General features: G+C 62.2%; 5 protein-coding genes and 2 long non-coding RNA genes across 13 annotated transcripts; 6 read left to right on the top strand and 1 right to left on the bottom strand.

Moving 5' to 3' along the window:
* The first annotated feature begins 8,787 nt into the window (after positions 1 to 8,787).
* On the top strand, positions 8,788 to 28,856 carry SPATC1 (spermatogenesis and centriole associated 1). Of its 2 annotated transcripts, XM_059165492.1 has the most exons (6): positions 8,788 to 8,934; positions 9,877 to 10,051; positions 20,905 to 21,579; positions 21,685 to 22,224; positions 22,355 to 22,494; positions 28,527 to 28,856. In XM_059165492.1, exons 1-6 carry the CDS (start codon positions 8,815 to 8,817, stop codon positions 28,854 to 28,856), a joined length of 1,980 nt encoding a protein of 659 aa, XP_059021475.1. In that variant the 5' UTR covers positions 8,788 to 8,814. The 2 variants fall into 2 exon arrangements, with proteins under 2 accessions (XP_059021475.1, XP_059021476.1); XM_059165493.1 differs by lacking the exon at positions 8,788 to 8,934 and having other exon boundaries at positions 9,020 to 10,051.
* A 1,977-nt stretch (positions 28,857 to 30,833) lies between these two features.
* On the top strand, positions 30,834 to 33,615 carry LOC131826357 (sphingomyelin phosphodiesterase 5-like). 3 transcript variants are annotated; one of them, XM_059165495.1, is made up of 7 exons: positions 30,838 to 31,949; positions 32,031 to 32,103; positions 32,334 to 32,474; positions 32,547 to 32,636; positions 32,726 to 32,789; positions 32,873 to 33,008; positions 33,081 to 33,615. In XM_059165495.1, exons 1-7 carry the CDS (start codon positions 31,122 to 31,124, stop codon positions 33,171 to 33,173), a joined length of 1,425 nt encoding a protein of 474 aa, XP_059021478.1. In that variant the 5' UTR covers positions 30,838 to 31,121; the 3' UTR covers positions 33,174 to 33,615. The 3 variants fall into 3 exon arrangements, with proteins under 3 accessions (XP_059021479.1, XP_059021477.1, XP_059021478.1); XM_059165496.1 differs by lacking the exon at positions 32,547 to 32,636 and having other exon boundaries at positions 30,834 to 31,949; XM_059165494.1 differs by having other exon boundaries at positions 30,835 to 31,949; positions 32,334 to 32,636.
* OPLAH (5-oxoprolinase, ATP-hydrolysing) lies at positions 33,227 to 46,148 on the bottom strand. Of its 3 annotated transcripts, none has more exons than XM_059165489.1 (27): positions 45,905 to 46,148; positions 42,180 to 42,403; positions 41,914 to 42,105; positions 41,291 to 41,390; positions 41,090 to 41,213; positions 40,820 to 41,015; positions 40,566 to 40,731; positions 40,340 to 40,478; positions 40,195 to 40,262; positions 39,793 to 40,058; positions 39,559 to 39,671; positions 39,303 to 39,473; positions 38,963 to 39,100; positions 38,731 to 38,869; positions 38,395 to 38,507; positions 38,003 to 38,154; positions 37,305 to 37,465; positions 37,124 to 37,225; positions 36,874 to 37,048; positions 35,150 to 35,334; positions 34,900 to 35,046; positions 34,676 to 34,810; positions 34,400 to 34,549; positions 34,159 to 34,316; positions 33,921 to 34,081; positions 33,698 to 33,795; positions 33,227 to 33,446 (listed from the first exon to the last, which is right to left on the bottom strand). In XM_059165489.1, exons 1-27 carry the CDS (start codon positions 46,146 to 46,148, stop codon positions 33,291 to 33,293), a joined length of 4,173 nt encoding a protein of 1,390 aa, XP_059021472.1. In that variant the 3' UTR covers positions 33,227 to 33,290. The 3 variants fall into 3 exon arrangements, with proteins under 3 accessions (XP_059021472.1, XP_059021473.1, XP_059021474.1); XM_059165490.1 differs by lacking the exon at positions 45,905 to 46,148 and adding an exon at positions 42,902 to 43,011; XM_059165491.1 differs by lacking the exon at positions 45,905 to 46,148 and adding an exon at positions 42,606 to 42,824.
* On the top strand, positions 42,320 to 47,179 carry LOC131826358 (uncharacterized). The gene is made up of 3 exons (XR_009351547.1): positions 42,320 to 42,466; positions 45,039 to 46,216; positions 46,665 to 47,179. It is a non-coding gene; the product is annotated as an uncharacterized LOC131826358 (long non-coding RNA).
* Positions 47,180 to 47,270: 91 nt separating this feature from the next.
* LOC131826354 (uncharacterized) lies at positions 47,271 to 48,824 on the top strand. The gene is made up of 2 exons (XR_009351546.1): positions 47,271 to 47,465; positions 47,548 to 48,824. It is a non-coding gene; the product is annotated as an uncharacterized LOC131826354 (long non-coding RNA).
* Positions 48,825 to 58,650: 9,826 nt separating this feature from the next.
* EXOSC4 (exosome component 4) lies at positions 58,651 to 60,687 on the top strand. 2 transcript variants are annotated; one of them, XM_059165485.1, is made up of 3 exons: positions 58,651 to 58,985; positions 59,956 to 60,162; positions 60,273 to 60,687. In XM_059165485.1, exons 1-3 carry the CDS (start codon positions 58,815 to 58,817, stop codon positions 60,630 to 60,632), a joined length of 738 nt encoding a protein of 245 aa, XP_059021468.1. In that variant the 5' UTR covers positions 58,651 to 58,814; the 3' UTR covers positions 60,633 to 60,687. The 2 variants fall into 2 exon arrangements, with proteins under 2 accessions (XP_059021468.1, XP_059021469.1); XM_059165486.1 differs by lacking the exon at positions 58,651 to 58,985 and adding an exon at positions 59,143 to 59,847.
* Positions 60,688 to 61,550: 863 nt separating this feature from the next.
* GPAA1 (glycosylphosphatidylinositol anchor attachment 1) lies at positions 61,551 to 65,021 on the top strand. Its single transcript, XM_059165464.1, has 12 exons — positions 61,551 to 61,726; positions 62,011 to 62,190; positions 62,275 to 62,386; positions 62,568 to 62,715; positions 62,796 to 62,897; positions 62,982 to 63,178; positions 63,268 to 63,464; positions 63,560 to 63,713; positions 63,870 to 63,965; positions 64,114 to 64,304; positions 64,382 to 64,552; positions 64,688 to 65,021. The coding sequence occupies exons 1-12, from the start codon at positions 61,653 to 61,655 to the stop codon at positions 64,929 to 64,931; spliced, it is 1,866 nt and encodes a 621-aa protein (XP_059021447.1). The 5' UTR covers positions 61,551 to 61,652; the 3' UTR covers positions 64,932 to 65,021.
* The last annotated feature ends 424 nt before the right edge of the window (positions 65,022 to 65,445 follow it).

Genomic DNA, 65,445 nt, shown 5'->3' with positions numbered 1-65,445 from the left:
ACAGGGAGAAGAGGCGTCTGCCGCCAGAGGGAACGCCAGGGCCGCACACAGCTGAGGCCCCGAGGTAAAGGGGTCTCTGGCAGGGGAGCCCAGCAACAGAACATCCAGGAGACGGCGTGGGGTGTGAACAGGTGAGGTGAGCGGGGAAGGAACCATGGAGATGTGCGGAAGAGGGGAGTCGGAGCAGCTATGGGCCTGCGGCCGCGGCGCCAGGAGGCGGCCGGGGGCGCCCCAGAGGGACCAGGCTAGGCCCGGGGCAAGGCCAGCACCACATCTCTTTGCTTTCTTTCCTTTTTATTTTTTGTAATTGATTTATTTTGTCTGAGAGCGAGCGAGCCTGCTGGGAGGGGCGGGGGGAGACCGTGTCAAGCAGACTTCTTGCTGAGCACGGAGGCCTAGACGAGGCTCGATCCCACGACCCTGAGAGGATGACCTGAGCTGAAACCAAGACTCAGACGCCTACCCGCCTGCGCCCCTCCACCGCACGCAGCCCTGCTGGGGCATTTCTGCTAACCCCACCCAGGTTAGAGAAGGAGAGGCAGCTTGGGACCGGAGCTGTGGAGCCGCGTGGAGAAGGCGCTCGTGTGGGCTCGGGGAGCAGCTGGGGGTGAAGCGCTGTTGCTTTTCCAGGTGAGGAAGGAAGCAGCCTCTGACCTGGGGGGCAGGCTTGCTCCTCTGCGCAAAGCCCTCGCGCTGCAGGAGCTGGCCCAGCGCAGACCCAGGCGCTGGTGGCCTCCTGGTGACAGACAATTTCATGCCACACCCGTGTCACAGCAGGCGGTCTGGAGTGGGTCCCCTCCGTGACCACATATGGACACAGACAAGACATAGCGTCGTCCAGGCGCAGGAGACCCACGGCGCACGGTCCTGCTTACTGACAGCTTTCCTGCCTCTGGCCTGTCCTTCCAAAGAAGAAGTGTTGAGACACCCAGGCCCAGGCCACCCGCTTTCCTGCCAGCATGCAATCTGGAGTGTCTTCCCAGTTCACCCGAGTGAGCCCAGCCCTCTCACAGGTCCTCTCTAGCACCAGTCCTGTGACCCCCGTCACCTGCCCATCGTGACCTGTCCATCGCCAGGGGTCCCCTCAGCGCAGTGAGCGGTAAGCCCAGCCCAGTGGGCTCAGTAGGCTTCCATTGGAGGGCACCAAAATGGCTACTAACTATACTGAGGCCAAAGGCGGCTAATGTTTTCTTCAACCAAAATGTCTATCTCCATAGGCCATCGTCACATCCATTCTCCTTTTCAAGATGAAGAGACACAAAGTGTGCACACCTCCATCACACTCCTTGCCAAGGAACACGGCCGTGCTGCACAGAGTCATACTGGGAGGCTGGCCCAGGACACCTACTTGCAGAACACCCAGGCCAGCACCCCAACCCGGGCCAGGTACACCATAGGTCAACTGTGGAGTCAGTGAATGAGCTTCATGTCCCAGAGCCAGGGACAGAGTGTTAAGACTTCAGGACCACGGCTCAGTTTCAGTGCTAGTGGGAAATCGTCCTGGGAGTGTGGACAGCAAAACTCAAAGCCCAGGAGAGTGCGCAGGTCAGGGGAAACCAAGTGGAAGGAAGACACATGAAGAGTCTTGAGTGGTCAAGGCCTGGTGTGGAAACCCGAGGATGGGCAGCCCCAGAGTCTGCTGTCCTCCAGGGAAGCGCCTGGGAGTGGTTTGAGTAAAGGCAGGAAGATCAGTAGTGTCTGTCCTGATGGCACAGGCGGAGAGAGCCCTAAACAGAGAGATGTACCATGTTCATGGATCAGAAACCTTAACAACATCAAGGTATCGATTCTCTCCAAATTGATATAGAAATTCAACAACACCAATCAAAATCCCAGCAGGCTTTACTGTATATGGAAACGTATATGGAAAATCTTAAAACGTATATGGAAATACAAAAGATGTAGAAAATGCAAAACAATTTTGAAAAGAAAATAACAAAGTTGGAGAACCCACACCATCTGATTTCACAACTTAGCGTAAAGCGACAATAATCATAGGGAGGAACACGCGGGTCAGCGGAACAGAGCGCGGAATCCGGAACTAAACTTATGCACACATTTTTTAAACAGATGGGAATGGGAAACTGGGTACCACGATTAAAGAAAAAGAAAGAACCTCGGCCCGTACCTCATATCACACACAAAATTAACTTGAAACAGATCCTAGACTTAAATGTAAAAGCCAGATTTAAAAAAAAAAAAAAAAACTTTATTTAGGTGAAGACTTAGGTGATATCATCAAGTCCCTAGAGGAAGCAGATTTCTCAGCTAAGACACAACCAACATGAACCACTAAAAAAAACCTTTGATAAACTCCAAAGCTTTTGTTATTTAAAAGACACTGCTAAGGAAATGAAAAGGTAAGCCGCAACTCGGAGAAAATACTTGCAATACACTTGTTTGACAAAGGCTTGTGTCCAGACCAGAGAGGTGCTTCTACAGTTTCATAATTAGAAGATGCTTAACCGTAGTTTCAAAAATGGTCGAAAGACTTTAGGAACCCTGTAAAAAAAGAAACACAAATGGCAAAAAAACACATGTGAACGTTTTCTTTTCTTTCTCTATTTTTTTAAGATTTTGTTCATTTGAGAGAGAGCACAAGCAGGCTCCCCACTGGGCGGGGAGCCCCGTCTGGGGTCACGACCTGCGCTAAAGGCCGACGCTTGACCTATTGAGCCACCCAGGCACCCCACACAGGAATATTTTCAATGTCATTTGTCATCAAGGATATGCAAATGAAAGTACAATTAATGCCAGTCCACGTTCACTAGAAAAGCGAGAACAGAAACATTTACAATAACAGGCACCGGCGAGGACTCGGGGCCGCTGGCGGAGGAGCGCGATGGTACAACCATTTGGGAAAACAACTGGGCGGTTTCCTGTAATGTTAAACAGTTACTTACCACAGGACCCTGCAGAGCCGCTCCGAGATTTTCATCCAAAGACTGGAACACAGTTACTCACAGCGGTTTTATTCGTAATCACCAGACTTGGACGTGACTGAAATGCCCACGAGCAGGTGAACGGAGAAGCCAGCCGTGATGGCTGTGGAGGGAGCCCTCCTTGGCCATGAAAAGCAGCACAGTCCCTACACACGCCGCAGGAGTGGGTCTCTAACCCACACACTGAGCGGAAGGAGCCGGACACTAACAGACACTGAAATACTTACAGGATGATGCAGGTGGAGGTGGGGCTCCCTGGAGCGCGGCACACGGAAACTCTCAGGGTGACGGGAACGTGCGGACGTTGCTGCAGCAGCGGTCACGCGTGTGCAGGACCGTGACAGCTCACGAAGCGCAGGATGGTGAGATCCCGCCCCACGTCAGGCTCCCTGCGCAGCCCCTAGTCTGCTTGATGTCCCTTCTCCCTCTGCCTCTGCCCCTCCTGGCTGGCTCTCTCGAAAATAAATAATCTTTAAAAAGAAAAACTCAAATTGTTCACTTAAATTGGGTACATTTTATTGCATGAAAATTATACCTCAATAAAGGTGACTTTTCTTTAAAAGATTCTATTTATTTATTAGACAGAGAGATGTGGCGAGAGAGGAACGCAGGCACGGAGCGGCAGAGGGAGAGGGGAAACAGACCTCCCGCTGAGCAGGGAACCCGCTGCGGGGCTGGATCCCAGGACCCTGGGACCATGACCTGAGCCAAACTTCACTGACTAAGCCATGCAGCTGCCCCTAAAAGTGACTTTTAAAATATGACTGTGAAGGGGGTGCCTGGCTGGCTCAGTCGGTAGAGCGCGTAACTCTTGATCTCGGGGTTGTGAGTTCGAGTCCCACATTGGATGCTGGGTGTGGAAATTACTTAAAAATAAAATCTTGGGGCCCTTGGGTGGCTCATGGGGTTACACTTCTGCCTTCGGCTCGGGTCATAATCTCAGGGTCCTGGGATTGAGCCCCGCATCAGGCTCTCTGCTCGGTGGGGAGCCTGCTTCCTCCTCTCTCTGCCTGCCTCTGCCTGCCTACTTGTGATCTCTGCCTGTCAAATAAATAAATAACATCTTTTGGGGGATGCCCTTGTGGCTCAGTCAGATAAGCGTCTGCTTTGGCTCAGGGTCCGGAATCGAGCCCCGTGTCAGGTTCCCTGCTCGGTGGGGAGTCTGTTTCTCCCTCTGCCTCCGACCCTTCCTCTTCTCAGGCTCTCTCTCTCTCATTCTCTCTCTTAAATAAATGAATAAAATCTTTTAAGAATAAAATAAAATATTTTTTACTTTTAAATTTTTTTTTATGATTTTATTTCTCTATTTGAGGGTCGGAAGGAGAAGCAGCCTCCCTGCCACGCAGGGAGCCGCTGCGGGACTCCATCCCGGGACTCCAGGATCATGACCTGAGCTGAAGGCAGTCGCCCAACCAACTGAGCCCCCCAGGTGCCCAAAATAAAATCTCTAAAAAATAAAAAATAAATGACTGTAAAAAAATGATAATAAAATAGGAATGTGGGCAAAAGATGAACAAAGCCCTTCCTTCTTCAGCTTGGAGTCCGACCGGCGGCGGCCTGTCCGGCTGCGTTTGTCGGGCAGCCGCGCGGAGGCAGAGCGCCAGGGCCTGACCAGGCAGCGTGGCCCGCGGCAGCCGTGGCCGCCTGGGCCGGGAGGAACTGCGCGCGGCTCTGAAGGCCGGAGCTGAGCTCCCTGCAAGTGGAAGTCCCGGAAGCCGCGTGTGTGGAGCCGTCCCAGGACACGTGACTCCCGGGAGGCGGGAGTTTTAGGGACCAGGCACCTGTCACCCCGCCCAGTGTGGACCTCAGCGGCTCGCGTGTGAGCTGCCCTGTGGGTCTGGGCACATCCACTGGCTGGCTCCGAGGCTCCTTCAGAAAAGCGACCGCGGGCTCCGTCTCCAGCCCCGTGAGCAGGCGACAAGCTCCCGGTTACCTCACGGCTGAGCCTGGGTGTTCCGCGGGCCAAGACCCCCTCGACGGACACCGCGACGGGCGCGCCACCGAAGAGGAAGCAGAAACGGCCACGCGCCGCCCCTCAGTCCTCCAGAAGAGCGAGGCCAGGCAGGGCCTGGCACAGGTGCTTGCTGACGGACTGACTGGCATCCGGCCCACGCGGAGACCCCAGGGAACATCCGCTCAATTGGAAGAAACCAACACGTGTGAGGACAGCAGGTGTCGGGGAGATACCCGGCGGCGGCGGCGCTGCGGCTGGGAAGCGGGTCCGTCGGTCCATCGAGCTCTCTTGCGAAGCTTCTACGACCTGGAGCTGTGCTCCGAGGCTTCCCGAGCTCGACCCTTGGGCAAGTCCTCCCGCAGGCGCGCTGACGGCTCCCAGGGCGGCCATCTGGGCAGCCGAGCCTCTGAACAGCCCCGGCGTCTGCCCACGAGACGGTGCTCGCACGGAATGCAAGGCTCCTCCGACCCTGCTCCCCCTCGCGGGCAGCTCAACTGAAAAGGTCTCAGGGAGGTAAAAACGCATCTGGAAACAGAAAGACCGCTGGCAGCACCCTGAAGGTTTGGTGTTTCTCGGCAGCGACTCTGCCCCGTCTACGCAGGATGGCGGGACCGCGCAGTCTCCGCCCTGACCCCAAGTCCTTGCGAGACAGGAAGAGCCAGCACAGCCTTGCCAGTGTGGCCCCCTGGTGACAGCCACGGCCCCGCCACAGCCCCCTGCAATCACCACTCGGGATGAGGTCCACGTTGCGAGGGGTCCCCAAGGCCTCTGCTGCCGCCCCCACCGGCCTCCTACCCGCCCCCACTGCGCGCGCTCGCCGCGCCTCACTCCCTCCACTCCGGGTCCTGGCACGGTCCCCTCAGAGGCCCACCTGACATTCCTCTAACTGGGATGGGGTGGTGAGAAGTCTTGCCCCTGGAACGCTCCCCTGACCCCCAGCAGCCAGGCCAGGCCCCCTCCCTCATAGGCCTTGCCCACCGCGTGGTGGCTCCTGTGCGTTGGTCCGTCTGTCCGACTCCACTATAATTTTCCGTAGCTCGTGGGGTACGACCATGGCCACCTCAGTGCCCAGATGACATAAGGCACGAGACTGGCGCTCAGCACATGCGGCACTCGCTGTGCGGCCTTGCGAGGAACAGAGCAGGCGGCACTGCCTGAGCCCACTGAGGGGTACCTGCGGGAGCCGGGAGACCCCTCGAGGGTCTGCGACCCCAGAGGAGACAAAGCAGCCTCCCACCGGTGACTTGCTCACGGCCGCCGATCTTCCAGAAGGTTTTTTACCTCGTGTGAAAGAAGACGGTGGTTTTCCACTTCCGACTCACAGCGCCACTGTCTTGGTTGAGACCTGCATCGCCTCCCAGGGAGCCCCGGCCTCTCAGTCACCAGCCGCCCCGTCTCCAGTCTTGAACCAGACAAACATCGATGGATGGACGTCGCTCCCAGATTCACGCCCTCCGAGAGCGGCCCAGCCGGCACTAGTCTGAGCGGCGGACTGCGGCCAAGTCCCCTCTGGCCCAGGCCTTGCTCCCATGTGTTCACCCGCCACCACACCATCCCTCGACGACAGTGAGCTGAGGGCATATGTCCCCCCTTGACACTCGAGCTGCTCAGTATAGGGCTTGGCCTGAGAAGCAGCTGAGAGGGGACCGGGGAACCTGGAGGGGACCGCAGCTCCTGCCAACATCTGACCGCCTCCTCCTGGGGGTGCCCTTTCTAGCAGCGTCTCCAAGTATCCGTCCACTGTCTGCCCTTGTCCGTCTGCCCATGGACGCACCCGTTGGAAGGTCCCGGCCTCTGTGCCCCTCCAACCTTCCACCAGACTTCGGAGCCCCTCGCAGCCCACCCCCGGGCCTGCTCCCTCCTCTGCCTCCTCCGGTGCAGGCCCCTCCCCTCAGGATTTCATTCTCCTGCAGGTGCCCCCACCACTCTGCTGGATCAGGCACCCCGTGTGTGTGCCTAGGGTTTCGTGCACATCTGCACAGGGCTGGGACAGGCCCAGGTCACGGGTGGCTGGGCAGAGGGGCAGACGGGGAGGTAGAGGGAGGACTGTGGCTCAGGGAGGAATCCACGGCTTGTGACTGTTAAGGGACTGCCAAAGCCATGCAGCCTGAGGAGGGGGGCTGACCAGCCAAGAAAACCCAAAGACTGGTGAGAAACTCAGGGTGAAGGGCGGGCCGCCAGCCCTTCATCAGCCACCGACGGTGGGAGCCGAATAAGCAGGGTGGGGGGCAGGTTGCAGACACCGGGGAGTGGTGTCTACTGGAAGACCAGCGCTGCGGGAGGAGGGCGTGGGCTTGCGGCTGGAGTTGGGGAAGTTGTGACATGGGGCAGGGCGAGGCCCGGCATGGCTGGGGCCCAGGGACTCGGAAGGAGTCGGAGGACAGAGCGTTTTGCGGTCCGTTCAGCGCATGTGATTTTTGCTGTTCTCACATTTCTCTGGGACATATTTGCACATAAACAAACCAAACCTGCCTTATGCTCCAAATGCTCCCACAGACACGGATCCCACTGACACCGGGGCGCTGCTGACTACCCAGGATTCTCTCGCTCAGCCCAGCAGTACCAGGGGGAGAGGCTTAGGGCAGAGCTGGAAGCCCAGGACCAGGGGGTGGGGCCGCAGTCCGGGAAGGCTGGGGCCGGCCTCACCTCAGCCTCACACCCCCAAGCCTGTCACAAGACCTTCGCCCCGAGCTCCGCTTCCTCCCCACCAAGCTGGTGCCACCAGCAGCCCTGCTCTTACCAGAAGCCTAGAGGCTGTCCCTGCTTTTGCCCACACCCCAGATCTCTCCGTCTGGCCACTAAACTTTGCTCAGCTTTCCCGGCCTCCACGGCACCGCCCACGGCTGCTTGGGTGACCACAGTGACCCCTTCCTGCCCGGCAGCTCTTCCCCACCAGGCCATCCCCATGCCGCCTTCCTGGACTGCGCAATGGACCTCAGGATGGAGAGGACCTTGGGGCCACGCTCGGGGCCTGTCCCTACCGCCCCTTCCTCTCGGGTTCCACCAGCAGGTCCTTTCGGGGAGGCCTGCCCTGCAGGCCCGAGAGCCCTCCCCACCCAGACACCCCCCCACCAGCTCCTCCACAGGCATCCACTTGGGGTGCTGCTCAGGGTCAACCTGCTGGAAGCCGCCGCTAGGCTCCCCCCACCCTGCACAGTAACCCCATGTCCAGCTGCTCCCCACACTGGGCCAGGGCCACAGGGCACAGACGGTGCCTGGACACCGTAGGTGCCTCTTCTAGTTTTTAAATGTTTTATTTCACCCCCAGTGCGACACATCGTGACTCTAAGGCAGTGTGGCCACGCGGCCACGGCTCGAGAGCCGGGGTGCAGAGGACAGACGTGCTGGTACCCATGGGGCACGTCAGTCAGATGTCTTGCGCGTGTAGACATTTATTTTAAGGAACGGAATCTTAACGTTGCCCATATCCCAGGCCAGCAGCCTGGACACTCAGGCTGGTCTCCAGGACAGCCCCGAGGCCACCACCTCCTTCCCTGGAAAACCCTGGCTTTCTGCTCTGAAAACCTTCACCTGCTGAGACAAGGTCCCCCCGTGACTGAAGGTGACGACCTCAACTTACAATCCACAACTGTAGGTGTTAATCCCTCTACAAAATACTTCCACAGCAGTGTCTGAGCCAGTGTGTGACCGAGCACGTGCGCACCCACCCACACTGCTCAGTTCAACCGGCCCGGATGCACGAACCCCAGGGAGCCCAACAGGGCGGCCATGCTGGGTGTTCCAGGTGACCAGAAGGCCATGGGAGGCGTGTTTTCCCACGCGGGAGGAGGGCCTGTGAACAGCAGAGAGGGGTGAAGGGCTGCGGGCCGGCCCCCAGGGCCCAGGTGACTCTGCCAGGATTAGGGTCTAGGGCCTCGGCGGAGGGTGGGGGCGGCCCCATTGTGAGGTCCCAGCGGAATGCTGCAAACCCGTCCGCACCGCACCTGTCAGGAGCGCACCCTTGACCTCGACCTGGGTCTCACTGTCCTCTCTGAGCCAGGGGTGATGCCTGGGACTCTGCCTCACTGGACTGCCAAGGTGAGGCCTGCCGAGATCTGCACGTAGACCGCTCTTCACGAGGGGCGCGGCGCAGACACACAGGTCCGAGTTCTCGGAACCTGACAGTCTGACGAGGGGCACGTCGTGGGTGCTCTAAGGCCCACAGTCTGGAAAATTCAGGAAGTCAGAGAACAGGGGTGGGGGTGCAGAGGGCTGCCACGGGGGACTTGGACTAGGGGAGCCTGAGTCACCAGAACTGGTAAATCTAAGCTATAGGGAGCCAGATGCTGGGACAAGGGAGCCCCTGGACCAGCAGTTAAAGGCTTTGAGCCCGAGGGTTGGAAGAAAGTCTGGCCACTGTCCAGGTATCCAAGGTAGAATGTCCCCAGGAGAAGGCTGACAGGCTTAACCCAGGCATGCCCGACCTCCCAGGAAAGGGCCCCTTCGCCAGGAAGGTGGGCCATGAGCTTTCTTTCTAGATTTCTGCACTGATCACCTATCCTGCCATGCACTTGAGCCTGCTGCTGGCTGCTGGGGCGGTGCCCAACCCCCAGGCTCACAGCAGCCCTGGCAGCTCCGGGCACAGTGGGCAGGGGGAGTGCCGTGGGGATGGCATGGCCGCAGGGGAGGCTGGAGACAGAGGTGAGCTTGCTGGGCTGCAGGAAGCTGGACAGAGCAGGCGCCGGTGGGGCGAAGGAGGCCCGACAGAGAAAGGGTCCGTGCATTCCAGCTAGGGAGGGCCAGGGCACAGCCCGGAGGCATGGAGAGCAGGGGCTAGGAGAGGCACAGCCTCTGACCTCACAATACCCAGAGCCCACTGGGCCCGCCTTGTAACTTGCAAAGTCCGGCGGCCTCCTCCAACCCGGGCACGGCCCGGGGCCCTGGGCAGCCTCCAGGCGCGGCGCCCTCCCTCGGGCGCCACCTGTCCCGCCGCCACGGGGCATGTCTCTACTCACCAATTATGAGGGGCTTCGGCACCAGATCGAGAGGCTGGTGAGGGAGAACCAGGAGCTCAAGAAGCTGGTGCAGCTCATTCGGGAGAACCACGAGCTCAAGACGGCCATCAAGACCCAAGCAGGCGGCGGCCTGGCCATCAGCGGGTTCAGCTCGGGGCTCGGCGAGGTGGCGACCAGCCCCCCTCAACGCCGGGGAAACTGTAAGACGGCAAGGGAGCGGGCGGGGTCTTAGGAAGCCCCAGAGAGAGGGCACAGACAGTGGCATGGGGCTGGGCCCTAGAAGGGGAGGGAGGGCACGCACGCAGGGCCACGGGATGGAAGTGCCACCCACCCCAGTGGTCCGTGGTCAGAGCCCCGCCACTCCTCGCCCCTCCGCCGGACTTCCAAGCAGCCCCAAAGACTGTGAGTGTCCCAGCTCTGGAATCCAAATGTGCTACCCTAGCGGGTCCACTACGCCACCCCGGTGGGCCTCCCTCGCCCTCCACCCTCCCCCGCAGCACCCCCATTCCTCTGTGCCCGGGGGTGGCCCGGAGGCAAATGCCAGCCCAAGTCCGGGGGCCAGGGTCAGAGTCCAGGACAGGAGCTGAGGTCTGGGAGCCATGAGTATGTGACCGAGCCCTGGGACCGCAGAACCTCTCCCGGCGGGGGGCGGGGGTGACGGGGAAGAGGCTGAGGAGCCACGGGGTGTGCGTGGGGACCGAGCCAGGACGGCTCCCGGGGAACGCGGAGCGGCTGGGGCTGTGATAGGAACAGGGGCTGCGGGAAGTGCGGAAGCCGGGGCTGAAGATAACAGAGGGACACTCTGGCGGTGGCCACCGCCCAGGGTGCGGCCGTAGGGGTCGGCGGCTGACAGCGCATCAGCGAAGGGGACACAGGGTGCTGAGCCGGTGACAGAGCCCTGCAGCTGTGACACCACACGCTCCCCTCCCTGCAGCAAGCCCCCTGTGCCCTCTGTTCCTGTCCCTGGCCCCTGTGGCCCCCGGCAGGCCTGGAACCACCCTTGTTCCCTGAGAGGAGGCCTCGGCTTTTCTCTGCCCACGAGGCCTCTGGAGTCCAGCGGTGGACCCCGACACTCAGTGGTAGTGGTTCTAGCAAGGTCACGGGCGGCTTTCCAAGTGCCGCATCCTCTACACCTCTGCACGGACTTCGGGACTGACAATCCCCCTCCTTCTGCGCCAGCGTCCGACCCCGCATCCCCTCAGGGCCCAGCGCTCCCAGGCTGGCCCAGGCCTGCCCTCCCCCCCGCTGCCCGCCCGCCACTCTCGCCCGCCACACCAGAAGTGCAGCTCCCTTCACGGGGAGCCCCGGCCACCCTGCACTCAGCTCAGTCCCAACCACAGTGTTTCTGACCAAGACCTGGCCTCTCCAATGGGACGCTAGACCCCATCGGGTGTGCGCTCCTGCCCCAACAGTCCAGCTTCTGGCTCGGAGCCCCTTCCCCTTCCCCTCGAAGCCTGCCACCTCGGACCCCTTCCCTTCGGCTTCCCTGCAAAGATAGCACCGCAGGCAAAGTAAAGACCAGGGGAGGAGCAAAATATAAGAAACCCCAAAGTTTAAGAAAAAAGTAAGCCTAGAGTTTGATTCTTTTTTTTTTTTAAGATTTTATTTATTTATTTGACAGAGAGAGATCACAAGCAGGCAGAGAGGCAGGCAGAGAGAGAGAGAGAGAGGAGGAAGCAGGCTCCCCGCTGAGCAGAGAGCCCGACGCGGAGCTCGATCCCAGGACCCCGGGATCACAGCCCCAGCAGAAAGCAGAGGCCTTAACCCACTGAGCCCCCCAGGCACCCCTAGAGCTTGATTCTTAAAAGAACCCTTGGACCACCTCCTGAAGGTCCTGGCTTAGGGGGTTAGGAGGGCGAGCCCCACGCGACAGGAGGGCCCTCCAGGACTAGTGGCAGCTCACGCAAAGGGCAGGGCCAGGGGCCTGCGCAAATGTGAAACCAGAGCGTGGTTAAAGCCCAGGCTGCGTGAGTGTGCGTGTGTGCCCGTGAGTGTACGTGTGTGCCCGTGAGTGCGTCTACCTACAAGTGAGTGTGTGTGCCCATGAGAGTGTGTGTCTGTACCACGAGTGGGCGTGAACGTGCGTGCCCGCGTGTGAGTGTGAATGTGTGCCCCGTATGAGGGTCTGTGTGGTCGCGCTCGTGCGCGCGGGCCTGGCATGGCCCTGAAGGTGATCGCGTAGCAGGGTCAGCAGAGGTCAGATGAGTAAGGACAGCGGGGACCAGGCTCCTGGACGCAGCAGTGCCTGGCAGCTCCTGGCAGAGTGGCTGCGTCTGTGCTTCGGCCGCGGTGGGAAAGGGACCCGAAGAGCTCTTGCCGGAGGGTGAGGCAGGGAGCCGGGGAGCTCTTGCCGTCATCCGGGTGTGAGGCGGGGGGGACAAGGAGCGGCAAGAAATCAACTTGAGTCATTCAAGAAAACAAAGAGCTTGGACATGAAGGATGAAGAGGGGGTTCCAGCAGAGGTGGTCACGTCACGGGGGCTGGGACCCCCTGCGACTGCAGGTGTCCATCCGCTTGCCTGGCCAGGGAGCTCCCCCCCCGTGGCCTCACGGGAATTTCATTCTGCCTGCTCCCCTGCTCACTCCTTGTGACTTGCCTTCCTCCTGGAATGGGGTTCTTTTTTTTTTTTTTTTAATATTTTTAAAATTTATTTATTTGACAGAGATCACAAGTAGGCAGAGAGGCAGGCCGAGAGAGAGGAGGAAGCAGGCTCCCTGCTGAGCAGAGAGCCCGATGCAGAGCTTGATCCCAGGACCCTGAGACCACAACCTGAGCCAAAGGCAGAGGCTTTAACCCACTGAGCCACCCAGGCGCCCCATGGAATGGGGTTCTTGATCTGCGCTTGTGAACGCAACCCCCAGTTCCTCTTCCTGGGATCCCCTGTGCTCTGTGTCCTCCAAAACCCAGGGGTTCCTAGCTCTGCCCTCCCCCACCCCCCGCAGAAGGTCCGCAGAAGCAAACACAGCCTGGGCTGGTAGGTACCCCTGAGCAGCATGAGACCGCCCGGCTGGGAACGCGTGGGACACCTTCAGGAGCAACCACAAATCTGACTCTCTGGGAGATGGCAGGGCCAGAGGGAGACGGTTCAAGAGAACTGATCGCCGAAGCCCCAGCAGGGGTGAGGCCAGCTGGAAGGGGCAGCAGAGCCGGCCCAGGAGAGATGCATGGAGCGGAAACCTCAACAGGCAACGTCTCGGAGGCACAGCTTCAAGGGGACGGAGCATCAGCAGAGTAACAGGTGGGGGGAGGTCAGGCAAGACACGTGCTGAAGACATGGGGGGCCTCTGAGGAGCCGGTGGGGATGAGCCTGCTTAGACTTGAACCCCAGTACAGACACAAGAGGCCCACACGGTGCGGGCAAGAGCGAGGCGGCCGGAGGGAATGGGAGCAGAGGGGCCTGGCCGCGGGCGGGCGGTGGCTGGACAAGTTTCGCAGCCACGCTGAGAGAGAGAGAGAGAGACAAGGCAGAGACGCAGAGGCGGGAGTCTGTTACCCGGAGGCGGGAAGAAGCCAGGACAGCACAGGAAGGTGCCGGAGAGAATGGGGCACTTCCCAGAGGGGAGGACAGCTCACCCCCTGCCCTGCACGGGACGAGGGCAGGAGGCCGAGGAAGCTCCAGAACCATGGCTTCGATTTTCCTTGTAAAAATGGCATTGTCTGCAAGCCAAGATGAGGAAGGTCTGAAATAGAGCGAGCACGACGGAAGAACTGAGGGGGAGCCTGGTCCCTCTGTCTGGCTGCGTAGGGAGCTCCGGGGCTGGGGGCATCTGTGGATCCTAAAGGCAGCGGCCCCAACCTGCCCCAGGAGCACTTGCTGGGGACAGGGGCGGGGGAAACCGAGCTGCTGATGGGGAGAGAAGCAGCATTCCGGCATGCCGGTGTGCACAGCTTGGCATGCCGTTCTGAGCAGGGCAGCGTGGGTCATCGGAGCAGGGGGCCACGACACTGCAGCTGTGGGCTCGGGATCGCAGGCAACAGACAGGGGCTGAGCGGTTCAGGCCTTGGCCCCAGCGAAGAGCCAGGACGCGATGAGGATGGCCTCCTGCTCCCACCCTCCCCCCTGGGGTGAGCCGGCCTGGATGGGAAGTCGGGGCAGTGCGAGGACAGACGGAATGAGACCCCGCCAGTGCTCAGGTGACTAGAACAGGGGCGGCTCCTGCCCCACTGGTCGGGGGAGGCGGATCCACACAGACGTTTTAAGGCCCAGACAGGCCATAGGGCCGGGAAAGGCTGTGGGGCGGGGCTGGGGGCCGGGGAAGGGCTCTCTTGCTCTTCCTACCTGGACCCTCCCCCCACTCCCCCTCCACCTATGGCCGCCCCCGCCCCCACGGCCTGCTGCCCCTGCCGTCCTCTCTCGGGGATGCAGGCTGCTGGAAGCTTCGGGAGGCAGGGAGCGGCCTAGTTCGAGTGTCCAGAAGGGCCCCGCCAAACCAGGGGCTGCCTTCCCACTCAGGGCCTTCTCCCACCGCTCGCCACCCCTCACCCCAGGACCCCTCCGTCCTCCCTAAGAGCCCAGCCAGCCCCCCGAAACCCTGCTCACACTCCCTCAGGACCAGGGTCCCCAGGAGCGGACGCTCAGCATCCCAGACCGTCCTCCCAGGACCTGTCGCCCCTCGGGACCCGCCAGCCTGTCATCAGGGCCTGTCATCAGCCCCCTCGCTCTTTCCCCCTTCCCGCCGCCTCAGCCCCCTTGGAACCGTCCGAGCACCGTCTAGGGCCCCTGCGCTCGCCGGCCGCCCGTCTGCGGGCCCAGCCGCCCTCTCCGTTCTCCCGCGTCGAAAGTCTCAGCCCCGGCTCCGGCCCCGCCCCCTCGCCAGCCCCGCCCCACGCCAGCCCCGCCCCCGCCGCGGACTCCGGCACGCTGGGGGCGGGGTCCGAGGCTGGAGGGCCGGGGGCGGTGGGCGGGGCGGGGCGGGGCCCGTGGAGCGGGCGGGGCCGGAGGCAGAGGGCGGGGTCGGAGGCGGGGTCGGCAGGCCGGGGGCGGGGCCCGAGGGGGAGGACAGGGGCGGTGGGCGGGGTCGGAGGCCCGAGGGTTGACAGTGGGCGGGAGGCAGGTGTGCCGCGACCTTCCGCCCCTCCCCCGCCGCCACCCAGTCCGCCCGCCCCGAACCCGCGACCCCAGTGGGGCGGTGGCGCGGAGCTCGGGCTTCCGCTGGGAGGAGCGGGTGGGGGGCGTCAGACGTCGTCTAACTTGGATCGTCCCAGGTAACACACTTCCTGGACCCTACATGAGTCTTACGTGTGAAACAGATGAAAGGCGGTGAATCTAAACCTCTCCTTAGGGTTCTAACAGCGCACCCAAACCTGGGAGGGTTCGCCCCACAAATCTAAATCTATTAAATACAATTTGCGAAGGGGTGCAGGGGGCTGGTGGGTGGCCCAGGGGTGGAGCACGTGACTGGTCTGGAGGTTGTGAGCTTAGCTGCCTGTTGGATGTAGAGATTAAAAACAAAATCTTAAAAAAAAAAAAATCCCTCAGGACCTGGGTGGCTCAGTTGGTTGGACGTCTGCCTCCGGCTCAGGTCATGATCCCCCAGTCCTGGGACGGAGCCGCATCGAGCTCTCTGCTCCAGGAAGCCTGCTTCTCCCGCTCCTGCTCTCCCGCTCTCTCAAATAAATAAAATCTTAAAAAAAAAAAAAAATCCATCAGGAGCCTCTGAGTGGCTCAGTCAGTCACCCTCAGACTCTTGGTTTCGGCTAAGGCGTGGTCTCTGGTGGTGGGATCTGCGTGGCGCTCTGCTCAGGGACGAGTGCCCTGGAGAGTCTTTCCCTCTGCCCCTCCCTGCATGGGTGCGTGGTGCGCTCTCTATGGATTTTTAAAAATCAACCAATTAAATAGAAATTTTAAGAAGAGTAAACATCACAGGTACATTTTGCGTTAGAGTACAAAGATGTGGGCCGGAAACATCTAGTGGTTTTTTTTTTTTTTTTTTTTTTTAAGATTCTATTTATTTATTTGACAGACAGAGATCACAAGTAGGCAGAGAGGCAGACGCAGGGAGCGGGGGGGGGGGCTGAGCAGAGAGCCCGATGCGGGGCTCGCTCCCAGGACTCTGGGATCATGACCAGAGCTGAAGGTAGAGCCTTTAACCCACTGAGCCACCCAGGCACCCCAAATGTCTAGTTTTTATTTAGAGGCCAGTACTTGGCATACGGTGTCCTGTTAGGCTCAGGTGCACAGCGCACGGATTCCACACTTCCACACAACCCCTGTGCTCCTCACAACAGGTGCACCCCTTAACCCCCATCCCCTCCTGAACCCATTCCCCACCCACCTGCCCTGTGTCACCACCAGGGGGGTCTCTACCCTTAACAGTCTGCTTGTCGGTTTGCCTTTCTCTTTCTTTTTGCCTTTGCTCATTTGTTTTGTTTCTTAATTTCACCCATGAGTGAAATCAGATGGTGTTTGAAATGGAAATCTCTCAAACAGCAGCCAGTTGCGGACCCCTGGCTCACATCATGGCTTCAGTGTTACTGGTGCTCCCCAAACTCATCAGATATTTCTGCCAGGTGGCTCCTGGGATTCTCATTGGTGACCCCGATGGGTTGCAAACCCTATGAAGCCCGTGTCTGTGGCTATAGCCACAACAGTCGTCGCCCTGAGCAGCGGGACATCCGCTCCTCCGTGATCTGTGGATGCATTTAATCGGCCTCTGAACCATGAATGTTTTTCTTGCAAATCTAAATGCCTGTGACCCCAATGAATCATTTTTAAAATAACTTTATTGGGATGTAATTCACATACCATGCAATTCACCCATTTAAAGTGTGCGATTCAATAGTTGTTCATATACCCACGGGTTTGTACAAAGATCACCAAGATCTTAGAACATTTCCATTGTCCCAGAAGGAAACCCTTCAACTATGATACTCCTACCACCTAACCCTCCACAACTCTCAGCAGCCATTCGTCTATTTTCTGTCTTTACAGATTTGCCTATTCTTACACAGGAAATCATATATATGTGGCTTTTGGGTCTGGTTTCCTCCACCCTGCACAGTTCAGGGTTGCCCATGCTATAGAGTGAGTCAGGATTTCCAGTTCGTATTCGTTGTTGTTTGCTGTTGTTTCATGGATGAATAATATTTCATTAATGGATAGGCCACAGTTTGTTTATTCATTCAGCAGCCGAAGGACTCTAGGGTGGTTTCCTCTTTGGGGTCATTATGAGTAACACTGCTATAAACATCCATATAGGAGTTTTTGGGTGGATTTATGTTTCCATTTCTCATGGGTGTGTATCTAAGAGTAGAATTGCTGGGTCATATGGTGACTATATGTGTAACTGTTTGAGGAACTGTCAGGTTGTTTCTCAAGGTCGTTCTCTCTTGTTCATTCCCACCAGCAATGTGCGAGTGTTCCAATTTCTCCATATCCTTACCCATACTTATTATCTGATTTTTTTTATAGCCATCCCAGTGAGTGTGAAGTGGTTCTGATTTGCCTTTCCCTGATGCATAATAAGGCTGAGCATCTTTTCTCTGTTAATTGGCCATTTGTATATCATCTTTGAGAATGCCTGTTCATGTCCTTTGCCCATTTTTAAGTTGGGAAACTAATTTTTTTATTATTGAGTTGTAAGAGTTCTTGAAGGATTCTGCTTAGATGTCTCGTACCTAATGTGTGACTCGTGAACGCCTTCTCCCATTCCATGGGTTGCCTTTTTACTTCCTTGATGGTGTCCTTTGAGACACAGAAGCTTTTACATTTGATGTAAAATGTATTTCATTTGTTGCTCACAGTTTTGGGGCCACATCTAAGAATACATGGCCAAATCCAGGGTCATGAAAATTTTCCCCAATGTTTTCTTCTAAGAATTTTACAGTTTTAGTTCTTACATGTAGGCCTTTGATCCATTCAACTTTTGTGTATGCTGTGAGGCAAGTGTCCAACTTCATTCTTTTACACATGGATTCCAGTAATCCCCTCACCATTTTTCGAAAAGATTATTCTTTCCTTCATTGAATTCTCTTGGCCCCCTTGTTGAAAATCAGACCACAGATACATGGGTTTATTTCTGGGCTCCTATATTATTCCATAGACCTATATGTTGCTCACTATGCCAGGGCCACATAATCCCGATTGCTGTAGCTTTGCAGTAAATTCTGAAATCTGAAACTGAGTCCTTGAACTTCCTCCCTCCTTCCTTCCTTGCTCTCTTCTCTCTCTGTCTCTTTTTTTTCTTAGGTAGTATAAGGGGGAGAAGTGCAGGGTGACTAAGTGGCACCTGTAACAATGGCTTCTTGCTTTTAAAATGTGCCTTTGGCCATTCTGGGTCCCTTGCAATTTGTTGTGAATTTGGGGATCGACTTGTCAGTCCCTACAAAGAAGTCAGTCTGGATTCTGACAGATTGCACTGACTCTGCCGGTGAACTTGGGGAGTATTATTGTCCATGGGATTCTCTCCCATTTACTTAGATCTTTAATTCCTTTCAAAAATGTTTGCAGTTTTCTTGGGGAACCTGGTTGGATCAGTTGATTAAGCATCTGCCTTCCGCTCGGGTCATGGTCTCTGGGTACTGGGATGGAGCGCTATGTCCAGCTCCCTGCTCCGCTGGGTGGCCGCCTCTCCCCATGCCCTCCACTCATCTTGTGCTGTCTCTCTCTCAAATAAAAAAAAATCTTAAAAAAAAATTAAGTTTCAAGACATCTTGTCACACATTCTATAGGGTGTCTCACGGGCATAGATTTAAGCAAGAAGCCTGGAGACTTCCGAAGGAATGTAAGGATGCTTCTGGGAGTCTTAAGGAGGGTAGATTTAGCCATGTGTGCTAAAGACCACTGGAATGTCTGTTTTGGGGGGGGAAATCAATAATAAAGATTTATGTAGTCAACATCACTCATCTTCAGGGAAATACAAATCAGAACCACACTGAGATACCGCCTCACACCAGTCAGAAGGGCTAAAGTCAACAACACAGTAAACAACAGGTGTTGGCGAGGATGCAGGGAAAGGGGAGCCTTTCCTACACTGTTGGTGGGAACGCGAGCTGGTGCGGCCGCTCTGGAAAACAGCATGGAGGGTCCTCAGAAAGTTGAAAATTGAGCTACCCCATGACCCAGCAATCGCACTACTGGGTATTTATCCAAAGAATACAAAAACACTCATTCGAAGAAATGCATGCCCCCCAGGCTTGTAACAGCATTATCTACGATGGCAAAGATATGGAAGCAGCCCACGTGTCCGTGGACAGGTAAAGGGATGAAGATGTCTCTCTCTCTCTCTCTCTCACACACACACACACACACACACACACACACACACACACAGTGGAATATTACTCAGGCATAAAAAAACGACATCTTGCCATTTGCAACAATGTGATGGAACTGTAGAGAGTATTATGCTGAGCAAAATAAGTCAGAGAAAGACAAATACCATATGATTTCACTCATTTGTGGAATTTAAGAAACAAACAAGCAAATGGAAAAAGAAGGAAAGAAAGAAAGAGAAAGGCAAACCAGGAAACACAATCCGAACTCGAGAACACACTGGGGGTCGCCGGGGCGGGGGACAGTTGGTGGGGATTAGGGCATGCACCTGTCCTGACGAGCTCCAGGTGATGCCTACAAGTGTCGAATCACTACAGCGAGCCCTGAAACTCATCATGCGGTCCGTGTTAACGACGCTGGAATTAACATTTAAAACCTAATAAAAAAGATTTGTGTAGTAGAATTATTTGTCATGGGGAAAATTGGAATCAATTTGATTGCTCAAGGGTTGGAAGAGGCTCAAGGAAGAGAGGCGCCTGCGGGACCCCGGGCCACCACCCTGAGCGAGGGTCTCAGAGAGAAGGGTTGTGCTGGAGGCAGTCCAGGAGGAAGACAGGGAGGCCAGACGAGGCCGCCACCTCTGGGTACGAGGTTCTGCAGCTAAGAACGGAGTTTACTTTTTTTTTTTTTTTTTACGATTTTACTCATTTATTCGACAGAGAGAGACAGCACAAGCAGGCAGAGAGACAGGCAGAGAGAGGGGGAAGCAGGCTCCCCACTGAGCAAAGAGCCTGATGTGGGGCTCGATCCTAGGACCCAGAGATCCTGACCCGAGCCGAAGGCAGATGCTTACTCACTGAGCCACCCAGACGCCCCGGATTTTACATTTTTAATGGTTAAAACAAAATCAAAAGAATGCTATTGCCGGACATGCCAAAAGTCCACGAAATTCAGACATCAGTATCTCTGAATCGAGTTTTGTTGCCACAGATCCACGTTTGTCTCCGCATTGTCTGCAGCCTCTTTGCCAGTCCCTGGCCCGGCCGAGTGTCAGCACAGAGACCAGGGGGCCTGCAAAACCCGGAATATTTACCACCAGCCCTTGATAGGAAAGGTTCTCGACCCCTGATCTAGAAAGTCTTCAAGGCAACACGGAGCTCTGTACTGCGACCACCCGCTGGGGAGGGGACCACCGCGTTTCTAATCGTGGCTCCGTTCCCTGTTCTCTACCCTGAGCTAATGGCTCTTGGTAACAGTTTTCAGTTAAAACCTTCCCTGCGCCCTCCCCCGAGCTTCTGCGCCCCCAGGGGCCTTCTCCCCCACAACAGAGGTCATTCAAGGGCACTGACCTCAGGACCCCAAGGAAACGGCCTCTCTGGGCTCTCTGCCTACACAGGGACTAGAGCGTGAGGGCCCCAAGGGCCCAGCACCCGGGAGGTGAGGCTGTCCCCACAGCAGCAGTGGACAGGAGGCCGGGACCCACTGCTCCCTGCCGGGGGATGGACGGGGCAGCAGGGCAGCCCGGGGGACCAGCCACCAGGAGACCGCGGGCAGCTGGGGAAGGGCCCTCTGGCTTGGTGGCAGGTGGGTGTTCAGAGAAGTGGGCCCGGAGGAGCAAGACTCCTTCATAAGATGTGGACAAAGGGCCGGACCCACATGAGGGATCTGCGGAGGCGCCCCACAGACCGCCCCCAAAGGGAAAGGACCATCATCTGGGCCGCCTGGGAGAAGAGGCTCAGGGTTGGTCTGCTCCGCAGAGGGAGACAGCACCTGGGCCCAGGCCCCTTCCTCGAAGAGCCCGCCTGGGGTGGGTCTCAGTGTTTTCTCTGTGTCCCCCAGGTGTGTTCCTGCCCCCGTCCCCGGCAGCAGCAAACGAGCCTCTCCTGGATGAAGTGGGGATCATGACTCTGGCACCCCTGGCCGACATGCTAAACAGCCCGCAGCCCGGCGCCACGGCATGCCCAGCCACCAACCCCCTGACCGGCCCCCTCAGCCCCCTGCTGCCTGGCCCGGGCTCTCTGCCACAGAGCGGCACGCTCACCAGCCTCCTGACCGGCCCCATGGCGGTGTCCCCGGGGGGCACGCTGACCAGCTCCCTGGGCCTGCCCTCAACTGGCCCCCTGACTCCGAGCAGCCACCTGACCGGCCCCATGGCGGTGTCCCCGGGGGGCACGCTGACCAGCTCCCTGGGCCTGCCCTCAACTGGCCCCCTGACTCCGAGCGGCCACCTGACCGGCCCCATGGCGGTGTCCCCGGGGGGCACGCTGACCAGCTCCCTGGGCCTGCCCTCAACTGGCCCCCTGACTCCGAGCAGTGCCCTGATGGCCCCAATGACAGGCGCAGTGGCCGTCTCTCTGAGCAGCCCCCTCCTCACCTCCACAGCCGCCCCTCTAGGTGTCTCTCAGAACCTTCTGGCCAACCCCATGGGCAATCTGGTGCTGTCAGATCCGCTCCGGGGGTACCCTTCCGGACCCCATCCCTCGGCTGGAGCAGGGCCTGTCGCCACCCCGAAAGGTAACTGGCTCGGGGAGGGACCACAGCTCCCCTCCCCATGGCCAGGCCAGTCCTTGGTCCTGCTCTGATCCGCCTTCTCTCCTTTCTGCCCCACCACGTCACTAGTCCCAATCTCCACTGAGCATCCCCAGCCGACCCAGGACCTGGAGCCCTTCAGCATGACGTTTGTGGGTTCACCCATCCAGGCCTCCACCCCTATCGGGACCAGGGGCACACCTGACCCCATGACCACCTTCTCCTACAGCAGCTCAGAAGCCCAGCCCCAGCCCAGCGCCCCTCAGGGACAAGCGGGTCCTGCATCTGTCCGCACTACCCCAACCCCCTCTCCGACTGCCGCAGTCCTCGCCCCTACCCCTGCTCCTGCCCCCCAACCCACCACCAACTACACTCCCTCGAGCACCACCCACATTGTCCAGTGCCCCCCTCAGTCTCCCACCCGGGGACACCACCCTCCCGCCCAGCCCTTGCCCACACCCCACTCCCCTCCACGAAATCCCCACTCCCCGCCCCGAACCTCGTCCTCCCCGGCTACAGTCAGCGATGCCCGGGGTCCACGTGGCATGGAGACATCTCGGAAAAGCATCCTAGAGCTGGAACGGAAGATGGCCCATCGAAAGGCCAGCAAGTTCCCGGACAGCCCCCGAGGTCAGTGACACAAGTTCAGCATGAGGGGGGTGGTCTCCCCTGATGCCTGATGCCCTTATAGACCTCCCTGGCACTAGCCTGGGCTGCTGACCATGGCCACTGACCAGTCCTTCTCCCCTTGCTGTCCCAGAGTCAAAGCAGCTAGCCTGGGAGAGGCTGGTGGGGGAGATTGCCTTCCAGCTGGACCGCAGAATCCTGTCCAGCATCTTCCCGGAGCGTGTGCGGCTCTACGGCTTCACTGTCTCCAACATTCCAGAGAAGATCATCCAGGTGAGTGGCTCCCACCTCCCACTCAGAGGACCTGCCCCCTCACCTGTCAGGGATGGGGTGCATGCTGGCCTTGGAGGAGCTGCTGGGGGGCCCTAGACTCTAACCCGGGCAAGACATCAGAATCCCAGGCCCCCCTGGAATGGAGGAAGCCTGGCATTCCGTCCGAGTGGCCTGAGGGTGTCCAGGGCATCTGGTGTCAGGAACCTGTGGCCTTGGCCTCGTGGCCTCCCCAGAGGATAGGGCAGAGGACGGTCCTGACCACGGTTGGGACAGCCCTCTCCTCCTTTGCCCCTGCGATGGCCTCCAGATGGCCAGCCCTCACGCCCAGGGGCCCTCCCCACACTAGCCGAACTGACGCTTTCCCCGCCCCACTGGTAGCCTCAAGGGTCGCTATGGTGGCAGAGGGGAGGCAGGTCCCGCAACCTGTGGGCAGCTGGGGGCCTCAGGCCACGCTCATTCCAGTATATTCTTAGCATGCCGTCACTGGTCACTGAGGCCGTTCCTTCCGTGGAGGGACCCGAACCACAGCGCTTCCCAAGGTGCTTGGGCACGTCTGCCTTGCCACCCCGCGCGGGCGCTCGCCAAGGCAGTGGGACAGGAAGTAGTCATGGGATGCTGTGCTTGGCTGGATGCCCAGAAGTGCGTCCCAGAAGGAGGGACAGTGCGCCCCTCCCCTGCTAACGCGCCAGCTCTGGGTGGGACCCCGGGCCAGGATGGGGGAGGAGGGCCATTCCGGCTTTCTTTGGAGAACAGCCCTCTGTGCTCCCGGCCGCCTTCTCTCCGGCGTCTTTATCTCTAGACTACAGACCTGGCGTGTAGCCCGTGGGAACAGTGGCCCACCGGCTGCTGGTGCGCGGTCCCCGCTGGCTGTGAGGGAGCCTGTTTGTATTCAGGTTTGAGCTTCCCTCTTCCTTGACTCAGCGTGTCCTGGGGTTGGCTTTATCGTTTTCACGTGGTCAGAACTATCTCCTTCCCTCGGCAATGACCGGGGCTGCCGGGGGCCACACACTTGGCACCCAGGCTCCTGAGAGCGGCCCCACCGGAGCCCACCTGCAAAGAGGCTCTGGGCGCTGGGCAGATGCCGCCTGGCTCGGGGCCGGGCAGACCCCGCCTGGCTCGCCCTCCGAAGAGCCCATAGCAGGCTGAACGCGTCTGGTTCCACCTGAGGAGCCTAGAGATCTGCCTGATCTCACGGCCACCCATCCCGCCTGCTTTGCTGGCCCACTGTGGGCTCCTACCAGCACCCAGTTCCACTTTGCCCGGATTTCTGTTTCCCTTCCTCCGAACATCTTGTGTTTCTGCACGTTGGACCCGGCGTTGGTTGTTGCTAGAATCCCTCGATTCTATCCAGACCCACGAAACCTGCTGTCCTGGCAACCTGCTGTCCCACTAAACCCGAGCTCCAGTCCTGGCTCGCTGGCTTTGTGGACACTGTGTAGTTGGCCGCCGACAAGCTCTAACAGAGCCTCATCACTGAACGGGGTCTTGTGGACTATTTCCTCTGACCCTGGCCATCTGCTTTAAGGTTCAGTGGCCTATGCCATCTTTTAAGCTCAACTAAAAGTTGTCCCAATGCCCAGACCTGTCACCTCTTCTGCCCAGCTGCAAAGGCCTTCTGCTGGGGGCGTGGCTCTCAGCCTTCCTTTCGGGTCCCAGTCCTAGCAGACCAGGAGCCCAGCCGCACCCGTGTGAGGGTACCTCGTGGCGTACCCCCCCACCCAGGGCCCAGGGCCCTTGGTGCTCTCTGGGGCCCCACTCGCTGGCCTGCACACATGGTTTTGGTTTTTGCGCAATGGTTTGTTTCCAGGTGCCAAACCGTTGGTCTGGTTCTCACGGCCTGTGTATCATGTTGGCCCTTCCGTGCACAGTCATATCGTACACTACTTAAAGGAAGCAGCGATGGGACAACCTCATCATGCTTCCCACTAGGTAGGAACACACGCTTCGTGTCTGCGTGATGTGTGCTGTGCGTCCAGACTTCTCACCTTCTCAAGTCCCAGGTCTTGGTTGCAGGGAACAGAAGCCACACGAGCTGATGTAACCAGGGGCTTTGCTGTCAGTGTTTAGGTGAGAACCCGAAACTGGGCACAGATGTTGGTACCGGGTCCCAGCTGCCGCCTCTCCCCAAACCCAAGCGCACCTCGCCCCTGGGCCTCCGCTTCACCACTGCCCCACCCCCCGGGGGCAGAAGCACAAGCGCTTTGGAAAGAGGCACCGCGAAGCCCGAGGACGCCCTCAGCACCTTCCACGTCATGTGGGGAAGTTCTCCCTCGTCCTCATTTACGGAGAGCTCCGGGCGGGCCCTCCGAGCCTTGAAGAAATTGGTTTCTTTCTAAGAATGTATTTTCTCTTTCATTGAAAAGATCGCATGAGTTTTCCCTCCCGGTTCCCGCATCTCGAGGTGCGGGGAAGGCATCCCGGTGGTGAACGCACTTCCCCAGTGGTGTTACGTCCCGGGACGGGGTTCGCGGCGGCTCAGGACTCGGAGGGCACGCCCGGGCGCCGGGACGCAAACGCAGCGAATTCTCCGCCGGACCCTGCGGTCCAAGTCCCGGCAGATCGGGGGTCGGGGCCTCCCGGACTCGGCCGGGGTCGGGGTCCGCAGCCGCAGCCTCACCCGGTTGGCTCGAGGGTAATGACGTCAGGCCTGGCTGCGCGAGCGCGGTCCCCCACCCACCCCGCGCTTCCCCCTTCCAGGGAAAGGGACAGTCCGGCCCCTTTGCCCCGTCTGGTCTTGCTGACTGTCCCTCCTGAGCCTTAGGAGTCCGTCGGTCCGTCTGTGCGTCCGCGTGGCCTGCGTCTCTCTCGGGCTGAGCGCTCACGCGGTCCCACTTCACAGCTCTCGCTGGTAAATACCCTCGGGGCGGAGAAGCGCCCTCCAGTCCGGCAGATACGCCAGTTTGCCACCAGCGGAGCGTCGGGAGCCAAAGCCCGGCGGACCCTGGCGGAGGGAGAGGGCGCGGAGGTTTGCGCGCGGCCGGGGAGAGGCGGGCCCCCCCCCCCGCAGCGCCCCGGGGCGTCGCTTCCCCCCCCCCCCCCCGCTCCGCCCGCCTCCCGCGGCCTCGCCCCAGGTGGGCGGCTGTGCAGGTAGGTGCGCGTAGTCGCCGGCTGCGGCGCTGCCCTCCCGAACCGCGGCGTCCGTCGGTGCGCGTCTCCCGTCTCCATCATCCGACGGCCCTTCCGCCGTCTCGGTAGTGCGGGTGTCTGAGCGCTTGCCCTCTGCTCCGAGGATGACGCCTGAACCACACGACTCCGTTACACTTGCTGCCACCTCCCTGTCCCTGAGCACGTGGCCAGTGTCGGAATGGAGGACTGGGTGGTGCGCCCCGGGGCTCCGTCCCTCTGAGGTGCGTGCGTGTTTGGTCACACCTGTTCCCTCCTCCACGGCTGATCCAACACCAGGTCCCCCGCTGATCCTCCTCTCAGGATGTTTCCCATGGACACATCTGCACCTACACTTAACTACCCCGGGCCAACCTGCGGCACCTTTCTGCCCCACAGCTGCCCTTCCCCTCCATGTAGTCACTCCCACTATGGGGCATTCAGCGCCTACCAAGTTCATGCCAAGCAGACCAGTCTCTGCCCTCGGGGAGCTCACCGGCGCCTGGGAGGCCTTCGATAAGTAACAAAAGACATTTATGCTAGAGGTTGAGGGGGGTGATTCACGCTGTGAGGGTGTGAGAGCGCCGGGCTGGGTTGGCCTGGCTGTGTGTCCCCCCTCCCCCGCACTCCCCGTACTCTGGCTCCTATATCCTGGGAGAGCCTCTCTCTCCTCTATTCCTTTGAAACACAATTCTGCTCAACGCGAGAGCCCACTGATGTGTCCTGCGGAACTGGGGGCCCCTTGCGGTGGGGCAGAGCAGCCCAGATGCTGTGCTCATCACCCCTAGAGACATTTCCTTTCATCTTCAAAATAGCTGCCAGGCAGTCTGGTTTCCCTCATGTCATAGCAGGGAAACGGAGGCTCAGCCCCAGTACGGTGAGAGAAGCAGCCACTGAAACTGGCTCTCCCGCGTGGGCCCCTTGCTCCGTGCCCCGCCTCCTGGCACTTCCATGCTGTGCACACTGTTCCTTGTCCCGGAGGTTCCTTTGCTCCCCTAGTCCTCATCCTTCAGGCACCAGCCCTGCCATCCCCTCCTCTGCAGCGCGTCCCTCCCCAGGCTCCCCATGTCAGCCTCTTCCTGCTCGGTCTTTTCATCACTATAAACCCAGAGGGCTTTGCTTGGACGGGAATCCTATCACCAGCGACAGTGCCCCACGCAGGGGACGGCTGAGAATATCTGTGGGATGGATGGACAGAACCCTCACCCTCTCTTGCGCTTCTGTCCATCTCCTTATACGGTCAGCATGATCTTTTAGAACCACAATGCCAATGGACCAGAAATCTCTGACCCATTAGGACAGAGCCTTCAGCCACACTCTGCTCAGCCCTGCCTGCTTCTCAGTGCCCGGAAGGTGTGGCAGGGACCCATGCCCACGGCTCCCTGGCTTCCGTGGGGTGCCTTCCTGCTCTTCTCACTCACTCCTCTCCCCTGTCCCCCCGCGGTCAAGGGGCCACCTCTTTGCGGCAGCTCTGGCCTTGTCTGTGTGAATGCACCCGCACTCCTCCCCTCTGTCCCGTGCTCTGGCGGGGTGGGTGCGGTGGGCCCCCTGCCGACTTCAGCTCCAGTCTGGAGCTCCAAGCCCCCAGTGCAGCACCCAGGGAGCGCTCAGCCACAGCCCCAGGGTGAGTAGAGGATGGGTCCTGACATCCCCAGGGGGCCTAGGCTTAAAGCTGCGCGCCCCCCCCACCCCGCTCTGGGGCATTCAGCATGAAGAGTCACGTGCTCGCTCAGTTTGGCCGAGCTCTTGCCGTCACCGACACGGGGCACGGGAACAGGCAAAGGGAGGAGAAGGCTTAGCAGCCTAGAGGAGCCTCGAGTCCAGGAGCCAGGCTGGTTCTGCTGCTAAGTGTGCACCCAAAGTCCAAGCACGGGGCTCCTCTGTCAAGGTGTCAGGGGTTGCTTTAGCTGAGCCCAGCCGCCGTCCGAGTGCTCTGTTCACATGACCAGAGGGGAGGGCAGAGGATTTTCCTGGAGGGGCTGAGGACCCAGCTGGCACTCAGGACCCAGCCTGGTGTGTATCCAGGGAAAGGCTGGAAGGTGGGGCAGCGGCCAGTGCGGGGGGCTCAGGCAGGGAGAGACCCCCTCCAGCTACTTCAGACCGGTCATTCCCGGGGTCTGGGCACGGCCACGCCTGTGATAGCTACATCATTTGCAAGACTCGGTGCAAATGAAAACAGGGCTCCTTGTTCAAAAATTATAAAGAACTTCAAGATGGCCACAGCAGAGCATTGGCTGGATGTGGGTCCTCCTGAGCTGGGGCCCCGAGTCAGTGTGCACGTCACGTGCCCAAGAGGCCATGGCGGGAGTGGAGAGGAGGCGCTGACTTCCCGCTTCCTGGTGAGCTGCTGCGGGACAGGACGCAGTCACGGCCTGGTTGGGGGGCACAGGGGCCCCTCCTTGCTGCCAGTGCCCAGGAGGGGTCGCAGAGGGGCAGCAGGCCCCCTGGTGCCGACAAGGAGGGTGCTTGGCTCGGGGCCTGGGCGGTCAGTTCCGCATGAGGGCAGGACAGGGCCTCACTGAAGGAGGGGTACGGGTGCTGGGTGCTGGGGAGGCAGCGCGGGGCGACAGAGAAGCGACCTGGAGAGGCTGGGGAGGTCTCAGGGCAGGGAGCCAGCGGGGTGCCTGGGAAAGGCCCCCAGGGGTGTGGGCCAGCCGGGACCCCTCCTCTTTCCTACACCTCCAGGCTCCCAGCTGAGCTCTCTGTGGGCTGCTCATAGCCTCAGCTCCAGAGTCCCTGCTGGTGGGGGGAGCAGGCCACGGGGAGGGAATCTGGGGAACTCTACCCTGCAGCTCAAGACCCTCCAGAGCCTCTCCTGGGACCTCCAGGCCCCCTTCCCCCAGCAGCCCCCGCACCCACAGCCACATCTGCCCCTCTCCTGCCCTGTGCCTGTGCGGAGCAGAGGGACCTGATGGCCGCTGTCCCCTCAGGCCTCCTTGAACCCCAGCGACCACAAGCTGGACGAGGAGCTGTGCCAGACCCTCACACAGCGGTACGTGAGCATCATGAACCGGCTCCAGAGCCTGGGCTACAACGGGCGGGTGCACCCGGCGCTGACGGAGCAGCTGGTGAACGCATACGGCATCCTGCGCGAGAGGCCAGAGCTGGCGGCCTCGGAGGGCGGCTCCTACAGCATGGACTTCCTGCAGCACGTGCTGGTGGAGACCGTGCACCCCAGCATGCTCAGCGACGCGCTGCTGCTGCTCTCCTGCCTCAGCCAGCTGGCGCACGACGACGGCAAGCCCATGTTCATCTGGTGACACGGGCCCGCGCCCACCCGGGTTCACTACGCCCCGCACCCTCGTGCAAAGCCATTAAAGCTTCCCAAGGATGCTAGAACTCGGGGGCTGCCGCTCCTCGGGGGTGGCTGGCCAGCACCTCACTCCCCGGCACCCCTTCGATCCTGCCTGCTCTGGGGCTCCATGCCCAGCCCGGGGGCTCTTGCGTGGCAGCTGTTAGACTAAGGGGGGGCATGTTCAAAGGTCCCAAGGCTTCCCTCACCTGGCAGTGGGGCGGGGGGGGGGTTGGGGGGGACTTGGAGGGGAAGAGCAGGAAGCGCTGGGCCAGGAGCACTGTGCTGCGCGGGGGTACTGAAGCCTGGTGCAGAGTCAAAGGCAGAAGCGGGAGGAGACAGGACGTGGGTGTGGGAATCCTGCCCTCTGCACTGGCTGGAGGAGGGGAGTGGGAGAGGCGGCAGGGAGAGCTTTGGACCTTCCTTGAGGGCAAGAGGGTGTTAGATGGCGGGGAGGGAACCAGGAGAAAGTAGCCCAACCCCGAGCCCCAGGTCAGCCCAGGGAGATGTGGCCAGCCACAGGCCCAGGGAGAGGAGGCGGGCTCCACAGGGCTCGTGGGGGGGGGGGTGCTGAGCAGGAGAGGGCGGCGTGGAGCACGGGCAGAATGGGAAAGGGGGCGGGGGGCTGCAAGACAGGACAGCTGTGGACAGATGGGGAAGGGCCTGTGGGCAGTGCTGGAGACCAAGCAGTGCAGACAGGCTGCTGGTCCTTGCCAGGGTGTGTGTGAGAGATGCGGAAAGGGCAGCGGGGCGGGGCAGGGGGTGGCGGCGGGGGGGGGGGGGCAGCCTGCAGAGCAGCCTCTGGCCCAGAAGAGGAACTTGAGAGGACGGGCCTGAGGAAGGGGAGGGCCTGGGCTGTGAAGGGAGGACGAGGGTGGCTGAAGCAGCGGGAACGCGGACCCCGGCAGAGGTGGCTCCTGCGGCATCCGTGTGTGCCCGCCAGAGGACTCCAAAGGGCCAAGGGACTCAGCCCCCAGCGAGGAATGCAGGAAGGAGAGGGTCATGGAGTGCACCCAGGAGCCCCCTGCCTCTCTGCCCTCCCCACTCCCAGGCCTGCTACTTCAGGGAATCCAGCCAGACCCCCAGGACAGGCAGGGAAGGACTGTGCATATAGGGATGTGGAGATCTATAGATAGAAATCTCGCTCTGTCTGCCGAGAAGGCCCAGCATCGCGACACACCAGTAACAGGGAACACAGCCAGCACCAGATTTTGGTTTCTAAAGGCAATCAGGTTTTCCTGGAGAACTGGGAGTGGGGGAGGCAGGAAGCCCTGCACCTCGCCGCCTGTAGGCTTAATGGCAGCCCCGACTCAAACTACAGGGCAATTTAGGAGCAAACCCGGGAGATGAGGGGGGTGGGTCACAGCTCAGATCAGAAAGTGGGGCCCAGGCACCCGCTCTAGGAGCGCGAGGCAGCAGGTCCCGGGAGCCAACCGAGCAGGTGCGAGAGGCTCTCCGGATGGGAGCTGTTTTCCCTGTGGCTCACGTGCCCCGGGGAGAAGCGGCCGCACAAAGCCCAACCAACGGTCCCTTACCCCGAGATTGGAAGCTCCTTGGGGTGGGGTCACAGAGCCGTCACCACGGGGTCAGGCCTCTGGGGAAGCTCTTGGGACGCTCAGCCGGAGCCTCGGAGTCCGTCCCCCCTCTGGGGTGGGTCTTTGAACTCAGCGGCTGGACGTTGCAACAGAGGCAGACGGGTGGGGGTGGGGCGGACCCTGCAGTCTGGGCGGCCCGAGGGCCCTCGCAATTCCGCGCGGACTCGCCGGGAGGAGGGAGGGAGCGGAACGCAGCAGGCCCCGCGCTCCCTTCGCCAGCCCGCCTGCGCCGGCGAGGACGGCGCTCCGCTGGGTGCAGGCTGCTCCCCAGCCCCGGTTCCCGAGCCGCAGCGCTGGGGGTTCTCCCGGCGGCCTTCAGGGGAGGGCGGGGCCGGACGGGCAGGATCGGAGGCGTGGCTGCGAAACCGGGGTCTCTTTCGCTTTCCCTTTTGTTCCCTCCAACCGCCGCCGACACTCCGCGCCGGTGAGGAGCGCGCGGCTTCCCGGGCGCTCCGGTTTCCGCCCGCGCCCGCACCGCCCGGGAGCACAGCACCTTCCCGGCTCCGCGCAGAGGCTGCGCCACGTAGCCTTGACCTGCGACTCCCCTGCAGCTCCCGCGGACGCACCAACGAATCGATTCGCACGCTGGAGGCGACGGAGCCGCGGGGTCGTCCCGAGGCCAAGAAGTCCCGCGCGCCATGCAGTCCCCTCCCGACTGGCCCCCGACGCCCGGCACCCTGCGGCCCTCTCCCTTCCCGCACCCTGCCCTGCACGCCCTGCACCGCCTGGCCCGAGCCCTGCTCTTTCCGGCTTACTGGGCGCTGGACCAGCTGCTGGGCTGCGGGGCGCCGCTGGCGCGCGCGAACCGCCGCCGCGCGCTGAGAGCGGCCGCGGGCGCCGTGGGGGCGCTGCTGCTGCTGCTCCTGGCCGGCCTGCCCCTCGCCCTGCCCGGCCTGCTGCTCTGGCTGCCCCTGCAAGCTTGGCGCCGCCCCTTCTGCTACCGGCCCCCTCCGGAGTGCTGGACGCCCCCGGCGCCCTGGCGCCCCTCCGCTGAGCCCGCGCGCTGCTTCGGCTTCCTCAGCGCGAACCTGTGCCTGCTGCCCGACGGCCTAGCGCGCTTCAACAACTTGCGGCACAGCCAGCGGCGCGCCGAGGCCATGGGCGCCGTGCTGCTCGCCGGCCTGCGGCCCTCGCGCTATGGGACTACGGGCTGCAGTCCGCCAGGGCCGGGGACGCCCGGTGGGTCGCTGATAGCCGCGGTGCCGGCGGGGCTGGACTTCGTGTGCCTGCAGGAGGTGTTCGACCTGCGCGCGGCGCAGCGCCTCGTCCGCCGCCTAGCGCCCTATCTGGGCCCGGTGCTGTACGACGTGGGCTCCTTCGGCCTGCAGCCCGGACCGCACCTCAAGCTGCTCGGCAGCGGGCTGCTGCTGGCCTCGCGTTATCCGCTGCTGCGCGCCGCCTTCCGATGCTTCCCCCACGCACGGCGCGAGGACGCGCTGGCCTCCAAAGGACTGCTTTCCGCGCAGGTATAAGCCCACCGGCCGCGGGGAGAGGGCTGGGCGTGGGGTCGAATAGGCGACGTTGCTGGGCGGTCCACGGTGTTGCAGGCGCAGGTGGGCATCCTGGACGGGCGCCGCATCGTGGGCTTCCTGCACTGCACGCACTTGCATGCGCCGAGTGGTGAGCCCCGTGGACGGGTCAGCACGTGGGCCGGCGGTCTCCCCTCTCTCATCCTGGCGGCGGCGGGTCCCAGCCCTCGTCTTTGTCTCCGCTCCCCCCACCGTTTGTCCACGGCCCGAAGCACCGCGAGCCGGGTGGTGGAGTGCCCTGCTGGGCTCGCAGGTCGGGGCCGGGCGGAGGCCGGGGTGGGGTGCGCATCCAGACTCAGCCTTCCTCCCCCACCCCCGCAGGGGACGCGCCCTTGCGCTGCCAACAGCTGACGCTTCTGCTGGACTGGATCCAACAGTTTGAAGCCCAGAGCCGCCCGGGGGGCGATGCCGTGGCCTTCAGCGTGCTTCTGGGTGACCTAAACTTCGACAACTGTTCTTTAGGTGAGGGGGAAGCCGCAGGGGGCGGGATCAGCGCCTGGCCCCGCCCACCGAGCGCTGGCCTCGCCCCCGCAGACCACGCAAAGGAGCAGGAGCACGAGCTCTTCAGCCACTTCCGGGACCCTTGCCGGCTGGGCACTCGCCGGGAGCAGCCCTGGGCCCTGGGTACGGCGCCCGGGCGGGGAGCGGTCCTAAGGAGGGCTCTGGGGCCTCGGCGCCCCCCCCCCATGACCGCCCTCTCCGCCCCGCCCCAGGCACGATGCTGAACACCTCCACCCTGCGCCACTCGGTGGCCTGCTCTTCCGAGATGCTGCGGAGGTGAGTGCACACCTGGGGTCCGGCACCGCCCAGCACGGAGGGGAGCCCTGGCCTCTGGCCGTGATGACACCGCCCGTCCTCAGGGCCCTGGAGCAGGAGGAGGGGCGCCACCGCTACCTGGCAGGCCCTCCAGGCGAGGGCCCCCGGACTAAGCCTTGGCGGGGCCGGCGCGTGGACTATGTCATGTACCGGGGAGTGGCCGGAGGCCGGCTGAGCCCAGTAAGTGGCAGAATTCAGGGCGCTGGGCCGGCCGGAGCTGGGGCGACCCCTCAGCCTGACTCCTGCCCCCAGGAGGTGGAGCACGTGACCTTCAGCACCGCCCTGGCGGGGCTCACTGACCACCTGGCCGTGGGACTTCGGCTCCGAGTGTCTGTGCCCTCCTGACGCACGCACGCAGGCGCTGGCCCGGGTGGAAAGACGGACACGGAGGCAGAGCGTGAGCCTGGCCAGTTGCCGCGGGGACGGGGCGCCTTAAGAGCTGTTTATTGTGGGGGCCGTGCCTCACACTGCCTCCTGGGCCCTGCGGTACTCGTAGACGCTGCCGCGCTCGGGGAAGGCTGGGGGCTGCTGGGGCGACCCCGGCGGCGGTGGCGGCGGGGCGGGGTCATCCGGGTCCCCGTAGCCCCCACCGCCCGGTGTGTGCAGGCAGAACACGTCCTGTGGAACAGGGGGACAGGCTCAGCGCGGGCATGCCCTCCCCGCCAGACTGCCTCCCGCTGCGGCCCCAGCCAGCCACCCCTTCCTCCACCGCGGCCCGCCTGGACTACGGAGGCCCAGCGCGCGCCCTCTGTCCTTCAGAAACCAAATTAAATTCAGTTTCCGGTCATCTTTGCAACTCTGCTCACTCTGCGGAAGGCGGATCAATGGGGGGCTAGCGGGAGAAAGAAAGGATGGGGCGCAGTCCTTACCCCGGGGTACACGGGCACCGACGTCTTCCCCCCCAGATTCACGGTCCGGCCGTCCTTGCGGATAAGCAGGTTTAGGCCACGCGCGCCAGGCTCGCCGCCTGCCGGAAGAGGCGAGGTGAGGGCAACCCACGGGGCCAGGAGGGGAGGGACAGGGGAGGTTGGTGGGGAGACAGGAGGACACCTGGCCGCAGGGGCCCCGGGGGCAGGGGCTCGGGCCGCTCACCGTGGAGGCCGTAGGGCCGGAAGGCTCGGCGCTCGGTCAGCACGGACAGCAGCGCCTCCTCGCGGAAGAGCAGCTCGCGGATGACGCCATCGCCGCCCCGGAAGCGGCCGCGACCCCCAGACCCCAGCCTCAGCTCGAAGCGGCGCAGGATGACTGGGTACCTGCCCGGGGCGGGGACTTAGTGCGGCCGGCCCCGCCCCCGCCCCCGCCCCGCCCCGCCCCCGCCGCCGCAGCGCACCTGCTCTCCAGGATCTCCGGGTCGGTGATGCGCGTGTTGGTCATGTGGCTGTGCACGCCGCTGCGCCCGTGCCAGCCGGGGCCCGCGCCCGCGCCGCCGGCCACCGTCTCGTAGTAGCCCATGTGGGCATTCCCCAGGGTCACATTGTTCATGCAGCCCTGGCAGGGGCAGGTGGCATTTGCACTGGGCTAGAGGGGCACCGCCCGCAACATGCCCGAGCGCACCCACCCACCCGCCGCACCTGCGAGGCGGCACAGGCCCCGAAGGCCCGCAGGATGACGTCCACCACGCGCTGGGACGTGAGCACGTTGCCGCCCACCACGGCCGCTTCGGGGGACGGGTCCAGGATGGAGCCTCTAGGAATCACCACGCGCACCGGCGCCAGGCAGCCCTGAGGGGAGGGGCCAGCTCTCAGGGCGCTCGGGGAATATCCCCGCGCCTACCCCGAGATCAGCCCTCTGTGGGGTCGCCTACGCCACCAGGACGGTTCAGGGCGACAGCACACGCGCACGCGCACCTGGTTAAGCGGGATGTCGCGGCCCACCAAACAGCGCAGACAGTAGATGAGCGCCGACAGCGTGATGGCCCGCGGGGCGTTGAGGTTGCCGAACACCTCCGGCCCGGTGCCGCTGAAGTCGAACACGGCGCTGCCCTGCCCGCGGGGGTAGTGGAGGGGTCAGCCGCAGCCTGGCGGCCGAGCCTCCCAAACCCTCCTCCGACGGCCCGCCGCCGCCGCCTGACCTGACTCAGGTTGATCTGCACGCGCAGGCGGATGGGGGAGCCGTCGTCCATGTGGTCCTCTGCAGACACCTCCAGGGGCAGGCCCCGGGCCTGCCGGGAGGTTCCGAAGGCCCGCAGCATGTCCCGCACGGCCAGCTCTGCGTTTGCCTGGCAGACAGAATGTTCTGTGGGCAGTCATACATCTTCCAGATGGTCCCGGCGCCCCCACCTCCCCACCCAGCTGCCCCCTGCCCAGGCGCGCTGGGCCCACCTGAATATGGCCCATGTAGGCCTGCACCACGTCCAGCCCGTACTGCCCAATGAGCTCCCCCACCAGCTGGATGCCTTTCTGGTTGGCTGCCACCTGCGCTCGCAGGTCGGACAGGTTGTCGTGCAGGTTCCGAGTTCCGCTGCAGCCGGGAATCTTGCCTGGAGCCCGCAGGGCCTCAGTTACCGCTGGACAGAGGAGGTCACCACTGAGACCCCCGAGCCCCCGGGGCTCCCTGGTGCCCCGCTCCACACCAGCCTCACCTCCACTGGGCACTGTGCGGGGCACCCCATGTTGGCCCTTCACGGGCTCTCCCCCAGCCCCCTCCCATCTGCTCAACCTTCTCCTTCCCACACTCCAACCCCCCAAGGTACCCCAGACGAGGACAGGCAGCTTTGCCTGTGACCTCATAGGAGCTGGAGGCTCCGGGGGCTGGCAGGGGCTCCTCCCTCAGCAAACCCTGCCTCCGTCTTTAATTCTCCCTGCCCCGGGTCCCCGCCACCTGCCACCCCCCACCACCTGCCACACACCCCCTTCCCTTTCTGGCCTTCCCTCCCCTCTTCCATGACCCTCCCCCAACCACACTGCCCCACGAGGTGTGGCTCTCTCCACCACTGTGGAGGGGTCTCTCTGTGCCTCGTGTCCCCCCAAACAAATCTGGGAGCCCCAGAGACCTCTCCCTAGTCTGAGGTACAGTACTCCCTTGGGCCCTGGCCACTGCGTCCTCTGTCATGCACCTGCTCATGTCCCTCCCATGATTCTTGCCCCTTGCCCTCTGCTCCCCACACCCCAACCAAGAGGGTGGCCAGGCCTGGGTCACTCTGTGTGTGTGACAGTGGCCTGCAGCTCTGTTGCTCTACCCTCCACCCTGCCCACAGCACGTGCCCTCACTCTGGGATGCCCCCCTAGGCTCCCAGACCCCTGCCGCCTTCACCAGCTGTGTTTGCCACTGCCCCTGTGTCCTGGGCCACACTGCAAACCCTGCCCTGATTTCCATGTAGCTGCCCTGTGCCCGCCTGTTGTCGAAGCCTCCCTCCAACCCCTAGTTGTCCAAACTTGACTCCTCGCCCCGTCCACCAATCCCCCCCAATGCCAACCTTGATCTCGGAGACAGTTGTCCCTACCGTGATGCCTGCTGCCCACCTCGAGGGTCAGCACCACCCAGGGCAACCGTGGCTGCCCCTCACTAACCTCAGCTTGGCCTCTGGGCCACCCTTTAACACCCACCCATTCGGCACGCAGGCTGGGGGCTCTCGTGGTGTGCAGGCAGACCAGTGCAGGCCCGCTGAAGCCCTTCACAGCCACCCCTCCACCCAGTGTCTCAGACCCAAGCCCAGGAAAGTTCTCTAAGAGCCCGCAGTCCTTGGGCCCTGCCCTCACCGCTCTCTGCAGCCCCCAGACCCAGTGCAAACGCAGCACAGACTAACCACCGTGGGCCACTGCCTACTTTGTAACAGGTTTCTCTCCCTCCTTTGGCCAGTCCCATGGGTATCCTGGCCAGCTCCCCACCCCCAACATCACTGAGGCCTTCCTGGGCCCAGGCAGAATGTGCCTCAGAGCCTCTGGTCATCTCTGAGAGACGGTCTGCAACCACTGTGGGGTCGTGACCCACCCCCCAGGCTCAAGGCAGGCCTGGGCCGCTAGGCAGTGTCCCAGTATCCCCCCTGGCCTGGCTGTCAGGAGCAGCCCCGCGTCCGGCTCACCAACTCCTGCCCTACCCCACTCACCCTCCTCCTGGAAGACGCCCCCCTGGACGAGCTTGAACGACAGAAAGACAGCGCCCTCCTGCTGCAGTGTGGTGGAGTGGGGTGGCATGGAGCCCGGCGTGATGCCCCCGATGTCGGCGTGATGCCCACGGCTAGCCACGTAGAACACGGGCCGAGTCTGACCTGGCCAAAACACCTGGCGGCACAGAGCGAGCGTCAGCTGCTCGGCCAGCCTCACCCCCGGGGCCGCCCCAGCGGAGGAGGTCCTCACCGGCGTGATGACGGTCAGGTCCGGCAGGTGGCTGCCCCCGGCGCTGGGGTGGTTGCTCAGCAGCACGTCGCCAGGGTGGAGGTCAGCCCCCAGCTGCTGGATCTGAGGCCAGGAGACAGCCCAGGGTTGGAAGGGGCAGGGGTTGGGGGGGCCAGGGAAAGCAGGGGGGGACCCGCCAAACCTGGAACTGCACGGTCTCCTGCATGGCACCCAGGTGCACGGGGATGTGGGGGGCATTGGACACCAGCCCCCCATCCGGCCCAAAGAGGGCGCAGGAGAAGTCCAGGCGCTCCTTGATGTTGGTGGAGATGGCTGTTCGCTGCAGGATGCGGCCCATCTGCTCTGGGGGCACAGAGTGACGGGCAGCCGCTGGCCCCACCCCCAGTGCAGCCGGCCGACGCGCACACCAGCCAGACGTCGACCTGCCGCCTTCCAGGGGCGCCCAGGGTGGCAGTGGCTCATGTGCACCCAGAGAGGCCGCAGCCGGGCCACGATGCCCATGTGAGGGCCACCCCCTTCCTCTCCATCCTGCCTGGAGCCTCACCGAGAACCTGAGACCCCACCCGTCCCCCTCCAGTGTGCCCAGCACAGTAGGAAGCCAGTGCCCAGGCACAGGACTCAGGGCCTCGAGCAGCCCCAGCCCGATCCCGCAAGGACAGGTTCACTAGGCTGAGCCCACCTCCTGTCCACAGACCCCATGGCTGCCGGTGGGACCTAGGTACTCACCGGTGCCGGGGGACTGGCCATCCCAGCGCTGGGCCACACCGCCCACCTTCCCCTGGGTCACACCCCGCCTCTCTCCACACACCCCCGAGGGCCATACCGCCTGCTCCCCTCTGCCCTGGACACACTCTCCCACAGACGGGGGCAGCCACTGACCAGCAATGCTCATGAAGCGGTGTGAGAAGATGGACAGGTGGATGGGGTCAAGCTGGGCCCCCACTGTGCTTGGGGCCTCAGCCCCCACAGAGATGCGGATGTCCCCCGTCTCGGTCACCTCTGCCTGACAGCCCGGTTCCACCAGGATCGTGCTGAGGGCAGGGGCACAAGAGGCTGGAGGTGCCACGCCAGCGCAGAGCCCCCTTCCCAAGTTGACACCACACATCCCCAGGCTGGGCCCACGTCCACCCTAATGGGACCCTAGAGTCCCCCATAGTCTGTAGTCTCGGGCCCGAGAACCCTCCACCAGGACCCCGAGCTCCCTCGAGCTCTGGCAGCTGTGCCCCCAGCCCTCGCAGCCATGGCCCCACCCTCACCAGGCATCAGCCCACCTGTTGCTGTCGATGATGAGGCAGGGCCCCTGAAGCTTGTGCCCGAAGCCCAGCTCTCCCAGCAGGTACACGGGGGTTTCCTGGTACCCCCCCTCAAAGTAGCACTGGGTCATCTGAGGAGGGGGTGCTGAGTGCGCTTCCAGTGTCCAGCTCCCTGCTGGGTCTCCCCGCCCGCCCACGCCTGGCCCCACGTCCCTGTGGGTGTGGGTGTGGGTGGGCGGGTGGGGGGCTGAGTGCGCTTCTGGGGTCCGGCTCCCTCCTGGGTCTCCCTGCCCGCCCACGCCCGGCCCCACGTCCCTGTGGGTGTGGGAGGTGGGCAGATGCAGAGCCACCCACCTTGTCCACCCGGGGAGGCCCAATCTGAGCTTTGGCCACATCCTCAAGGCGAAGGCCACTTCGGCCTGTGCCCCTCACGCGCACGTCGTCCACCACCACGGGCCGCTCAGGGATGACGAATCCAAACTCCCTCATGTACCTGCATGTCCCCAGCCCCGAGGGAACTCTCAGAGCAGGGCGGCCAGGCTGGTGGGCCTCCCACCAGTGCCCCCAGGGACACGCGGTTGCCAACCTCTCCACAAAGGCGGCCCCAAAGTCGCCAGCCCTGGGCGAGCGGGCTGTGGCCGGGTGCTGGTGTGCAGACACCATCAGGGCACAGTCGGTGCCCTGGTAGCGCAGGTGCAGGAAGCTCTCAGTGCTGATCTGGGACCTGGGGCAGGGGCCAGAGGGGCGCTCACACAGGGCCGCCTAACGGGACTCCTGTCCTGCCTTCCCCAGCCCTCCTTGACCACTGCCCCATGGGCCCCAGCACCATCTGGGAAATCGGGCGGTCAATCCACCTGGGGGGTGGGGCGCTGGGATACAGGCCTTGGCCTGGCCCGGTGCCCCCCAGCCCGCCCCTCGCTCCCCACCTGGGAAAGCCCTGGGCCCGCAGAGCGTCCACGCACTGCTCCTCCAGGCAGCTCAGCCTCTGGTCCAGCTGCATAAAGGTCTCAGGCGCATAAGGCAAGGAGCAAGGCTCCTGGGCCTCGTGCACCACGTCCGCCAGGGCCAGTCCCAGCGCTGACAGCAGCCCACTGTGCCTGTGGGACAGGGACCTCGGCAGTGTGAGACACCTCCTGACGCCAGCGCCCCAGCCTAGGACACGGGTGCCACTCCCACACGTACCTGTGAATGTGCACAGTGTCCATGCCCAGGGCCCGGGCAATGGCACAAGCGTGCTGCCCACCAGCTCCCCCAAAGCAGGCCAGAACATGGGCCGAGGGGTCATGGCCTCGTGCCTGGGAAACCAGAAGGGGGTCGGTGGCAGACCCTAACCCTGTCTGGCCGCCCAGCCCTCCCCCCGCTGGCATTGCCTGAGTGGGAGGCACGGGAGGGGGCGCAGGCATGGAGGGAGCATACCTGCGTGAGTGCGCGGATCGGCCGACACATGGCCTCATTGGCCACACGCACGAACCCCATGGCCACCTCCTCCAGGCTCAAGGGAGAGGCTGGGCAAGGCCCATTGGTCAGGAAGCTGTTGACCTCGGTAGCCACAGCCTCCAAGGCCTTTCGGGAGGCCTCAGGGGACAGCGGCTGGTCCTCTCCAGGCCCAAAAATGCAGGGGAAGGAGGCAGGCAGTAGGCGACCCAGAACCAGATTGGCATCCGTCACTGTCACGGGCCCCCCTGGGAGGTGTGCAAGGGGTGGGGGTTGGGGGGTGGAGACGGGGCCCAGGACTGGGCAGCGGGGGCTGGGATGAAGGGTCGGGGCGGGCCTGGGCAGCAGGGGCAGGGCCCTGGCCGGGCAGACAGCAGCTCCTACCTTTGCGGTAGCAGGCGGGGCCGGGATGGGCTCCTGCAGACTCAGGCCCCACCACAAAGAGGCCGGACCTGGGACAGGGTGGGCTGCACTCAGAGGTGCCCTGGGAGGAAGGGCTGGGGGGCCCAGCCCAGGGGCAGGGGCTGACCTGAAAAAGAGGCGGGAGCCCCCACCCGCCGCCACTGTGTTGATGTCCAGCTGGGGGGCCTGGAGGGTGACACCCGCTGTGCTGGCCTCAAAGACATGCTCGAACTCTCCAGCATAACGGCTCACATCAGTGGACGTGCCTGTTCGGGGGAGGGACACGAGGAGTGACTCACAGACGCAGACACCCCCGCACTGCCTGCCCCCCCCACCCCCCACAGCCTTCCTACCTCCCATGTCAAAGCCAATGACAGGCTGGCCGCCTTCCACCCGGTAGGTGGTGGCCGAGTAGCCAACCACGCCCCCCGCGGGTCCAGACAGCACAGCGCGGGAGCCGCTGAAGGAATCCGTGGGTGCCAGGCCGCCGTCGGAGCGCATGAACAGAACCCGCACGTCCTGGGGTGAGCAGGTGGCCAGTGAGGGGGATGGGGCCGGCTCAGGCTGGGGGTGGCTGGGAGGAGGTGGGGTGGGGTGAGGGGCTCACCTTGAGCTGGCCCTGGAAGCCGCGGCGGAAACCCTGTACGTAGCGCTGGATGGTGGGTGTCAGGTAGGCATCGGCACAGGCCGTGTGCCCCCGTGGCACGATGCGCACCATGGGCATGGCCTCCGAGGACAGGGACACGTGCGTGAAACCCAGCTCCTGGGCCAGTGCGCCCACCTGCTGCTCGTGCTGCGCCCACCTGCAACAGGAGCCAGCAGTCCTTGCCTTCGCCCGCACCTCCCGCCCGCCCCAGCCCCCGCAGCCCGCACTCACGTGTAGGAGTGCATGAGCACCACCGCCAGGCTGCGGATGCCTCGAGCCAGGAGCCCCTCCAGCTTCCCGCGCAGACCCCCGAGGTCCACGGGCTGTTGCACCTCCAGCAGGTCCCCTGTGCGGCCTGCCGGGAAGCCCGTTACCACCCTGTTGGAGGCCCCGGAGGCAACCCCGCACCCTAAGCCGGGAGGCCCCCCGCACCTTTGACAGGTGTCCCGGCACCAGGCTCCCCGCGGTACAGCACTACGCGCTCCTCCACCTCCAGCACCTCCTCGTACAGCACCTCAGGCATGGGCACGGCCTGGAGGCAGGCAGAGACTCAGAGGACGCCCAGGCCTGAGGGTCCTTGCTGGGGCCCTGCGTGGGTGGGACAGTGCAGGCCAGGGGATGTGTCCCAACAGGCCCAGGAGACACGGTCAGACAGGGCGGCCCCAGCAAGGCCCACCCAGGGGCCGGCTCCCCACTCCCAGGCACCTGAGTGTAGCCAAGGGCCCACCCCCACAGGGGCAGCTCCCTCCACCAACCGCGAAGGGGAGGGTCGGGAGGGTGGGCTCCTACCCCTCACCCTGTAAGGTCTGTCTTGTGTCACTCCACACCCTAGTCCAGGACAGGGCATGGTGGCAGACAAGAACAGCACTACCTGTGAGCACTCCGAGGGCTTGGGGGACACAGTGCCTGCCACGAGTGCTGGAACCTCCCCTCTGCCTATCAGTTGATGGCCTTGGGCCAGCACTGACCAAGGACATCCCTCCCCAAGGGACCATGGCATCCCCGAGAAACATGAGCTGCTGGGCCCAGCCACCAGCTGGAGTGGGTGAGCTCACCAGATCAAAGAGGTCCTCTCGGGCCTGGGTGCCCACGTGCAGCAGGTCTCGGAAGCCACGTGTGACCAGCAGGGCCACCCGCTCCCCGCGCCGCTCCAGCAAGGCATTGGTGGCCACTGTGGTGCCCATGCGGATGCTGGCAATGCGACTGGTGTCCAGCGGCCGGTCCCGGGGCAGCGGCATGCCCCCCTCCTGGGAACCCCATGGTCGGTGTCAGGCCTCTGGGCCCCAGGTCCCACCACACCCCGCCTTCCTGCCCTGGCCACCTGCTCCAGGATGCGGCGGATGCCTTCAGTCGGTGCATCTGCATAGTTGGCAGGATCTTCTGAGAGCAGCTTCAAGACCCTCACGTGCCCCCCGGGGCACTGGGCAAAGACATCTGTGAAGGTGCCTCCCCGGTCGATGGCAAAGTGGAAACGCCCCTCGGGGCTGCCCATGATGATGGGGCTGGAGTCCAGCAGCGACTCTTCAGCCGGTAGTCCGGGAAGAACTGGACAGAGACCGCCGATCAGGCCACAGGCCCAGCGGGGCATCGGCGGGCTGGCAGCCTTGGGTAGAGATGGGATGGGGAGGGGCAGGCGGGGCGGAGGGGGGGGGGGCTTCCAGGTCCCGAAGGAGCCCTGGGCAGAGCGGGAGCTGCAGACCCAGCTCAGAGGGCAGGGTGGGTCCGGCGGCCTAGTGGCCTGCATTACCCGGCTCCCAGCGCGCCCGGAGCAGGTCTTTCGGAGCGGGACGCGCCACGGAAGCCCACGGGCCGGGGGGCCTGGGCTCTTTTGGCACGAAGAGGCACGGGGGCCGGGGGCGGGCGGGGGAAGCCCCACTCGCAGCTGCGCGACCTTCGGGCCCGGGCCCTGGGGGACGCGGGGCGGGGCCCGCGCAGACGGCGGGGCGGGCCGGGGCGGGGCCGAGAGGCGCGGAGCGGCGGGGGTCGCGCGGCCGGGGCAGGGCGGCGAGGAGAGGGGCCCGGGCGCGCGGGTGCGGGGCCCACCTGGCGGGTCGGCTCCGAGCGGTCGGCGGTCTGCGGGCCCCGCGCTCCCGCCCCGCTCCGCCCCGTCCCGTCCCCTGCCCGGAAGCGGAGCCCGCCCCCCGCACGACCGGTCCGGGCGCGCACGGCCCTCCCGGTTGCGTAAGGCTCGGCTAGCCGGGAACCGCCTCCCTCCTCCGCCAGGAGCCACCCGGGGACACGGCGGGGCGCGGGGCGGAGCGGGGCCAGGCGCGGCGCGGTGCTGGCGCGTCCTCGGCCTCCGGGCACCTCCGTACCGCCGGCCGTCAGGCCCCAAGCCGGCCCAGAGGTCGCCGAGCCTAGGAGCCCCGGGGCCCACTCCGGAAGCCCCGGGGCAGGGAGAGCAGAACGCGCGGCCTAGAAATGCCAGCCCGAGCTGCGCTGGCACGAGGCGGCTCCGCCGCGGGAATGGGGCCAGGGCGCCGGCGGGAAGGAGCGCGGGTGGGGGGGCGCGCCCTGCAGAACCCCTTGCTCCCCGCGTGCTTGCAGATGCTGCGGGCAAGGGCCCCCCCCCCCAAGCTATCAACACCCCTGCTGCCCGTCCAAGGCTAACCCCGCCGCAGCCGAGGCTGGAGCAGCAGGACCCCCACAACATACGGGCTGATGTCCCAGAAGCTGCGGGGAGTGCCCTGAGGAGGCAGACGGCTCTCCCACGCTGGCTGTTCCCCAATGGCAGAGAGGTGCCCGAGCTTGGAGTGGGCTCAAGCTGTGCAGGGACTGGAGCAGGCCTTTCCCACTCCCTAGAGGGAACAATGTGTGTGTGCGGTGGAGGGGATGGGGGGTGTCTCAGGCAGAGGGGACAGCGGGTGGAGAGGGCTTCACCTCATGTGCCAGGCCGGGTAGCCAGGCCAGCAGGGCCCCTCCAACATGCTCCCCTGTCCCCTAGGAAACTTGCCAGCCCTGCTTGGTCCCTGCAGGTGGGCGGGAGGTGGGCCGGGTGGGGACCACAGGCTTTGGGGTGCACCCCAGGCTGCAGCAGGGAGCTCCCATCTGCCTGCAGGCCTTTGGCAGCCTCAGCGTCCCCTTCCATGTGGTGGAGGAGGGAGGAGACATGGTTTTGAAAGAACTGGACCCTAGATTCAGTGACTCAGAGCAGTGCCCAGGTCTGCTCACACCTTCTGCTGGTGGCCCATGGCCTCCTCCACCAGCCCAGGCTCCAGAGGGTGTCTCCCCACATCCAGCCCTGCCTGGGCCAAGCGTGGAGGACTTGAGCTCCCACACCTCCCCTGTCCCTCTCGCCCAGCTGGGGCCCCCCATAATCAGTACAGCCACCACGCAGGAGCTCTACCTCTGCTTGCTCTGAGCAAACCACAAGGTGGTGGTCAGCAGCTCCCTTTCAGTCAGAACCCCCGCCTGCGGCCCCACCATATCTCCTTCGTTCCCGTACAGCAGCTGCCCGGCGGACAGCCCATGCACTCGTCCACATGACTGGGTGATCATCCCACCAAATCCCCCACACGGCCTCTCCGACTGGGCCCTCAGCTGAGAATCTATCCGGAGACTTCCACGACCCACATCCTCCACCACCTGGGCAAGCCTTCTCAGTGCCACCCAGCCACGCCCCCCTCCCCTCACACACCGCACCATCTTCCCCTTGTGGCTGGTGATCGTCCTCGTCAGCGCACACCTGCTGAAGTCCCCACCCACGCCCTTCCAGCAGCGCCCAGCGGCTCCGTCCCTGGGCTGCGCCTCCCCGGCGGGGTCTATCCTCCGCCCCACTCGTGTCCTGGCTCTCTTGACCTCACCTCCACTGAGATCATAGCTGGTAAGACCAAAGAAGGTCCCAGCCATCCCAGTGCCCGGTCCCGCTCTGACCACCCCGTGCGTCCCCCGTCCCCCAGCTGTGTGTGTGGGAAGCACCTACCGTGATGGGCTCCTGACTTGCTCCCCGATTTCCTCCTGCCAGCCTCCTTCAGCACACTTCTTGATGCGAGTGTTCCGAGGAGGGCCCCTCTGCTATGCCCTGAATGGCGTCCCCTCAAAATGCGTATGTTGGAGCCTACCTACCCCACACCGTGATGGGGTTTAGAGGCGGGATCTATGCGAGGTGATGAAGTCATGAGAGTGGGGCCCCAGGGTGGGATTAGCGCCCCTGTAAGAAGAAACGGCTTGCTCTCTCCAGAAGCTGCAGACGCGCTAGACAGCGGCCAGCTCTAAGCCAACCGCAGAGCCCCACCGAGAGCCCCGCCAGCACCCTGAGTTCGGACTCCCAGGCTACAGGACTGTGGGAAGCAAGCTGTTGCAGTGACCCTGCCTGCAGCGTTTGGACAGAGCAGCCCCGAGTGTAAGTCCCAGCTCCGGTCACACTGTCTCCCCCGTTGTTGCCTCAGGTCCCTCAGCAGCAGGGATGGAAGCCGGTGCCAGGACTGGCATGCCCCCTCCCCGTATCTCCCTGTGGATCTGCACAGCCAGAGGCTTCCCTGCAGCATGGTGCCTGTCCCCATGAGACTGGGGTCCCCTGAGCCTGCCCGCACCAGGGACAGTGCCCTACTTACAGAGCTGAGGCTAAAGCCTGGGAGCTGCCCTCACCCACCTCCTCACCTCAGCCTTCAGGCCCCTGCCCTAGCCAAGCCTGTCACTTCTCAACAGGAGAACGAACCTCACCCACCCCATCCCATCAGGCCGGGAGCCCCAGAGGCCCAGATCCTGCGGTCAGGTTCCTTCCGACCTGCAGGGCCTTCCTGGTCCTCGCCTGCCCTCCCCTTCACCAGCGCTGGCTCAGCACGACGCCTCAACACACCCAGCTTGCTGCCACCTCAGGGCCTTTGCACAGACTAACTCTCAGCTCAACCCCAGCCTTGTGGCTCCCTCACTTGGGTCCAGCCCTGCTCCAACACCACTTTCTCGCGGCTGCACTTCTTCATATCGGTCCCCCAGCACCTTCCATTCCTGACAGGCTGCTGCCCTTGGAAGCAGGGCTTACCCCACTTTCCAGGCTCTTGGCACAAGTTGACGGAGTGAAGCTCCACAGGCCCTGGCGCTTCTCACCTCTTTCAGCATCCTTGAACTTGATGGTTCTCCTCCGGGACGGCCGGGGGCTAGCAGCCACCTCAGCTAGGATCCCTGAGCTGCAGAAGCCCAGGCTGCTGCCCCGGTTCCGAAGCACCAGCTTCAGCTCCTGGTTTTCCTGGATGAGCTGCACCAGCCGCCGCAGCTCCTCGTTCTCCTGCGCCAGCCGCTGGATCTCCTGCCGCAGGCCCTCGTAGCTGCTCAGGAGGGACATGCCCGGCATCAGGGGCGGCAGCTGCCAGCAGCTGGCGGGCTGGCCGGGGACAGTGGACCGGACCCCGTCATTGTGAGGTCAGTGGCCTCCCTGCCCCCTTGCCTCGGCCGCATTCCGGGGCCTGGCAGTTCCGATCGCCTTGAGTAGGGCACACCTGACCGCTGACCTCTGACCTCTGGCCCCTGACAGCCCAATGACTCGGGCCTAGAGTCCCTCTAGGAAGCCCCTTCTGCAGGGGAAAAGCTGCTTTTTTTCTTTAATTTAATTTAGCTTCAGTTAACATATAGCGTATTCTCCATTTCAGACGTGGAGCTCAGTGAGCCATCAGTGTCCTACAACACCCGCCGCCCACCCGCCCGCGCCCCCTTCATGCCCATCCCCAGCCACCCCGCGCCCAGCCCTCCCCTCCAGCAGCCCTCTGTTTGTTTCCTGTGGTTAAGAGTCTCTCATGGCTTGTGTCCCTCTCTGGCTTCATCTTACTTTATTTTTCCTTCCCTTCCTTGTTTCTCGAATTCCTCCTATCAGAGAGCTCATGTGAACCTGCCTTTCTCCGACTGACTGACTTCGCTCGGCGCGATACTCTCCAGTTCCATCCACGTCGTCGCCAATGGCAGGATTTCATTTCTCTTTTCTTTCTTTTTTTTTTTTTTTAAGATTTTATTTATGTGAGAGAGACAGCGAGAGAAAACATGCGGGGAGAAGGTCAGAGGGAGAAGCAGACCCCCCGTGGAGCCGGGAGCCCGAGGGGGGACTCGATCCCGGGAGTGCGGAATCATGACCTGAGCCAAAAGCAGTGGCCCAACCAACTGAGCCACCCAGGCGCCCAAGATTTCCTTTTTTTTTTTTTTAATTTTATTTATTTATTTGACAGAGACCACACGCAGGCAGAGAGGCAGGCAGAGAGAGGGAGAAGCAGGCTCCCCGCTGAGCAGAGAGCCCGATGCGGGGCTCCATCCCAGGACCCTGAGATCATGACCTGAGCCGAAGGCAGAGGCTTTAACCCACTGAGCCACCCAGGCGCCCCCCAAGATTTCCTTTTTGATGGCTGCATAGTATTTATATATATGTGAATATATATTATTAATATCATATAATTATATATATTATTAATCTTAAATATTGTTAAATTAAATCAGATACTATTAAATATATAATACTGAAATATCACATATATTAGAGAGAGAGAGAGTGAGACACCACATCTTCGTGATCCATTCATCTGTTGATGGACATCCCGGTTCTTTCCAGTTGGGCTATTGTGGACGTTGCTGCTGTAAACATTCGGGTGCACATGCCCCTTCGGATCACTGCATTCGTATCTTTACGGTAAATATCCAGTAGTAGGACTGCTGGGCTGTAGAGTAGCTCAATTTTCAACTTTCTGAGGACCCTCCATGCTGTTTTCCAGAGTGGCCGCACCAGCTCGCATTCCCACCAGCAGTGCAGGAGGCTCCCCTTCCTCCGCATCCTCGCCAGCATCTGTCGTTTCCTGAGTGGTTGATTTTAGCTATTCTGGCTGCTGTGAGGTGGGATCTCATTGTGGCTTTGATCTGTATATCCCTGATATCGAGTGATGTGGAGCACGTTTTCATGCATCTTTTGGCCATCTGGAGAAGTGTCTTCTTTGGAGAAGTGTCTGTTCACCGGAAGCTCCTTTATCCCAGCCTGGCGCGGACGTGGTGCAGGAAGAGGGAGTCGAGGATCCGGGCAACCCCACTGCCGCCAGCGACAGCATCTCCACCTGCCGGTGCCTGTTGCGGGGCTGGGTGGCCAGGCATGGTCCACAAGGTGGTGGCAGCCAGCACGACCTCGGAAGGGGCTGGGAGAGTGAGCGTTCCCGCTGCCTAAAGGAGGGGGCTCTTCTGGCCTAGCGGCAGCAGGAGCCACACAATGAAAACCGGGGAGGCCAGAATCCAGGGACAGGGGTGAGTCAGCAAGTGCATCAAGCCGGGGCTGAGCCTGGGGCAGGGGGTGGGGGGCAGTGCACATGGAGGCCAGGGGCCCTTGGGGAGACAGCGGAGACAATGTCGTGGGAGAGGGCGGGGCGCGCAGCAGGGAGCCCCCAGGAAAGGGCTGAAGACAGCAGATTCCGGGTGGCATGGGAGCCCGCGTAAGGGGAGCAGTGAGGTTCACAGGTTCGAGGCCATGAAGGACTTCCTTCCCTCACCCGGGCGCTTCTAATGGGGTGGCTCTGCGCTTTGCCTGTCCTTCCCTTAGTTACAAGGAGTATTTATCTCACATCGTCATTTCCTTTCTGCGGGTCTGCTCAGGGCGGTTTCCACTTGTTAACAGGCAGGTTCTGGGAACAGCGAGCTCCAGGGAGTGGGGTGGGGGCTTCACAGTGCCAGCCGTGGAGGGGGCCGCCTCTGACAGCTGTGTTCCAGGAGATGGGGCAGCGACTGCCCTAAAGCTCGATGGACATGATGACAATTTTAAGAGTTCCTCTAACTAGGAACTCCCCGAGTCTCAGGGTTATGGAGGAGGGCATTTCTGCCAAGACTAGAGACCTTAGCTCAAAGGAATGACAGGCTCAGGGCAGTGAACCTCCAGCCCAGCTCCTCTCAGAGCGGCAATGTGGCAGGCAGAATTCAAAGGCCCCCAAGGATGCCTGCACTCCGGGACATACCCTGTGTAATCCAAGAAGGGAAGGGGCTTTACAGCCACAATAAAGTTATTTATACGTAATTACAGGAGGCATAAAGGGAGATTATGTGGGGTGAGACCTACTGAATCAGGTGGGCCCTTGGAAGAAGAGGTTCCTTTCTAAAGGAAGAGATCATAGCGTGAAAGACGTTCCGTGCAAGGGAGACTGTTTGCCGCAGAAGGGCCACATGCCAAGGGATGTGGCTGCTCTGTGGGAGCATATCATAAAAGACAGAGAAAACCTCCAAAGTCACAAGATAAAAATGACTTCTTGCACGTGAGGAAACCCAGTAAGATCAACACCTAACTTCTTGACAGAAACAATGGAGGCAGCAAACAATGACATGACACTTCCAGTCCTTCTTTCAATGACTTGAGCAAGAATCCTAAATTCTGGAAAGTGACCTCTGGGAAATTAAGGTAAAATAAAGGCAGTCCATGACAAAGATGGAGAATTTCCTGCTAGAAGACCTGCCTTACAAAAAAATATTTTAAAAAGTTCTTCACAAGACGGAGGCATGGAAGGTCCAGAACTCGCCTCCTTCCAAGGACGCAACAAATTCACATCTACATGTGGAGGGGCCTCCTCAGAAACAGCCCTCAGAAGTGGACGAACAGAGCCTCCGCAACGCAGGACAAAAAGAGACCTGGGTACACGTGGGGCACCTGGGTGGCTCAGTCGGTTGAGCATCTACCTTCGGCTCAGGTCATGATCCCGGGGTCCTGGGATCGAGCCCCACGTGGGGCTCTCTGCTCCGCGAGGGGTCTGTTTCTTCCTCTCTCTGCCTCTCCCCCTGCTTGTGTGCAAAGGAAACCATCACAGAAAGGAAAAGGCAATGTCCTGAACAGGAGAGGATATTTACAAGTCCCCCACCTGATATGGGGTCGATATTCGGAATACACAAAAACTCATGCAACTCAACAACAACAACAAACCCACCAAGCAACCTGATGAAAAAACGGGCAGACACTTTTCCCAAGACATGCGGACGACCAACAGACACATGAAAGGACATTTGACATCAGCCGATTGTCAGGGAAACGCAAAGCAAAGCCACAGGGAGACGTCACCTCCCGCCTGTTAGATCAGCGGTGTGGGAAACACGGGGAAAGAGCAGGCGTGGGCGGCCGCGTGGGCGAAGGGAACCCTCGTGTGCTGCTGGCGGGGTGCTAACCGGTGCGGCTGCTGCGGAAAACAGCACGGACTTTCTCAGAAAAGGAAGAACAGAAATGCCCTATGACTCAGGCAGTCCACTCCTGCGTATTTCGGAGAAAACAGAATCCCGGATTCCACCCGCTGTCTGCACCCGGGGTGGGGTGGGGCGTCCGAGCAGCACCATCGACACAGTGAGACACGGCCCGCGCCCGTCGCGGAGGAGCGGACAGAGGGGGCGGCTCACACCCACACACTGTCTCGCTCACTCGCTCGCACACCCACACACTCACTGGCTCACTCACACTCTCGCACACTCGCTCGCACACACCCCGTAGAGCATCACTCAGCCAGAAACTAGAATGAGAGGCCACTGTCTGTCACCACACGGATGGCCCTTGAGGGAGTGACCGCGCGGAGCCAGAGGAGGAGGAAGGAACGTGGGATCTCGGCACACGCGGAAACAAGCTCAGGGAGACGGGCCCGCCGGAGCCAGCCGCGGCCCGCGTGGGGCGGGGTTGGGGGGCGCAGTGAGTCGGCTGCAGCCGCGGTGGCCTCCCGGTGGGGACCCCGCTGCGGCGAGCGCGGGTGTGAGACAGGGGTCGCAGGCTCACTCAGGAGGTTGTCGACCAATTTTACCTCCATTTCAGCCAAAGGAAAAGTCCTTAGGTGAGCAGCGGTCCCCTCTGACCGTCGCTGAGGTCCAGGTCCCCGGTGCGGCCGGCAGGGCCCTGGGCGACGCCCCGCTGCGGCTTAGGGAAGCCACTCACTGGGCAGCACCGCGGACGCCACCTGGAGCCCAGCACATGCTGTCCTCTTGACGGACCGGCGCCTCGAGGCCAAGCCGGGGACCCCGCGTGGACACACGGGCGCTGAGCCTCCCAGCCCCCACGGAAGCAGGCGCGCCCGCCTTGCCAGAGGACGCGTGGCCGCTGACCCAGCAGCCACACGGAGACTCGCCCGGGGCCCTCCCGCAGGAAAGGAGGCCCAGGCATCATCCCTTGGCGTGGGAACCGGCGCTGTCCCTTATTTTGACCAGAAGAATGTGGCTGAAGTGACAGCACGCCTCCATCCAGCCTCGACCTTGAGGGCCAGGACTTCCGGGACAGCTCGGTGACCCTCACTCTGGACTTGGACCAAAGGGCGCGCAGCGTGTGTGGGAGGTGGTCTGCTGTCTGGGCCGGGCCTGCGGCAGGACCTGGCACTGGTACCAGAACCTCCCCGCTCCCAGCCCGGTTCCCAGTCCTGGAGGCTGCACCACGAGGGCCCGTGGCCAGCCGCTGGGCGGAGGGGCCTGCCGGGCAGGACGAGCCAGGCCTGCCATGCCCCAGCACCCGCCGGCAGAGCCGGGGCCGCTGCTCCCGGAGGAGCCGCCTCCCCCGCACGCTGCCCCCGGGAGGAGGTGGCCTGGACGTTGGCGCTGATGGTGGTATGTCGGGGACGTGGAGATCATCTCGGCGACAGAGGACGGAAAGGGTCTCAGCACAGGCTGAAGGCTTGAACCGCAAGCACCACGCTATGGGGGCCGAAGCTTGGGCGGAGTCTCGGGGATTAAAATCGAGGTGTTCACAAGCACGTTCCTTCCAGAGGTTCCGGGGGAGAATTCTCGGGGCGCCGCATTCCTGTGCTTGTTGGTCTCTGTCCCCACCGTCACTCGCCTTCTCTTCTCTAACCGAACCCCCGTCCGCTTCCATCTCGCAAAGACGATCGTGATGACATCGAGGGCCAAGACAGTCTACCCGTCTCCACTGAACCATATCCACAAGCTTCCTTTTGCCCTAGAAAGTACCGTTCACAGCTTTCAGGCCTGGGCTCTGGGTCTCTGGAGGGGATTCCTGTTGTGCCCCAATAATGGGTCCGTGATCAAAGGAGCGAGACTGATACAAAGCGAAGGTCAAGCAAAGCTTTATTTCATGCCAAGCATGAAGAATCTAACCGAATGTTCGGGGCCACACCTCTTCCAAGAGAGGGCGACCCCTCTCTGTTTCACAGACTGGCTTCGAAGGGCAAAGGCCATGCGGTCGGGCCTGGCCACACACAGGTGACCGATGAGATTGTAACACACACAGGAAAGTCCACAGTGATGCAGGTGACCAGTGGAGTTACAATTGACCCTAGTAGACATTTGACCCAGCCTATCACACCTTGGCTGGGATTGGCGCCAAAAGGGCTCTCAAAGGGCGGGGCCCATACTCCTTGGTAACCAGGGAGACAGTACGCATCCCCCACTGATCCGCTGTCTCCACCTGGCCTGACCCACCCTTGTATCTGGGCGTTGTGACCTGGAGCTGGTTTCTAGGACCTGTTTTTAAGTGAATCCCCCGTGGGAAGGGGAGCAGGGACAGTTTAACTTTAATGAAAGCCTTTTGCTAAATAGGTCCTTACAATTCCTCAGCCCACCACACCGCAGGACACGAGGCCTTCTCCAGCCACACAAGAACGGTCAGCAGCGATGCTGCCTCCCTGGCTGGGGGAGCCTAAGCCCCAGCTGTGCTGACCCAGACTGGGCTCCTAGGAAGCCAGGCTTCCATCAAAGACGGGGTGGGGTGGGGGTCAGTAAAGCTCACAAAGCAGCTCTACAGGGTTCCCCCGTGAGCAGCACTGGCCACTGGGCAGCACAGTACTGGCTGAGCCTCATCTGGAGGGCCCAGCAGAGGAGTCCCACGGGCCTGCACCGCTGAGCTCGTGATGTGGGACTCACCATCGTCCCAAGTCCCCCATCAGCCTAATGGAAAAGTGACCGTCTGCGGAGGGCCCTGCACATTCCCAGCTGGTTACTGGCCCCCTGGTGGGGGGGCCACCATTGGGATATGTCTGTGCTATCTTCAGGGGTCAGGTCTCTGGGGACAGGCTCACTGGGATGTCAAGAGGCTCACCCCTCATTCACACAGCCCCTTCCCGGGGCAGGGGGGCTTGGTAGAGCATTTATAAGGCCGCATTTTGTAAAATCTGCAATAGTAAAATAATCACCATCAGTTCAAGCTCCCTTCCCATGGCGACGGCCTCTGTGCTGCATGAGCTGGAGGGGCTGCTTGGAAAGAGGGCCTGGGCTGCGTTTGCGGGGGGGTTAGTGGGAACAGCCACTTCCTGGAATCCCTAAGCTGTTGCCTCCAGGGACACACCTGCCTCCCTCTACGCTGTGCGCCGGGGCACCTTGGGCAGCTGAGTTGGCCAATGGGTGTCATCAGTTCAAACCATGTCTAAGGTTGTTTAGTCACAAACAAGAAAACCATGAAGGCCCTGAAACCTCAGGGCTCACATGTACACGAAACTTGACAGAGGGCTCCTCAAATTTAATGATCCTAAAAACTGACACCCTATTACCCACAGGAGCTGTTCCCTGAAAATAACTTTTCTAAGCTATAGTAAAAAGAAGCTTTAATCAAACATGTTAGAAAAGAGACTTCTCTCTGTATGTACACATCACACAACTGTTGTCATTTTACTTGTAGTCATCTCCACACCCAATGTGGGGATCAAACTCACAGGCCTGAGATCAAGAGTCACGTTCTCCACCAGCGGAGCCCGCTGGTGGTCACCCTAACAGGCCATCAGAGCGTGCATCCAAAAAGCATAAGGAAAGCGTGTTAGAGAAATATTTCAGAAGGGAAATTCATGACATTATGTGGGTTCCCTGTGTTTTGTGATGTTTGTGATGCTGCTCAACTCTGAACAATTTATGCTACGTGGTAGGGTTTCTTTTCTCACTCTGTTCGCTTGATTTCGAACACATGACTTCACCTTCTGTTTTGGGAAACAGCACTCTGCAGGAAGGAGGCACACAGCAGGGCTAAGAGCGCTCTCCTTTGTGAGATGCGCTCGCTCCCATTAGCAGATGCGCTCGCTCCCGTTAGCCGGTCCCTGGGGGCTTCAGTCTGGGGACGGTTCCGCCATTCCTGAGGAGTGGCTCACTGAGCCTGCTCTGCGCAAACCAGTACGAGGGCTTGTCCCCCGCTCCGGCCTTCCTCGGACCTCTGGCGTCGGGGTACGTGCTAGATGGAGGGCGCCTCCCTGCCCAGCCTCAGTATGGAGTCTCCCACGCACTGTCACCCCTGGATCCTGGGGGGTATAATGTGTTGTGTGGAGAAGGTTCTGGAAGCTGTGCTTGGTTCCCTAACTTTGCCACATGAACCTTACTCCTTTGCTGATTTGGATCACTGTCCTTTCTCTGTAATAAATCTCAGGCTCGGGGCGCCTGGGTGGCTCAGTGTGTTAAGCAGCTGCCTTCGGCTCAGGTCGTGATCTCAGGGTCCTGGGATCGAGTCCCGCATCGGGCTCTCTGCTCAGCGGGGAGCCTGCTTCCTCCTCTCTCTCTGCCTGCCTCTCTGCCTACTTGTGATCTCTCTCTGTCAAATAAATCAATAAAATTAAAAAAAAAAAAATCTCAGGCTCGAGTTCAACACCTCTGAGCAAGTTGCCGCGTCCGGAGCGGTCCTAGGGTCCCAAACGTAGCCCCCAGATCTGCATACGTGTGAGCCGCAGCCCTGGATCTACCCATGGGTACAGCACAGGGTCAGAGAATCGACGGGGCAGGAGTGGCCCACTGAAGTGCTCGTGCTGCCGGGTTGGAGGTCTTAGTTCCCGGGGGGCAGAGGGACACTCCCACCAAGGGACACAAGAAAGGTTCCACTGGCCTGGGGGGAGCAGCCACCACCCGGCCACTTTGGGCCCTGGGCTCCTTAGGCCCCGGACCAGTATCACGGATTGTCCTGGGCAACTAGTGTCACTGCTTTGCAGGAGAGTGTGGGACACCTGCGGGACTCCCACCTGCACCAGTGGACAGCCACCGCGGCACTGACCCGATTAGAAGGGGGACAACACAGGCTCAACCTGCTGAGGGGAAAAGCCCCAGTCACCCCCCCGCCCCCAATAACCAGCCAGAGATCTGAGGGTGGGTGGATGGCAGGGGGTGAGTCCCGAGGACGCCGGCCATCCCGGCCTCAGACGGGGGCAGGTGCAGGGGCGTGGCTGGCTCCCCGCCCTCACGCTGCATTCAGCTCGGAGACCCCCTCGAAGGGGACACTGTGCTGGCAGGACTGGGCTCTTGCCTGCTGCAGTGTGTCGGGCCTACCTGCTCTTATGTCCTGATGTTGGTCTGGCCTCTCTTGAGGGTCAAGGCCGGTGTTGCCCTCCCTGGAGCCCGAGCAGAACTTTGTGACCACCTCCACCCACAGAGGCTGCTGGGAATAACACTATACGATTTCCGAGGCTTGGTCTTAAAACAGCGAATGTGCCTACCTTGTTGTCTTCTGAGGTCAGCTGGAGGTCACCTTCCAGGAAGCACTGGCTGCGCGGACAGGCCATGCCCCAGCGCCGTCTCCGGTCCGGATCAATAGCCGGCATCAGTCACCGAAGACATGGAAGAGGAAGCCCTCAGGACCAGAGCTGTCGCCATCTGCCGTGCCCACCAGCAGGAAAGATGCTGAGTGCAAACCACCTCGATGGGCCTAGACAAGCCCCAGGACTGCAAGACTTAATGACATGATTATGCTTTGTTACTCGATGTGGCTGAGGTTACCCAGCATGAGACACACAAGCCCCGCTAGACCCGTCCTGGAAGCAGCAAGCACGTCTTCATTTCGAAGGGGAACAAGGCCCATTTTATTTCTTTACTTATTTTACTTATTTTGAAGATTTTATTTATTTATTTGTGAGAGGGAGAGAGAGAGAGCACACAAGCAGGGGGAACAGCAGGCACAGCAGGCAAGGGAGAAGCAGACTCCTCACTGAGCAGGGAGCCCGATGCAGGACTTGATCCCAGGACCCCGGTGATCATGATCTGAGCCGAAGGCAGGTACCCCCCCAGAAGAGAAATTATTAAATTTCCTACTATCTAGAACCCATTGACAAGTCCTTGGAACAGGCAGAGCGACTTTCCTCTAGGGGCTCAGCTGCCTCGATGCTGACACTTTGCTAAAGGCAAGAGGCAATCCTAGCCCAACCCCCAGGATCCCGTAAGTCTACTTCAACATATAAAAATTTGGGGCGCCTGGGTGGCTCAGTGGGTAAGCATCTATCTTCGGCTCAGGTCATGGTCTCAGGGTCCTGGGATCGAGACCCACAGGGAGCCCCACGTTGGGCTCCCTGCTCAGTGGGGAGCCTGCTTCCCCCTCTCTCTCTGCCTGCCTCTCTGCCTGCTTGTGATCTCTGTCTGTGTCAAATAAATAAATAAATAAATAAAATCTTCTTTAAAAATACTGATGCATAGTTTGTATTGTACACGTGCAAGCTCATATTCTTTTTATTTTTTTAAAGGATTTTATTTATTCATTTGGCGGAGAGAGAGTGCACAGAGAGGTGAAGCAGAGGAAGAAGCAGACTACGTGCTGAGATCCCTTGGCAGGACTCACTCCCAGAACTCCAAGATCATGACTTGAGCCAAAGGCAGAAGCTTCACCATCTAAGCCGCTCAGGCACCCCTCATATTCTCTTTAGATAGTAGGAAAGACGTTAGGGTTGGAAGGACCTGGCCAAGAAAGAATTCTTTTTTTTTTTTTTTAATTTATTTATTTGACAGAGAGCAAAAGTAGGCAGAGACGCAGGCAGAGAGAGGAGGAAGCAGGCCTCCTGCTGAGCAGAGAGCCCGATGCCAGGACTCTGGGAACATGACCTGAGTGGAAGGCAGAGGCTTTAATCCACTGAGCCACCCAGGCGCCCCAAGAAAGAATTCTTGAAATGTCTTTGGTGCAAAAAGGTGGTTTTATTAAAGCACCGGGGTGGGATTGGGGGCAGGTACAGCTGCACTGGGGTCCTGGGGAGGGGCCCCTATATATTTCCAAGTCGGGAGGGGTTAGGGAGAGTGCGGGCCTCCCAGGTATTTTGGGAACAAGGTTTCCAGGACCCTGAGGGGGCAGCTCTAGCGAGGAGAAGGTCATGCACTACTGTTCCATGAAAACTCAGTCCTGAGACCTTTCGGATGTCTCTCGGTGCGTGTATGCTTGCGGCGATGATGGCCACCACGTATCTTGGGGTTTAGAGATAAAGGAAGTTTCCAGAGGAATTTTTATGTTTTTATTTTTATTTTTATTTTTTTAAAGATTTTATTTATTTACTTGAGAGAGAGACAGTGAGAGAGAGCATGAACGAGGAGAAGGTCAGAGAGAGAAGCAGACTCCCCATGGAGCTGGGAGCCTGATGTGGGACTCGATCCCGGGACTCCAGGATCATGACCTGAGCCGAAGGCAATCATCCAACCAACTGAGCCACCCAGGCGTCCCGGTTTTTTTTTTTTTTTTTAAGACTTTTTATTTATTTGACAGACAGAGATCACACGTAGGCAAGAGAGGCAGGCAGAGAGAGAGGAGGAAGCAGGCTCCTGCTGAGCAGAGAGCCCGATGCCGGGCTCCATCCTGATGAAGTTCTAGAACCTAGGTGAGGTTCGGTGGGCTGAGTTCAGAGCCGATGACCAAGAAAGAATTCTTGAGACATCTTTGGTGCAAAATGGTGGTTTATTAAAGCATAGGGACAGGACCCGTGGGCAGGAAGAGCTGCTGCTGCCCCGGGTTGTTGAGGGTAGGCAGGTTACACACCTTGTGGTTGGGGGAAGGTGACGGGAAGGGAGGTTTCAGCAGAGTTTTCATATGTTAAAGAGGGCCTACAAGGTGCGGGGGTGGGGGGTCTTGCCCTTGTGGCTTGATCAGTGTCGTCTTTAGGTCAGCCATTAACATCAAGATAGTTGGGAGATCCTTGGTGGGTGTTACGATCCTGCTGTCACTTACATTCCCTTCTACCTCAGCCTCCTCCAGTTTCGTTTATGGTGGGCAGGGAGACATGAGGGCTTCAGGAACCGAGAGTTACTTGCCTCCGGAAATCTGTGCTGGTGATAAGGGAACCTCCCTGTTTGTAGATCTCAGGACATCTGCAGAGCAAGGGAGACTGCTGTCCCGCAGGATTGCGATCCCTGCAAGTCAACTAGTTATCGTTGTACGGCGGTCAGGGGTGCCTGAGGAAGGCCACACAGATTACGGAGGGGAGCGGGTGCAGAGGGGTGCGAGGCGCCAGCTTCTGCTGTCCTCAGCCCGCCTCCTGCTCCCTCATCAATCCCAGGACCCCGAGACCATGACCCCAGCGGAAGGCAGAGGCTTAACCCACTGAGCCCCCCAGGCGCCCCACGTAAACACCGAAGTGTAAGGACAAAACACAACGCAGCCTCAGCTTGGGAGAATGAATGCACTGATGGCTGCAGAAGAACGAGAAACCATCAGAGACAGGACGCGGCTTCCTCCGAGCTGCGACCGCCCACCGGACCCACCAGGAGCCTGCAGGCAGGCCCAGCCGCAGAGAGCGGGCGGCAGCCCGAGCCCGCCGGTCGCAGGTGCAGGCGCGGGGCGGGGCGGAGCGGGCGCAGGCGCAGGCGCAGGCGCGGGGGGGCGGGGCGGGGCGGGGCGGGCGCAGGTGTGGGGGCGGGGCGGGCACGACCGGCGCAGGCGCAGGGGCTCGGTGGGGGCGGGGCCAGCGGGGCGCAGGCGCGTGGGGTAGAAGCCGGGGAGGGCCCGGGCAGGACGAGAACCGCCCCCACGACGAACCCGAGGGGGCGCGACGGGGGCAGTTCTTTCCCGAGCCCATCTCCACCTCTGGCCGCCGTGGGCCCGCTCCCCACAACGGCCGCAGGCACCGTCTTCCTCCCCTGGCTCAGCACCGCCGAAGATCCTCGGGGCCGGAACGGAGGGAAGCGGCGCCGCGGGGGAGCGTCGTTTCCCAGGACCAGAGGTGGGCGGCGGGGGGCCGCCGGGCCCCCTGGGGGAACCCTAGTTCTCCGGGGCCGAAAGTGGGCGCCGGACCGCCGGAAACCGCGGGCGCCGGCGGCCGGAAGTGCGGGTCAGAGCCGCCGGGAACTGTGGTCCGGCGGGAGACGGAAGCGCGGCCCGCGGCCCGGCGCCATGGCGGGCCTAGAGCTCCTGTCGGACCAGGGCTACCGCGTGGACGGACGCCGCGCCGGCGAGCTGCGCCGGATCCAGGCGCGGATGGGCGTGTTCGCGCAGGCCGACGGCTCGGCCTACATCGAGCAAGGCAACACCAAGGCGCTTGCGGTGGTCTACGGGCCGCACGAGGCGAGTGGGGCGCGCGAGCCGGGCGGGGCCGGGGCCTCGGGGGGCCGGGCCGGGCCGGGCCTCGGGGGGCCGGGCCGGGCCGGGCCTCGGGGGGCCGGGCCGGGCCGGGCCTCGGGGGGCCCGGCCGAGCCTCGGGGGGCCCGGCCGGCGCGCGCCTCCGTTCGCCCAGCCCCTGCTCGGGGCCGCCGCGGCGCACTCGGAGTCGAAGCCGGAGCCCCTGCAGCGTGCGGCGGCGCGTCCCTCCGGCGCACGACCCTGGCCGTTCCGCTGGCGCCGGGCGCGCCCTCCGCTCCCCTCCGCTCCCCTCCGGGCCGGCGCCGTCCTCGGGCTGCACCTGATTTGCGTGGCGAGCGGCTCCGCGGCCACCCGCGCTTCCCTGCCTCTCCCTGCCCAGTCACCGCGGGCGTCCGTTCCGGGAGCCCCTCGCTGGACGCCTCCGTGGGCCGTCAGCGCCCTGAGGACGGGGCCGGGAATGAACCTCCCGGCTCTACCGCCGCGTCTCCATTGGCGGAGAAGGGAGGAGCGAGGCGGGTTTGCGGGGCGGAGGGCTGCTCGCGGGGAGGCGCGGAAGGACTCCAGGGGGGACCCGGTCGTCTCAGGGAAGCAGCAGCTCGCCGCTCGGTCGGTCGGGGACACTGTTGAGGGTTTTATGTCGCCCGTGGCGGGGAAGCTTGCGAGGCAGCGGAGCAGACGGCGTCGGAGCTGGGCTTTGCGAACCTAGCAGCTGTCGCTACCAGTGGAGAACGGCCGGGAGGGCGTGAGGCAGGGAAGAAACGGGGAGGCCTGGCTAAGAGAAATGCTGTCCAGGCGCGGTGGTGGCTTAGAGACTGGCCACGCAGCCCTCCCGCAGGCTGCTTTGCAGGTAAAGTAGGAGGGTGAGAGGGAAGCTGAGGCCTGGGTCTGAGCCAGAGGAAGGTGTAGTGGGAGCTGGGGAGCAATGAGCCCGGCTTACGTGCCCTTCCTCCCCCAGATCCGGGGCTCCCGAGCACGAGCCCTGCCAGACAGGGCCCTGGTGAACTGTCAGTATAGTTCTGCGACCTTCAGCACAGGTGAACGCAAGCGGCGACCCCATGGGGACCGTAAGTCCTGTGAGATGGGCCTGCAGCTGCGCCAGACCTTCGAGGCGGCCATCCTCACACAGCTGCACCCACGCTCCCAGATTGATATTTACGTGCAGGTGAGCAAGCAGCAGCCGTCAGCCCCGGGAGGGAGAGGGGCCCGGGCGGGGAGGGTTTGGGAGCCAGGGGTCAGGAGCCTAATGGACGGATGCCACGGGGGCTACTGCAGGTGCTGCAAGCAGATGGCGGGACCTACGCAGCTTGTGTGAACGCAGCCACGCTGGCAGTGCTGGACGCTGGAGTACCCATGCGGGACTTTGTGTGCGCCTGCACCGCTGGCTTTGTGGACAGCACAGCCCTGGCGGACCTCAGCCATGTGGAAGAGGCCGCTGGCGGTCCCCAGCTGGCCCTGGCCTTGCTGCCGGCCTCAGGCCAGATTGCGCTGCTTGAAATGGATGCCAGGCTCCACGAGGACCACCTAGAGTCGGTGCTGGAGGCCGCTGCCCGGGCTGCCCGGGATGTGCACACACTGCTGGACCGTGTGGTTCGACAGCATGTCCTTGAGGCCTCTGTTTTGTTAGGGGACTGAACATCTGCACCCCCGCCCCCCGTTCCAGAATAAAACCCACACACAGTGTGCTGAACTTTGATCTCCCATGGCGCTTCCACACCCTCAGAGCCTGGCCTGGTGCTTGCAACCGGCGGGTGACTCGGGACCGTCCCTGTCCCCCACACATGAAGGACCTCCTGCTTGCAGTGTCAAGAGTCACAGCCCAAAGAAGGGGGGGGCGTGTCCCAGGTCGGACAGAGCAGTTGTGCCAGGAAAAGCTCAAGGCCGCTGAGCAGTGAGGTGCAGCCTGGCGTAATGAGCCCAGCCATCGGACGGGGATGGGTGTCTGTCCCGCCAGCACATCTGGGGCCCGCCATGGCGATGTGGGGGCCATGTCTCACATCTTCCGGACTGTGGCTTGGACCGAATGGCCCCTTCCACCCTAGGAGCCCTTTGGGCCTACATAGTCCCGGACTCCAGCAAAAGCACAACAGATCCAAGTTCTCACCTGGGGGGAGGAGGCAGGTCTTCTCTCCACACCTGCGCCCCGAGCACCAGCCCCCTGCAGCCCTCCCCGCACACCTCCCGACCTGAACTGGGGTGCTCCCCGCTTTTGCTCCACATACCCCAGTTCCTTTGAAACCCGTTTTGACCAAGAGTACCATCTGCACTTTGCTGCCTGTGGTCATCTGACCCTGATGACCTCGGCGCTGCGTCCCCACGGGGATGTCCCTTGCGCACTCGCTGCCGTTAATGACCAACATCCAGAGGAAAGAGTCTGCCGGCGCCCCGGGGCGCTCGACCTGGCTCTGCCCCGCCAGCCCGGGCGGCCGCCGGTCGCCGTGCGCGTCCTGAAGGCGCGCCCCCCCGGGGACCGCGCGGCGGGGCGGGCGGGGAAGCGCACCGCCTCTGCTCGGAGCATGCGCGGCGGCGCGAGGGCCGTCGGGACCGGAAGTGCGGGCGGGCGCGGAGCGGAGCGGCGGCTGGACGGGAGCGCGGCCCCGGGCCCGCGGCTGGAGCTGGCGGCCGAGCGCGGCCCCGGAGCCGCCCATCCCCGCCATGGGCCTCCTGTCGGACCCGGTTCGCCGCCGCGCGCTCGCCCGCCTCGTGCTGCGTCTCAACGCGCCGCTCTGGTGAGCGCGGGGCCCGGGGCGGGATCCGCAGGGCCCGGGGCTCGGGGGGCCGGCGCCCCCGTACCCCCGCGGGCTGCTGGCGCCCGCGTCTCGGCGCCCACGGGGCTCGCTCGGGGCGTCGGGCCCGCGGCTCAGCTCCCCCGTCCGACGTCCGGAGCGCCTGGACCCCGGGGCCGGGTCCCTCCGACACGCCCCTCCGTCCCCGGTGCAGCGCGGGGAGGCCCGGGCCCGCAGCGCGCGGACCCGCTAACGCTCCGGGGCGCCGTCGCCCCCTCTCCCCGCAGCGTGCTGAGCTACGCGGCGGGCGTCGCCTGGTTCCTGGCGCTGGCTTTCCCGCCGCTGACCCAGCGCACGTACATGTCGGAGAACGCCATGGGCTCCACCATGGTGGAGGAGCAGTTCGCGGGCGGGGACCGTGCCCGGGGCTTGGCCCGAGACTTCGCGGCGCACCGCAGGAAGTCGGGGTGAGCCGCACAGCTGCGGGCGTGGGGAGGTGGTGGTGGCCAAGGCCAGGGAGCTCTGCCGAGCGGCTCTCCTTGTGTCCCTAGGGCTCTGCCAGTGGCGTGGCTGGAGCGCACGATGCGGTCAGTGGGGCTGGAAGTGTACACGCAGAGCTTCTCGCGGAGGCTGCCCTTTCCTGATGAGACCCACGAGCGCTACGTATTGTGGGGGAGAGGAGTGCCTGGGACCAAAACGCGCCTGGGGAGGGTGGCTTGGGGCCGGGAAGCCCGGCGGTGGCATGTCCCGGGCCCGGGAAATCCCTGGTGGGCAGTCTAGGGCGACGAGGGAGGGCAGCCCTCCGGGGTAGGATGGTGCTAAGTCTTCCCCATGCCGTGTCCAGATGGTGTCTGGTACCAACGTGTACGGCATCCTGCGGGCCCCGCGCGCTGCCAGCACCGAGTCCCTGGTGCTCACCGTCCCCTGTGGCCCGGACTCTACCAACAGCCAGGCAGTGGGGCTGCTGCTGGCACTTGCTGCCCACTTTCGGGGTGAGGCTTGGGGGCTGCTGCGGGCAGGGGACGGTTTGGCCCCTGTCTCAGGCCCTGCTGACCTAGTTTTCGGTGTCCAGGGCAGATTTACTGGGCCAAAGACATCATCTTCCTGGTGACAGAACAAGACCTTCTGGGTACAGAGGCTTGGCTGGAGGCCTACCACGACGTCAACGTCACCGGTGGGTCGTCTTGCCCCGGTCCCTCTCTCCGAACCGCTGTCCTCGGCGGCCCTCCATAGGCAGCTCCTTCCCCTGCTCCCACAGGCATGCAGTCGTCCCCTCTGCAGGGCCGGGCGGGGGCCATCCAGGCAGCCGTGGCTCTGGAGCTGAGCAGTGATGTGGTCACTAGCCTCGATGTGGCTGTGGAGGGGCTCAACGGGCAGCTGCCCAACCTCGATCTACTCAACCTCTTCCAGACTTTCTGTCAGAAAGGGGGGCTGCTGTGTACGCTGCAGGGCAAGGTAAGGGGGGCTGCCTTCCGGGGAGGCCTGGGCTTCCCACGGGCTCCTCTCTGGGGGGCTTTTCTCACCCTGCCCCCAAACCCTCTAAGCTGCAGCCCCAGGACTGGACATCTGTCGACGGGCCGCTGCAGGGTCTGCAGACCTTGCTGCTTATGGTTCTGCAGCAGGCCTCCGGCCGCCCCCACGGCCCTCATGGCCTCTTCCTGCGCTACCGTGTGGAGGCCCTGACCATCCGTGGCATTAACAGCTTCCGACAATATAAGTATGACTTGGTGGCAGTGGGCAAGTAAGTAGCTATTGGCCCCCGCTTCCATGCTTGGGGTCGGGGAGGGGGTGGTCTGGGGGGGCCTGGCTGACCATGACGCTGCCCCATCCTGCCAGGGCCCTGGAGGGCGTGTTCCGCAAGCTCAACCACCTCCTGGAACGCCTGCACCAGTCCTTCTTCTTCTACCTGCTCCCGGCGCTGTCCCGCTTCGTGTCCATCGGTCTTTACATGCCTGCTGCCGGCTTTCTGCTCTTGGTCCTTGGTCTCAAAATATCCTCTGAACCCCCGTCTGCGTGTGGCCAGCCCAGGTCCTCTCCACTCTAGGCTGGGGAGAACCCTCCGTCCTTGGGGGAGTGGGAGTGAGCCCTGGGTCTGCTGCTGGGTATGTTCCATCACACCTGTCGTCAGGATCCTTGACTAGACCACGCTCTGGAGCTGTGGATGCAATTGCATGAGGCCGGAGTGGGCCCCGAGGAGCCTAGGGGGGCCACTGGACCTAGCCCTCCCGTCCTGCCAGCACAGGTGATGGTTCCCCCCACTCTTGCTCTTGGGGCGGGATTCCAGGCGAACGTCACTTCGGCAGCTCAGTCTCGATAGGTGGGGTGGTGGGGAGGACCCCTGGGGCTCCCTTGGCCCCACGGCCCACCTCTCGTTGTCTGTGCTGTTGTAGAGCGTCGGGCTGGCCTCGCTGGTGGCGCCCTTGCTGATCTCACAGGCCATGGGTCTGGCCCTCTACATCCTGCCGGTGCTGAGCCAACACGTGGCTACCCAGCACTTCCCGGTAGCCGAGGCCGAGGCCGTGGTGCTGACTCTGCTGGCCATCTACGCGGCAGGCCTAGCCCTTCCACATAGCACCCAGCGGTGAGGAGCTGGGCTGGGGGAGGGGTCAGGGGCACCCTGGCCACACAGGCCAGGCATCTGAGCCCCTTGTCCTGCAGGGTGGTGAGTGCACAGGCCCCAGACAGAGGCTGGATGGCACTGAAGCTGGTGGCCCTCATCTACCTGGCACTGCAGTTGGCCTGCATCACCCTCACCAACTTCTCGCTGGGCTTCCTGCTGGCCGCCACCATGGTGCCTGCTGCCGCGCTCACCACGCCCTCCGGGCCCCGGTACGTGCCTGCCTGCCCCTCCCCAAGCCCAGGGCCTGCGCTGCTTCCCACCACCATGCCCTCAACGGGATGCCCGTGCCCCCCCCCACCGCCCGCCCCGCCCTGAGCCCCACCTGGTGCTGCTTCTCCCCCCAGGCCCCTCTACGCTGCCCTGCTGGTGCTCACGAGCCCAGCAGCCACGCTCCTGGGCAGCTTGTTCCTGTGGCGGGAGCTGCAGGAGGCCCCGCTGTCCCTGGCCGAGGGCTGGCAGCTCTTCCTGGCGGCGCTGGCCCAGGGCGTGCTGGAGCACCACACCTACGGTGCCCTGCTCTTCCCCCTGTTGGCTCTGGGCCTCTACCCCTGCTGGCTGCTCTTCTGGAACGTGCTCTTCTGGAAGTGACATGCGGCTCACAGCCCTGCAGCGTCAGGACTGGGGTGGTGAACCCCTGCGTTGTCTCCTTGGGAAATAAAGAGTTTTGTTTCAGCTGCCCTTTGGTGCCACTGGCCAAGTGTCTGCTGTCCATGTGGGGCCCCCCAGCCCCTGGGCGAGAAGCTCTTCAGGAAGGCTTGGCCTTCCCAGATACTTCCTTCTCGGAGGGCCCTGCTGCCGGCAGGAGTGAGGGCGCGAGCCCCATGAGCCTCAGAGGAGAGCCTCGGGTGGACACTGGGCTCAGGACCTGGAAACGGCCCGTGCTGACTGTGCCCGGCCCCCGCCCCACGAGCGTCACGGTAGGAGGCAGGGTGCTGGGTAGGAGGAAATGATTGGGGCAGGGCTTGGGGCCTGAGGCGCTCTGGGTGCCCAGAGTCCACACTGCTCCGTCTGCAGTGCTGGAGTGGAAGGGGCAAAGGGGCCGGAGCTGGAGCCCTGCAGAGGCCTGTGGTGTGGGCGGGGCACCTCCCGGGGCCAGAACCTC

Source organism: Mustela lutreola, chromosome 3 (assembly GCF_030435805.1).
Source record: "Mustela lutreola isolate mMusLut2 chromosome 3, mMusLut2.pri, whole genome shotgun sequence".
In the NCBI taxonomy this organism is placed as follows: domain Eukaryota; kingdom Metazoa; phylum Chordata; class Mammalia; order Carnivora; family Mustelidae; genus Mustela; species Mustela lutreola.
Note: the sequence above shows the minus strand (reverse complement) of the source record. Positions and strands in the feature narration are given on the sequence as shown.

Coding starts and splice junctions, on each gene's coding strand:
- SPATC1 (XM_059165492.1), top strand. CDS start 8,815: ATGCTGCAAACCCGTCCGCACCGCACCTGTCAGGAGCGCACCCTTGAC. Junction 10,052..20,904: donor CCCTCAACGCCGGGGAAACT/GTAAGACGGCAA, acceptor TGTGTCCCCCAG/GTGTGTTCCTGCCCCCGTCC. Junction 22,495..28,526: donor TTCCAGAGAAGATCATCCAG/GTGAGTGGCTCC, acceptor CTGTCCCCTCAG/GCCTCCTTGAACCCCAGCGA.
- LOC131826357 (XM_059165494.1), top strand. CDS start 31,122: ATGCAGTCCCCTCCCGACTGGCCCCCGACGCCCGGCACCCTGCGGCCC. Junction 32,790..32,872: donor TCTTCCGAGATGCTGCGGAG/GTGAGTGCACAC, acceptor GCCCGTCCTCAG/GGCCCTGGAGCAGGAGGAGG. Junction 33,009..33,080: donor CCGGAGGCCGGCTGAGCCCA/GTAAGTGGCAGA, acceptor TCCTGCCCCCAG/GAGGTGGAGCACGTGACCTT.
- OPLAH (XM_059165489.1), bottom strand. CDS start 46,148: ATGCCGGGCATGTCCCTCCTGAGCAGCTACGAGGGCCTGCGGCAGGAG. Junction 38,508..38,730: donor GGCCTCCCCGGGTGGACAAG/GTGGGTGGCTCT, acceptor CCCCCTCCTCAG/ATGACCCAGTGCTACTTTGA. Junction 33,796..33,920: donor CCGGCCCTACGGCCTCCACG/GTGAGCGGCCCG, acceptor CTCTTCCGGCAG/GCGGCGAGCCTGGCGCGCGT.
- EXOSC4 (XM_059165485.1), top strand. CDS start 58,815: ATGGCGGGCCTAGAGCTCCTGTCGGACCAGGGCTACCGCGTGGACGGA. Junction 58,986..59,955: donor TGGTCTACGGGCCGCACGAG/GCGAGTGGGGCG, acceptor TTCCTCCCCCAG/ATCCGGGGCTCCCGAGCACG. Junction 60,163..60,272: donor AGATTGATATTTACGTGCAG/GTGAGCAAGCAG, acceptor GGGCTACTGCAG/GTGCTGCAAGCAGATGGCGG.
- GPAA1 (XM_059165464.1), top strand. CDS start 61,653: ATGGGCCTCCTGTCGGACCCGGTTCGCCGCCGCGCGCTCGCCCGCCTC. Junction 62,387..62,567: donor ATGAGACCCACGAGCGCTAC/GTATTGTGGGGG, acceptor TGCCGTGTCCAG/ATGGTGTCTGGTACCAACGT. Junction 64,305..64,381: donor CTTCCACATAGCACCCAGCG/GTGAGGAGCTGG, acceptor CTTGTCCTGCAG/GGTGGTGAGTGCACAGGCCC.